Below are 72,089 nucleotides of genomic sequence, written 5' to 3'. Positions count from 1 at the left end.
AGCTCATTAAAACAAAATTACATAAAATAATTCTGTGAAAATCAAAGCTTATCTCTGTTTATAACAGAAAGGGGAAATGTCCGCCATTAAATAATTAAAAGCACTTAACGTGCTTAAACAGAAAATGTTTTCAGATAAAGATAAGCTGTTTATAGCTATTTGTTAAAGAGAAAGAGAGTACAAAATAAAAATATCAGATATTATGTAAAATCTCATAGGGACTTTGCTATTATTACTATGTGGAGGATAGTAAGAAACACAGGTGAAGGGCAACAGTTAAAAAATAGGAATGTTTTAAAATATCTTTAGTTGAAATGATGCATATGAGGGATTTCTGTTCTTTTGGTCAACACAGTTAAGTCACCCATCTTTCCAGTTTATTAACTGCAGTCTGTACAAAACTCAAAGAAAATATAATACTGTGTCTTATCCAAAGTAGAACCAGAAGATTTCATTAAAATAATTGACCAAAGTTATAATAGTTTAGCAGCAATGCTGGATTTTGAATTCATAAGCTGAATAAACAGAGTAACGTGCCTCTTATTTCAGTGGTCAGCAGTGGTTTCTGATGGGAGGGGCTGGCATGACCTAGCTCTAGTCAGAGGTGAGCAGGGATTAGAATCCAGCTGCCACCACTTCTCCCTGACACTAAACTGCACTGCAACATGGCAGAAGTCCCCTTCTCCTGAAACAAACAGCAGTTCAACTGTAGCATGGCATGGGCAGAGCTCCCACTCTGCCAGAGCCCCAGACAGCTGACTGTGGCATGGCACAGGAAGCATCAAACATTCCTAAAAAGACATGTTTTTCTCCCCCTTCCTTTGAAAAAGAGAAGGAGAGAAAGATGGCTTGCATTCTTTATTCAATGTTTGTATAGAGCGTCATACAGTAGGATTCTGGTATATGGTCAGCCTTGCTCAGTTCTAACAAAATACATACAGTAATCAATAATAAATATGTAAGAAAAGAAAAAATGAATGTGCCTACTGTCCTGTTGATTGGGCTGTATATTCAAGCTTAGGATTTTCAATACTGGTAGGAAAAATTACAGTTGTGCTAATTTTGAGTAGTAGTTTTACATTAGATGCAGATCAAAATATATTCACAAATCCTGGTGATATATGTAGTATAATATCAGACAGTGAGAGAAAGATTAAAATCTCTCCCAGATGCAGAGAAATAAGGAAACAACATATTTCAACAACAATAATCAACCCAGAAGTCACATTCTTCAAATACTTCAACAAGCAAAGCAATAATAGCTATTCTTTATGAGCTCATCCCCTAGTTCATCCTGTATGCAGTACTTTGTAATTTCTAGAGTGTTTTTAACACAGGACACATTGTGTTGGATCATCCCCACATGCCATGGTTAGAGTATAGAATCACAAACAGAAGTGATCTCATAGTTAATGAATGAAGTCTTAGTTTAAACCAAAAAGGCCAGACAAAGATAGGAACAAGCCAGTGGAAGGAAAAATGGACTGGTATTTCTGATAGATGCTGTATTTACCCAAGCGATAATGCAGAACTGAAACTTGGCCATTAAACTACAGCTCTCATCTTTACTATCTCTGTCTACCATGATTCACCATGTTTTTTAAAGACATGTTATAAATGTCTATGATATATGTGTGACGTACTTAAAAAAAAAGCAATATTCTGTGAGTAGTTCATGATAAACAGCACAATTAGACAGAACCCTGTACTCTCCTTTTGGGCAGGATGTAAAGAGGGAAGCTTCCCAAGCAATAATTCATAGACAAGTTCTTGACTATAAACAGCAGCAAAACTACACTCTTCTTCCAGACAAAAAGACTAGGGAAACGCATTAAAAAAGCCTGAGGCTGAATTGATTCAATCTTTGCACGTTAGTCTAACCCAGCGGCAAGCAATTATTTCAGGCACAGGGCCTCTTAGCCAGTTTTGGCAAGCTGTTGAGGGCCGCATGGGTAGCCCCACCCCTTGACAGGTGCCCTGCTCCCTGGTCACCATCTTGGGACCAATGTCCCAACGTCTTGGGACCAATGTCTCAGGGCCAGCACTGGTGGGGTCCAGAGCAGGGCACAGGCTGGCCTCTGGAGCGGGGCTAGGCTGCACCAGCAGGGAGAGGGGGGAGCTGGCTTAGCTCCATAGAGACCCTGCCGGCCGGGACCCTGTGCTCCTGCCACCCTGCTGTGGCCCCACTGGTGCTGGCCCTGGGACACCGGAGTGGGCCCCATGCACCCGCTCACTCCCAGTGTCCCCCAGCCCCACGGTACAGGCATGGGGCAGCGTGCAGCCCTGAGCCCCCTACTTGCCAGCAGGGAACAAGCTGGTGCTGAGCACAGTGAAAAGTGGCCCCTCACCCGCCCTGTGGCCGGCGCTCCCTGCTGCAGCTGCTCGCAGCCCGTGTGGGGTTGTCCTGAGCAGGCACAGGCAGCCCCATGTGGGCTTTGAGTCGCTGCAGTGAGGGGCAATGGCCATGGGGCGGGTGAGGGGCCACTTTTCCTGTGCTTAGCACCAGCTTGTAACTCACCCCCACAGCCAGCCTGGGCCCCACTCCAGCTTTAGGCTTGTTTGTCAGGGCTGCGAATGGCGGCAGCAGCTGCAGCCCCCCTGCTTGCTGTGCCGGGCGATGTTTGCCACCACTGCCTCTGGGCTGCCCAGTGCGTGAGCTCTGGGTGGGCAGCAGCAGCAAACACTGCCCAGTGTGGCAAGCAGGGGGGCTGCAGCTGCTGTGGTCATGGCACAGCCCCAACGGGTGATCCCAGAGCTATTGCAGGGCCCAGGCTGGCAGTGGGGGCAGGTTAAAAGCTGGTGCTAAGTGGCCCCTCACCTGCCCTGTGGTTGGTGCCCTGCATTGGAGCCGCTCACAGCCCATGTAGGGTTGCCTGTGTCTGCTCAGGACAGCCCTGCACAGGCTGCGAGCAACTGCAGTGGGGAGTGCTGACTATGGGGAGGGGGAGGGGTTGCGGTTGCTTTTCCCCACACTCCTTCCCTGCCCGTGATCCTCCCCTGCCCTTCCCCCACCTTACCTGTGTTTCTGCTGGTGGTGCAGCCACATTGTCCCAGGCCAGAAGCCCCTGCTGGGGCTTCTGGCTGGGGGGGGGGGCAGGGCTGGGTGGGCCCTGCTGTTGTGGAAGCCCACCAGGCTTCCCCTGGGTCCTACTGCCCCTGGTTCCTGTAATTTTTGACAGGCACCAAAGACAGATAACTATTAATTTTCTAAATTTTTTAGGGGCCCCACGGGCCAAATCCAGTCCACAGGCCGTATTTTGCCCACCCCTGGTCTAACCTGCAGAGATTGAACCAATTTGCAAGTGGATAGATATTCACTTTTGGTTCAGGAAATGCAGGCACATGCCTGCAATGGCTCAGGTTAGAAGCTGGAGGGTGCTATAGTGAGCCTTCCCTTTCTTTCCATAGTGCTGAGATGAGAGGGGTTGTGGCCAGGCCCCGACAGGATGCTAAGATTAGGGAGGGGTTTAAACCCCCACCCTAGCCTTCACAGTACCCAGCCAGGGTGTGTCTGGAGAGAGAGAGGGAAGCAGCCCTAGCCAGGCTTCCTCCCCTTTCACCCCCCACCTGGCTAGCTTCTCAAGGGGTGGAAGTGTTGCCAGCCCCCGCTAGCAGTCTGAGGCAAAGTGGGGAGAGGGGAGGGAGGACTGCTTCTGTGAAGTGCATGCATCTGTTGATGATACTGAGCTTTTCAATCTCTCTCTCCCTGCTGCTTCATACTGTCTGCAGCAAACTGATGGCACTCAAAGGTACTGCGAATGGCGGTACACATTGCCAACCAGGTCATTTCTCATACCTCTCTCTGTCCCTTCTTGAACAATGTCAGATTGCAGCCTTTGAAGCAAGCCAGAAGCCAGAAGGAACTTATCAGAACACAAAGCTTATCAGTCCACCAAGGTAACAAAAGCCGCTTTCTCATTACTTCAAGCTCTTTTAAAACAGCTTTTGCCAAGGCATTTGTAGGGAAGAATGGAGGGACATTACCAGCTGAACTGCTGATTAATTCCAAAAAGCCCTAAGTGGACACTGTTCTGTCTGCCTTTGTTTCAGTGAAATAGGAAACATACGCACATAAACACCTCTCAGCATCAGCTAGCATGGGGGTGGTGTGATCATGACCAGATGCCGGCTGGTGTCTGTGCCACCGGAGTCCGTACTGTGGGAGAGGGGAGGGACGGATGTGGGGGAACCCTGCTTGAGCAGCAAGTGGTGAGAGGTGGGTGGGGCAGAGGGAAGCCAGGCAGACACTGCTGTGCCTGCAGTCTCCACCTACTTTTCAGCTAGCCAGAGCTTCGGTTAGGGAGGAGAGGGGTGGGGCCAGCCCTGTTCTCTGGAGCAGACAGCCCACCCCTGCCCAGCTCAGGGCAGGAGCCCAAGAGCGAATCCAATGGGGCTAACAGCAGCCCAACGCAAAGAGAGATGGGCTCACTGCCACCTATCGGACCCCGGGGCAATTCCAATGCCCCTGGAAGCTATAGACGCCTGTGTAGAGGTATATGGAGGAGCAAATGCTGTTACACTCCGACTCTTTTTGAACCCGATGGCGGGTCAGCCAGTGGGAAATCTCTTAGGCCATCTCCCACGAATACAGGCACTCATGAAACAAAGTGAAGAAACTTCTGATGATATAAAAGACCGATCTTCGGCATACCCAGTCGAAGCACCGAGACCAAGACGTCAAGAATTTAACCCCCGGCGAGAACTATGGTGGTCACCTCCAAGAACCTTGAAGGAAAGAAATATGTTCAGATTTCTTTTTGCCCACTCCGGACTTACAAAGTATCAGTTGCGTATTTTGGGAGAAAGGAGCCAACATCGTCTAGCCGAAGCCTTAGGATTCAAATTCGAGGACCCACCAAAAAACGAGTAATGGCCGGCGGCTCTGCTGGCGGCCTTCTCCAATTTAAACCTGACCCCACTGACCCTCGTCCTTATGCCGAACTTACTGTCTAAGACCCTGCTGATCCAGATAGCTGACAACAAGTATTCTTCCTTCTCGATACTGGAGCTCATGTCAACGTGATTACCTCAATGATACCTCACAAGAAGACCACCAAAATGATCAAGGTACAAGGGCTTAACAATATCGCCGCCACAACGAAGGTCAAATTCTTAGTCCAAGGCCATCGATACCCCCTAGAGGCTGTCCTAGGGGGCATCAACTTTCTAGGAATCCCGGGGATAAAAGCGCTCGACCTTAAAGAACAAGTGCTACAAGCATTACCCATTATTATCCCAGAACAAGATTGGCATTGACCAACGCTTCGAAACACCTCTACCTGGTGGTATCGACCAATCCCAACCAAGAGTCCCCTAAAAAAGTCCCTTACTGACCTCCTGTGGCGACTTGAGCAAAGAGGTTGTATTAAAACCATAACTGCTAGCACCTACCTGTCATCAGGATGTTGGGGTTGTGAAACCTGGAAAGCCCGACGAAGCCCGGCTAGTCGTCGATTATAAAGAGGTCAACAAAAGATGTCAAGTACTTCAACAACCTAACCCTTCTACTCTACCACAATGCATGTTCGAGATGGCTCAATTCCAGCAAAGTAAGTGGGTCGGGGTCACACTGGATTTGAAAAACATGTTCTTTTCCATCCTGATAACTGACCCTGAAGGAGTACTAAATATGTGCATTGATGGCACTATGTACAGGTGGATAGTTTGCCCACAGGGATATCGCAACGCTCCGTCGCTGGCTACTGGTGCCATGAACAATACCCTAAAAAATTTCCGAGTCTCACATTCTCTTCCCCCAGAGGAGGAATTAAGAATCTGGAGTTATGTTGACAACATTGCTATCATGGGTTGTGATAGTTCCGTAGTTACTAGTATAGTCAACCAATTAGTCACTCACCTTCAGAGTGAGGGATGGACGATCAATGAGGAAAAGTCATGCCTACATCCTGTAGATGACATCACGTTCCTTGGCACCCGATACATCGGTTCCATCTGTCATGGAATCTCACATGATGGTCCTAACATTGATCCATTAAAAACATTCCTCCCTGTTACTAAGAGGCATTTTCAACAGCTTTTGGGTCAACCGGCATTATGTTGAACCCAGTCATTTGGCGCTCCTCACTAAGTTGCAGCGACAGATCCGTGACAAATCCCGAAAATCCACGCCTTGGATGAAAGGAGATCAGCGGAACCTGCTTTGCCTTCTAGCCACGGTTAAAAACACACAGCTCCATGCCGTCAATCTAGGTGAGCCATTGACCGTAATCCTTGGGTTCACCACAAACCACGTGTGGGCTATGGCGCACAATCCTCGCGATGAGCTAGTATACACTGCCCATAAGATGCTTCAAGCGGCACAACATTGATATGGAGCTATAGGGAAAATCCTCCTAGCCGGACAACTAGTGGAGCCATTAGCAAGGGGGCATGGGACACTACGCGCTCCCAGTGCCACATTGTTACCCTTACTGGATGCGGGAAAAGTCGACCCCCATTTTCAGGGGGAGCCTAAAACGTGGAATACGTTGGTGCTTACTCACCATTGCAATTGGCACTGCTGGAAGTTTGAAGATACGATGCCTAATCCTAGCCCATAAGATGAGGAAAAGGTCCCTACACTGTATGGAACCTCTGCCCCAGCATGGATGGCATCAGATGGAACCTCCCGACATGGCGGAGGCTATGGGTATTACTGCAAGGCTTGTCACGATAAGAAAATATTTCAAGCCTGCCCAGATGACAATTTGGCCCAAAAATGTGAGTTGTTAGGATTCCTCAAGGTACTGGAACATTGTCTGATACATCATGACGATACGCTCCACGTTCCAATCATCGCAATTGACTCGCAGTACATTTACAAAATTCTTACTGGTACAGCCCTTCCTACCGAAAATTTGAATGATTGGCAAGACATCTGGAAAACGTTAACTAAATTTGCATGGCTCCTGTTGGTTAGGCACACTAAGTCACACCGTCCGGATACTGATCCAGTACATGAGGTCATTGATAAGCTCTTAGAAGACCCACTCTGGACCGACGTAGTTTTGCCTATCACATCTACCTCCGGTCCTGAAATAAATCCGTTCCTCGCGTGGCTTCATGAAAATTGGGGTCACCCAGGACCACGAGCTTGCCATCAACGTTGGTGCCGAACCATTAAGGAAGCGGCCTCATACGGAGTTTGGCGCGATTGGGAAAAGGTAGCTCAGGCCTGTGAGATATGTGCTAAGGAGAAATGTCATAGAACTAAGCATCAACTCGGAGCTTTCGACTCTTCACAGTTCCAGGCAGGAAAAGTCTGGCAGGTAGATCTGCTAGGACCCCTCCCAGGGTCTAAGCCACCAAATAAAGGATTAGTTGTTGTCAACTTGGGAACAAGACAGTTACAAGTCATTCCCTTATGGAAAAGCAATGCCACTGCTGTTATTTCTGCTTTAATTGCTGTATTTGTCACCTGGCAACCTCCTCATGAGATTCAGTTTGATGGGGGACCCCCTTTTAACTGTAACGCTCTAGACAAATTTGCTCGTCTTCATAATGTAGCATGGCATCTCCATCTGCTGTACCACCCGCAGTCCAATGGCGTTGTAGAAAGACATATAGGCCTGTACAAAGAACAACTTCGTCTCAGAGGAGGAGGGACGTTTAAAAACTGGACTAAATTCAATCATGATGTTCTCATCTCACTGAACACCGCAAAACCGTTATGGGACAAAGCTAATGTCCAGAAACCTTTACCTTGGGAACCTAAGTTCCAACCAGATGAGTTAGTGTGGATCTCAATACTGGCACCCCCAACAATCTCATCTGCAAGTTCACAAGGGAACAGTTCAACGGTCGGGACAATATCCTAATACCTATTCTGTCCAATTAGAGGAAAAGCCCGATTGTCCCCCTATTATCGTTCATCACAACTGGATGACTCGTCATTCTGACGTTCACCTAGTATCCTTATAGTAAATTCAATTACGATTCTCTTTTGTTTTGTTCTATTGTTGTTTTCTTTCTTTACAGGCCTGACTTCAACAAAGCAGTAATCTACAGCCGCTCGATTATGAGCTCCATCGAGCACCAAACTGCGGTTCCTTTGAGTTAACGGAGTGACGGCTATGAAGAAGACACCGAGGCAACAAATGTCCGTCGGGTCAGAACTCGCTCTGATGCTGCTCCTCTCTCATTTCTGCTGCAGTGTGTTAGTTAGACCTGTTGTTGATCCACACGTAACAGCGGTTTGGGGAAAGAATGTCACATTAAAGTGTATAATTGACATGAATGAAACCATAATACAAATTTCATGGGAAAAACTGCATGGTAAAAGTGTGCAAACTATTGTTGTGCATCATCCTGAATATGGGTTTTCTGTTCAAAGAGAGTACCCTGGAAGAGTGTCATTTAAAACCTCTTCGTTCAGTGATATAACAATCAACCTAAATAATGTGAGTTTCTATGATGAAGGAATATATAAATGCAAAGCAGTTACATTCCCATTAGGAAATGCAGAGTCATTAACAACTATAACTGTAATTGTTGAACCCACTGTGAGCTTTACAAAGGGACCAACCCCCTTAATAAATGGTAAAAATTGGACAGTAGCAGCTATCTGTACAGCAGCCACTGGAAAACCAGCTGCAAATATAAGTTGGGAAAGACACTTTGGTAAAATAGAGAATAGTTTAATTTCCTTTCCAAATAGAACGGTAACAGTTATAAGCCAATATAAGATCATTCCCACTAAATTTGCAAGGGGAAGGCGTATAACTTGTATTGCGAAACACCCAGCTTTGAACAGGGAAATAAGGTATTCTCACGTACTAGACATCCAATATGCTCCTGAAGTGTCAATAACTGGCTATAATAGGAATTGGCTTGTTGGACAAAGAAATGTTCAACTTAAGTGCAATGCTAATTCTAACCCGCCGCCTATAAAGTTTACCTGGGCCAGATTAGATGGACAATGGCCTAAAGGCTTACTGTCTGTAAACAATACTCTGCATTTCAATAGCCGATTAACCCACAATCATGGCGGGACTTACATTTGTAGGGTGACAAATTCCCTTGGTCAAGGAAGCGATCAAAAGACTATTTACGTATTAGATCTCTCTACCATCCCTACCACACGATCGCCCATGGTTTTATGGTATCCTTCAACTAATAGCATTACGGGTTTAGCGTCAGCATTCACCCTAACAGTAATGCGGGGACACAATTGGGGTACCATCATCGGTAGTGCAGTAGGTGGAACTCTCTTTCTAATACTTGGAAGTATTTTAATTGGCATTGTCTGTTATGGGAGAAGACGGACGTCTCGCGGTGACTATTTCATTATGAATCATATTTCACTGGCTAATAAATGAGGGGAGTCCCAAACAGATGTTCTCCAATCAGATGATGACCAATAGTTATTGTTATATGTTTAAGTTATTGTATTTTATAGTTTGTTAAAAAGACCGGTCTGTAAAATTGTTTATTTGTATATATATATATATATATATATATATATATATATATATATATATATATATATTATTGTTGGTTGCTTAAGCTCCGTAAGGCCAGTGAATCCTAGAACGAAAATTCCTTATAACGTGCTCACGTATCTAAAATTCCAGTTGTGCCATCGGCAAGGGGGCATGTCACAACCCAATGATTTTAGTGCCTCGGCACGATGGAATTTTCCTGCCACATGAGAGTCTCGGTGCACAGCAAAAGCTTTCTGCTGCAACAGAAAACCCCGGTGCAAGAGAGTTCCCACCATTCGCATGCAAATTTGTGTCCCACTATTGGCCAGTTCTAAATTATTCCTACGTAGCGGCTAGCGATTGGCTTGTTAGCCGTATAAAATTCTGTGCAACTTCCGCCCAAGTCGGAGAACTTTGAGCATGCTGCAGAGTGCCTTTGAAGATTCCTGACTTGCGGCTGAGCTGATCGATAGCCTGATCACCTATCGATTCTTCTCCCCGTCGCCGAGCGCAATCCTTCGATGGACCCTTTTTCCTGCCGGCCTGTTTCGTGTACGGATTCGCTGGCCTGAGCCTTGCCAGCTGGAGCAACTTGTGTAGTTGTTTAAGTGACCGGACCACCTGCATCGTGACTATTAGCGGCGTAAGTAAAGCTTTTTGCAACCAATACGCTTTGCCTGCCTCTCGATTCACCAGCCCGCCCAACAACCGAATAATTTCTAAATCACCTCAAGTTGGCTCCGGCCGTCTGAGACACACTTCTGTTTTGTTACAGGTTTAAACCAGTTTCTGATCACTTAAACTGGTTTATGTATAACTTCTGTCCCTAGCCAAAAAGGCAGCCAGGAGAAAGGCTTCAAAAAGTGTCCAATTATCTGGACATGTCAGACCCAAACAAGAACATAACAGTTTCTAAGTTCCTAAGGATCCATTCAGGCGTCAAACATCTCAGGATCCATTTCTAGCAATCAGGACATTTGCTGTCATTTATGTTAATAAGATAATACCTATTAATCAAATATGTAAATCAGGGCATTAAGTTATTTGTATGCATTCCCCAGTTCCCCAGAACTTTCAGCTTTAATTGGTTACAGCAAAAATATCAAAAGAATGGTATTTTCACATCCATTTACTTCAAGCCATGTACAATTTACCACACAAACACATATCAAGGTTTAAAAAAAAATCTCAGTTCTTATTTTCAGAATCAGGTAAAGGCCTGATTAAAGAGCCATTTCGTCTGTCATGATGACTGTCACTAAGGAGCAGAACACTTGAACCCCTTAATTGTGTGCCTCTTCTGGTGTTAGTACTGAGAAAGCTTTTTTCCTTTGATCAGAGAACACCCGCTTCCCATATTTGTGTGCTACAACTGCTCTTTGCTTACTTAAATAACTGAGCATGCTAGGAGATCTCAAATATGGGACGTGAATGTCTAATTGAGCTGTCCATATTTTAAAATGTTACCCCATTTCACTTTTAAGCTCACCTGATATGTAGAACATAGGAGACATGACAATACAGATTTAGCTGTGATTTTTCCTAGATGGTAATAAAGTTAAAAAATAATTAAAAAACCCAACCAACCAAATAAATAACCAAAAAACCCCACATGAAGGCCAAAAATCAGCTCATAAAAGTTATTTCCTTCAAGTCTGCCAGGAAAACTGTACTTAACAAATGACAACTACCTCACATGCTGTGAAGAAATGATAAAATCATCATTGGTGAATGCTTTTTACAGTACAAACATATGCAGAGTGCTCATGAGTTAGATATTCTGTAAAGAGGAATACGGCTGGATGATGAAAGCGCAGACTGTGCAGCAACCACACTGGATATACACAGGCCTCTTATGATAACAGTGATTACGGAGGAAGAGATGTGACCTGTAATACTTGGAGGACAAAAGGCCTTGAAGTCAGATACAAGTCAGATGTATAGAACAAGATTTACAAAGCTTCACATGAACCACTGAAAACAGGAAGTTCTGTGTTTTACACAGCCCTGTTTTAAATGACTGCAATGTTTAAAACTGAATATTAATTATGGAGCATTTAGAGTAGTTTATTAGTCCTCAGTATCTCAGCATCATTCTGAACCCTTAAAATGGATAATAAGCCCTACTGTGCATTATATCTACAGCCATGTTTTCTTGGCTTTGTTTCATGGCCTTTTCAAATTGCTTTTGACTTTAGATCTGTGTATATGTCAGCCTCAATTTCAAACTGTTTTCCATAAGAATTATTTACATTTTGAGTAGCATGTTACTATGGCTGCTGCTTGGGAGGGCCATATAAGCTACTTGACCAGAATCCTAAACTGATCTTAAGTTAGAGTTGTAGCCAAATTTATTAAAATCAGCCCAGCCTCACAAATGCTCAAAGAACTGGAATGATTTGCAGAACTTCACACAACCAAAGGAACTGTTCCTCTTTGGGTCTCTTTCTACTTAGACTCAGGTAGTTACAAGACATATGTCTAGGGTGAAATTACATATTACACTTAGACCATACTCAATCTGGGGAATGTTAAACAACACTAGTTCGAATGTGCTGTGAGCAGTCGCACATTAAAGTTTAATACCTTTTCTTGCCTAGACAGCTCTGACTTGACACTAGGAGGCTGGTGAGTAGGAGCTATGACACTTGGGTCCCAGCCTCTAGCACTCCCTGGCTGAAGAGCCTGGGAGACCTGGGCAAGGGCGGTTTGCCTCAGGTGGGACAATGTGTCCCATAAGAAAGTGTACATGTGGGGGGGTGTGCTGCAGCACATAGTGGCACAAATTTGTGCTGTTACTATTTGTGCCACTGGAAGTGCATGCACCTACTTGTCTGGATGCAGACCTGGGCTCTATCCCTGCTCTGGGTTTGGGGGAGGAGGGGGTTGGGAGTGGTATATTCTGGGATGCTGAAGGACTGCAAATTGCTAGTTTTATCTCTGTGGGGAATGCTGAAGTTACCCTACATGAACAAGTTAGCATGACCCAGAGATAACCCTTGCCCAAAATGGTATAATTTTGAGATGCTCAGAGGTCACTTAACATGAGTTAAAAAGTTTAACATGCAGATGCTCATGTTTTAGATGCCCCTAGTATTGTCTAAGTGTAGCTCATAACTCCACCCTTATTCCTACGTTGTTGTCTCTATGGTGGCCACCTTTTCAAAATGCAGAAGTGGGACACATGCCCCTTTGCTGCCCCCTGGACGACCTGCCCATGGCTCCATTCTGTTGTGCAGCCAGGCCCCTCAGCTGGGCGTTCTGGCCTCGTGCGCCTCCCCGGCTGAGCAGCACACTCAGCCCCAGCCTCAGCTGCCAACCCTGGCCCACTCCCTCCCTCACTGTGGGGGGCCTCAATATGCCCCTCCGTCTCCCCTGCATCACCTATGTCCCCTTCCACCCCACACAGCTTTACCTGCAGGCAGCTGGGGGAGCTGTTCTCCACTGCTGCCTGGCTGTATTACTGACCACATGCATGTGTGTGCATGCACACATGCACTTGGTGTCCCCTGCATCCTGCTCTCCCCAGCCCCAAGCAGCCCCTTGTGAGCTGGAACCAGCAATTTCCCACATTTTTCTCCTTTAAAGAAAAAAAGCCTGCATTATTCCACAGCTGGAAACCATAGATCCCTGCACATGATACTGGGACGATAGTTGCTATGGTTTGGCTGTTGAGGGGAATTCGGGAGAAATGCTGTCTCAGAATCATTCAGCCCAGGGCTGGGACTTGATGTTTACATTTCAGGACTGTCCCACCCAAATAGAGACAGGTGGTCACCCTCCTTGTCCCTGAAGTTGGGGGAGAGAGGAAGTTGTTCTAGACTATTTGTGATTCAAACCTCTCATAAACTGCTCTGTCAAATGCACTGTTCAGGGTTTGGATTGGTTTGTGTAATCTATGTAAACCAGACACAGCAGAGTTCATTCGACTCCCCTACTAGGGAGCATACCTCATTGCAAAGCAATTCTTTTTAAATAGACTTGGGAAGGAACAAGAGGTCTTTAGTGCTTGTTTAAGGGACAAAGAGATATGGGTTGTACAAGTGTTAGTCCTTTGCATTAAGCTTCTAAGTGCTTTGAACTTGAAGTTACTTCCAAAGAGTTTTTTCCAATCTTTTTTCTAACTGCTTTTAGCAACTGTTCCTTGGTGTCAGAAGTACAGTACAGATCTATATAATGAAGAAATGTACTTTGCAGTGCTTTGGAGTGCTAGGCAATATTTTCTGGTTGAAAATTAAATGAAAGGAGAATTTGGCTAGCCTCCGCTTAGAAACATGATTTTGTGTTGCAGTAGCCAGACTCCAGTCTGAAACACCAACCTTAACTCTGAGCTTATTTGCTTTTGTGGGTTTCAGATGCTGGATGTTATTTTTATACAGTTGTAATTTTAGATATAGTATGGATGTGTATGTGTCATGTAATTGTGGCCTTGCTTGGGTGATTATTTGAACTGAATAGTAATTACTGCAACAAAACCCAAATAACTGATAGAGCTGCTCTGCATGCCTGCTAGACCTGTCCTTCCACAGGCTTTCTGCCAATACATTTTTCAGCAATATACAGAGATTTGCTCTCTGAAGCAGAGCAAGCCTTCCATTTCCACAATCCAATATCTGTTCTCTCTGCCCTCTTTCCAGTTTTGGAAAGTACAAGTTTTATCTAGAATAACACTTTGAACATTTAGAAAGCATTTTTTGAAACATTTAATTTGTGAAAACCCAGTGTAAACCTGATTTACTTTATGCTAAATTTACCTTTAGAATGTAAATAACCTAACTTTACGTAAGAGGTTTTTACATTGGTAAGTAAATTATTTAAATGCATTCATATTCCAGGTAGGACTTGCTTTTTCTGTTTCTGATAAAATAGCTTGTTTCTTACAAATGCCAAAATTATAATCAAATGAAATAGCAGATTCCTATAAAGCCCCGATCTGTTCAGTGACTAATGTCCTCCTTTCTGACTATGTTTCCCTTTCTGTGTATTAATGTGATACCTTTACAATCCTGGTTTCCCAAGTTTCTCATCTTATTAACCAAATTCAGCATCAGAGTACATTTATATTTTAGTGTTTTCAGTAATTTGGCCAAACATAACAGTTTTCACCGCTATGAATGAAAAAAAATGTAAACTTAGTTACATACAAATCTGTTTATTAATAAATCAAACTCTGATTAAAACATATACTTTTTTTCCATTTTCCTAAGGCAGAGAACATCAGACACTACTGTTAGCAATAACACAGCAAACAAAACAATAAAATGACACACGGCAACTGACTGGGAACGGGATTTCTAATAGGGCTCTGACCTCTCAATCTGTCAAGCTAATTAGGAAGATCAGACAGCCATTAATATTGCAGTACCCCTGGGATACAGGACACATTATTAACACAGTATGATGTTGGGTTTGTGCAATGGTGTGAAAATCCAGAGGGTGCCTATGTGGAAAAACTCCAGTGATTGTGAAAACAGTTATATAGCTCATTCATCACAGATTGTCATCTTAAGCTCAGTCAAATGGGATGGCATACAGATTTAATTATCCAGAATCAATAGCCTAGGGAGAGTATTCACTTGACATTCATTCACGTTTTATTTATAATTATTAAAATGTTTTTCCCTAAATAAGGAATCTGCTGTTGCTGAATTGCACATAATTAGTACCATGCTAAGTATAAATGAAAATGTCACAGTCCTGCATCTGAGCCAGAACACCCTTGGGCATGAAGCTTCCCCTTTTTCCTGCAAGAAAGGGTGCCTCTGTAGCAGGTAGATAACTCTTCCCATATTCACAGAGCACAACCAACAACAAAATTAGGGATCTGAGTGTAGGGCAAACAGAGGACAAGACATGTGGGTATTTTCAGCACATCCTATCCTTGCCAATACTAGGGAGGATTGACTAGAATAGGGCTGTCCAACTTCTAAGCACCTGGGGGCCATACAAGCAGGGAGTCACAGGCAATGCTGACCTCACCAGGTGCACCATATGGACATTTCCTCCAGCTCACTGCTGCACTGAGTGCCCACACAGACATGTCCCCCACCCCCAACACACACACACACTGCTGCACTGTGCAGGCATCCTTCCCTCCTCTCTTCTCACGTGGCCCCAATCCTTTCCCTGGCGTGGTGCTACACTTACCCTCAGCTTCCTGTGCTGCGCCCTAGGGAAAGGCAGGGAGTGGCAGCTGAAGAAATGAACGGGGAGCCTGGAGACTCTGGCTGTTATTGCAGCCAGAGCAAAAGGGGGATTGTGGCCAGTGAGAACCCAGGGGCCACACAGTTGGACAGGGGCTCCTGGACAGAGGCAGATCTAGGACTTGGCAAAGGGAGGTGTGGAGCAAACTGCCCTCATGGGATGGCCGTACCTTGCTTCCAGTCTCCTTCCCCTTCCCCAGCCAGTGGTGTGGGAGCCTCCTGGGGGAGGTTTTAAGATCCCTAGAGTAGGTGAGAATCCTCCTCCCCCCTTCCCCTCTGTGCTCACTCAGGTTCTCTCCCCTCCCCACCCCTTCCCTCTCACTGCTGCTTCTGCTTTCTCCATTGTCCCTGGGACAGGCAGAAGCTTCAGAGCTGCTTTTGCCCACACGAGCTGGGCTGTGCAGAGGCTGGACTCACCTGGGAAAGCAGCAACAGCTGTGGGCCTGCAGTGGGTTCCTCTCCCCTGCCTGGTACCTGGGAGCAGGCATGGGGAGGTGAACCACAATGCCCATCGAATACTGCCTCTGTCCCAGCTGAACCCAGACCCCATGCAAGCTACAGCAGGCAGGAACAGCTCTGAAGCTTCCCTGCCCTGGGACAGCAGGGAAAGCAGAAGCAGGAGGCATGGAAAGAGAAGGAAGGGACATGACTGAGCACGGAGGGGAAGGGAGGGGATTCTAACCCACTGTGGGGACTTTAAAACAATCTCCAGAGGGTCCCTAGGTGTGGTCCAGTTCAAAAGGAGGGTGCAGCTGCACCACTGCATCGATTCTGTATCTGCCTTAGGCCTGTACTAGAAAGTAGTAAGAGACTAATCTCTAATCCCTTTAGAATTCAATGTGGATAATAAAAGAAGCCACAATCGGTGACTATCAAAAGAGGAAAGAGAACCAATGGCTAAATTGGAGTGCCAGGTTACGAGACCCAGATGTCATACACCTGGAAGTTCCAATAGTAGAGTAGCTGAGCTTCTACTCCAAAATAGTATTTTATTAAAATCAACCTGTGTTAGAGATGATTAGAGTATATTAAATGGGAAACCCACCAACAAAACTTTAGTTTCAACCTAATTAGAAAATTGGTTGTAATACTTAAATTATTTAAAATTTATAATTATAGAAAAGCTTGATGGTTATATGATAGGTCTGGGCAGTAAAACTTCTGAAAATAGAAATTGTGCCTTATTAAATAACTGGCTTTTCTTGAATTATATTCTGGTCCTTCAATTCAGCAATTACAAGGGGCTGAATAATAGTTTTCTATTCATTAAGTTTCTGTGGTCTTGTATTCATCAAGGCTTTAACAATCATTTTTCACAACTAACTGGACTGCAGTCTTCCATCCCAGTTCTAGCTAGGCCTAGGATTAGGGTTGCTTCAGTGATGATGAAAATAATTAGTTTGGTGGAATTCTGTAGGATTTCAGGGTATTGCAATTTAGGTCTGTACAGACTGTTAAATACCTTTTGAAATTGGGACTAGGGAGTTTGCCAATCTATGCAGTCTGTGGTGTGAATGCCATTCTGTACATTCTGTCTAGTTAACATGGGATCTCTCAGGCCTGAAACCACCCTTTTCTCCTCTAAGCTTTCCATCCACTGTTTTTTTCATTCACATTGCAGAAGACGTTCCTTATAATAAAGTAAGAAGATTCTTCTCTAGCAGAAACACACAGTGATCTCTCATTTTTTCAGTATTCTGAGACTGATTCCATATTTTGACTGGTCAAGATGGGTCTTTCTCCCCTGGACTTCATTGAACAGCTCTGTAAGTTTCATTAGGGTGGTGGTCTCATGCCCTTTTTAATTTCTATTGTAAATGAAATGGTCTTCTGCTGTTTTGTTGGCAATCCTGCTGTTTTGTTGCTCTCTGTACTATCATTGAATTAATGTTAACATTAATTTGTTCAAGTTCATATGCTTCAAGTACAGCTCCCAGCTGTAACTCAGAACGTTTTCTGCAAAGCATACAAGTAACAGCATTACCCAGGATCAAACAGAAGTTCACTGTTGGTTCTAGGGGGAGGGGAAACTAGCTGTGGGCTGGGAGCCTGCAGCCGGGTTCCCATAGCAATGACCAGGGCTCTCTGCCAGTGGTCACTGTTTTCAGGGGGGGAAGGGGGAGGGAGCTTGTTCTTGGGGCTCCCCAGCTGGTACTAAAGGGTGGGGTGGGTGAATTTGAGCCATCAAGAGGGCTCCCATAAACCCACCTCACCCTCCAGGAAGGCTGAAAAACCCCCAGACTGAATTCACTCCCTTTCTCCCCTCCCATTCTGAAAACAGCAGCAGGCTGGGAAGCAGCACAGACACAAGTTACAGAAGATGCTACGTTTTGAAAGGTCTTTATCTGATACTTCATGCAATGAGGGATCAGATTTTCACCCAATCAGACATTTTTGAAGCTGTTTGCAGCTATGCACCTGTGTTTGGTCATGGCAATAGACTGCTTTCTGTGGCCAGATTGGGTGAAAATTGTCACTTCTGTCTGCACCTGGGTGCTGAGATTAGGTTGGGTCTGTGGAGGATTTCTTTAAAATGCTCTGCTTATCTTTTTTCAGTTCTGTAAACATTTTTCCATCTTTGCTTTTTTTGAGCTCTCCTGCCTCCAAATATTCATTGTCACTGCCGCCTGAGTAGATGAAATAGATACTCCTGTTCTTGCCTGAAGCGGTTATGTATGGTCATCAATATCTGCTCATGGATGTCCAGAATTTCAATGCTCAGAGTCTATCATTGTTCATCTCTCTTATTCATAATATGATGTTTCAAATATCATTCTTCCATTGCAGTAATCAGCTTTGAGGTGCTTTTTACTGCCCGCATCTAGCTTTTTAAGGTTACAGAGACTGGGTTTTACTAAGAGCAAGGGATTAATTGTATTCTCTGCTGAGGAGCCATTTTTACCAGAAGGGGAGCCTGGCTAGATTTCTGTAATCATTGCACCACAGCATCAGTGTTACAAGGTGAGACAGTTAATTTTGCACTGGACCCTTCCTACTTTATCTCAGTTTGGGACTAGCCAATACACTGAGGTATAGAAGACAGTTCTAGTGATGTCAAGGTTAGAAAAAAATTGCATTTTCCAAACTCAGCTATGCAGGGAAATCAAAAATGAAGAGCACGAAAACAAAACAGAAATGTCCTGATATACAGCTGTGATGACTGGTCAACTTCCAAAACATTAAACAGGCAGCTACACCAAACCACCTGCAGATCTGGCATCCCCAATCCTACAAAACTACCCCTAATCATGCATGTAGCTGACGCTGCTGCCCCCTCCCACCCCTATGGACTCCCCTGTGCCCTGGCACCTATCTTGAGCACCGGTCTCTCCTCATGTCGTTGCCCCCTTGGGCACTCCCAGACCAATTCCTAATCGCATCAAAATGCCCCCAAACATGCCAAACCCCGATTGTACCAAACTGCAGTTTTTTTCAGGCCATGGGCCACAGTGGTTCCTTCAGGGAGTGCCATGCAATAAGAGCATGAATAGAATGATATCTTGACTACAAGTGAGAGGCTGCCACATAAACTGGTCATATAAAAGACTTCCATGCAGATAGGTAATCCAGGAGAAATCATGAAAAAGGAAAAGGCAGATCGTTGAAGGTTGGAACAGAAGGAAAACTAAGGTTTAGTTGATTTTCTGATTAGCAACAAAAGTTGTGAATATTTAACCAACCTCAAAGAAACCACTTTAGGTTTATTCAGCTCCAACTCAAACTACAACATAGTATTAGTTTTATCCTCCAATAGGCTATCTACACCAAGGAATCTCCATGCCTTTTTACCCTGGCCATCTAACTGAATTTCCAGTTATTTTACTTCAGCCGTCACGTAGTTTATTGTAAATTATTTCAACCAGAATGAGCCTCTGTAGCTAGTCTGCAACTTTAATCTGAACTATGTAAGTCTGGTTTTAAATAGAAGTTTGCATCCTTTTATTTGGGGGTGTTGATTCCTTTAATTGTCATTTTGCAATGCACTCCCATAAACCAAACCCAAAAGAAGGGCCTGTTGTATGAGCCATTTCTTTTGATGCTTTTAAATGATGCCATTTCTTCCATCCTTTATGATTAAACATTCAGTGTGATATGGTGTTTTGATATTTAGCTGGAGCTAAATGTACTTTTAACTACAACTTATTGTATATTTCTGTAAACAAGCATCCTTTCACATTATTTATTTTCCCCATATCATTACACAGCAAGATGGATTTCCAAAGCTTTGTACACAAAAATGAATACAGCTCTGGATGTTTAAACTCATTTACTGTTCATTCAGTTAATGAAAGCACAGATCCATTCCTTAAGTTGCAGCTGTTCAGGGCCTGCTGTGCCTTTGCCTTTCTCCTCGTTTGTATAGGCAGGTTATGATTTATAACCACTGAAAAATGGAAAAGGTTTTTTTGTCATATTTTTGTCACTGATGATTAAAGACTTGGTCTGCATCTCCATGGACCTTTTGAAAGAAACAAAAAGTTTACTCATGTCAAAACAAAAATACAGCTCAGAGTTCGTTGCTGGTTGAGCAGATGTCTCACATATGAAGGGGGCCTTTGGAGATGAAGTGGTAAGTAAAGATTGCCTGGTGTCACAGGCATGCCAAGTGTAGGGCTGACATCTGGAGTTGAACAGCAAGGGGCCAGCTTTGTTCTGTCAGCAAAATGATATTAAAATATATTGTCTTTATTCCTGCAGTCAGAATATTATGACAGTTATTATTCAGTGACTATTATCTACAGAATACAGCTCTATATATGCCATTTTATATCTCCCTAAGTTACACTGTGTGAACATGAGGAGGAGAATAGGCTGGTCTTCAGTTATTTCTTGAACAAGAGAGACATTCAATATATTCACAGTGGGTGAAATACACCCCCATAGAAGGTAAGCAAAACATGGTGGAGGAAAAGCTGGGGGTTGGACATACTGAAGGAAAAGAAGAGCCGCATCCCAAATATTTGTGATAAGAAGGATAAAGTAGTTATAGTCACATGCATGGTTTTGCTTTGTGTGAAGGTAAGCACAAAATGTGGCCCTGTTTCCTGGCTGCTTTTGGCTCTGGACTGGAGCCAGAGACTACTTGCAATGCTGCCCACTATCCTCCCCACACGTTGGCAGGCAGACTCCATCCCTGTCAGAAGTCTCAATACTTCCCCTCACCAGTTTTGTACAAAAGACTACATGTCATTCATGAACTTTCCTCCTGCCTTATCTTCTCTTTCATAAAGCTGTTACTAACCTTAAGTAAATCAAAATTTAATGCACAAGATTGCCAGAGAGGTTGCACAGGAGCAGCTTCTCTGCTTTAATCCATGATACTAATTTTTGACACATCAAGTTTGTTTAAATGGCTTAGTATGCCCTAATGCCACACAAACCTCACATTAGTGGGATCATTTTGAGACCTACACAGATGCACATTATAGGGTTTTTCAGTGCAAGAGGGGGGAAAAAAAGAAACAGCAAATGCTTTCCAGCTGGCATATTTAAATGTTGTTCATCTTCATCTGAGATGTGTAGGTTAATTTCAGCTGATGACAGATCTCTCATCCAAATGTTGCTTCACATAATATGAACCCATTATCCTCACTCTGTGATGAACTTAGACAAGGGAACAGACTAAAAATCATGCCTAGAATCCTGCAATCATATCTTACTTAAGCTTATTAACTTTTAAATATAGAAACAAGACACAAGATTTGAACACAGGCCCTTAAACTAATTACACACTGTCATGTGCAATGCATCAGAAGTATTAAGGGAGATAACACCTTAGAGACCAGCTGGTTTGGGTCATGCCATCTACTTCCTGCTGCTTACAATAATGATAATAAAGAAGGGGTTTGCTGCTAGAGCTGAGTGCCAGGTACTAACCATATGGCAACAGTGCAACATACAATGAAGAATAACATTTACAGAAAAATGGATGTCTCAAGATAGTGAAAAGAAAATGAAAGGGAGCCCATGTATATGTGATAACTTTATTTCATATCTTATAGTTTATCATCTCAGTGTTGGAAATATTGTACTATAATTTGAATTGTGAAATATTTCTAACTTCCCAGGACCTGGATCAGTCTTCTTTGGCCTCACCAATTAATTCCCATCTGGACAAAGAATGGACAACTGGACACTCATTCTATACCTCACAGGGGCCCTGATTCAGGGAAGTAACCCTATATCATGCAACAGGTCAGATTCAATCATCTATTCTCTGTCCTAAGAATGTATGACTGGGACTGAAGCCTGAAATAAAAAGGAGAACATCTGTTCAGGCATTCCCATCATAAGACCAAGAACTTGAACTGATAAACCAGTTTACAGTTAGAGCAGGAGGAAGGGAAAGAAATATATAAAAATTAATGTGACAAAAGAAAAGAAGTTGAATCTTGTGTTTATGTTATTTCATTTTCCCAGAGTACTACCCATCACATAGATATGTGAAAAAGAAACTTTGAGAATCCAAAAAGGCTCTCAAGTCAACTTTGTTCTAAAATAAAATATAGGAGGAAATAATTTGATCTTTTACTAACTTTTCCCTCTTCTCAATGTGAAGAGTGTTTCTTTTGTGTCTGGTTTTGTTTTTATTTTATTCTTTGCACCTAAAGAGAATCATAGACTTGCTAATGGTGAAAGTTTTATTTTTCAGCCTTTGAAGGGAAAGTTTTTTTGTTAAAACAGCAAACACTCAACTAAACATTGTACTATATTAAATTATGGATTTAGGCTAGTATGCCACTGAGCTACATCCAGTCAGAAAACTGCAGGGGCCTTTACCCCCAAGTTATATTTGAAAATGCCTCACTACAGCTCAAGCTGTTGAATAGCCTAAAATACAAAAAAGTTAGTCAATGGGATAATCTTCACTAATCTCTTTACTTGACACTGTCTGTATAATCTGCACTTTAACCATTGAGTCGTACTGATGATTTTCTTCTCACTTATATTGGTTTTACACCTGTATAGTTTCACTGATTTCAGTGGACTTCTTCCCGATTGATGTGAATATGAGATGAGAACCACTGAGCTCATTGTCCTGCTGCTGTACAAAAGGATTGGTGAACTACTATTTTGCTTTCCTGTCTGGAGAACAGCTGCACAGATTTGGCTGCTGGTAGATAGTTTGGCAAATACAGTAGCAAACATCTTTGTTCCAAATACAATAGTGTGCTACTGGGACATTATCTTATTTCAAGTGAGCTGGGAAGGATATCTAATAAGGAAAAGTAATCCTGCCCAATGTGAGGCCTACTCAAGGTCTCCTAGTTTTTACTTTAATTAAGAATCATTAAAAATGCAGACTTCAAAGTCAGAAGGTTTGGTTAGAAACAAGTGTGTTTTATAAACTGAGAAGTAAAATAACCATATGAGATACATGAAGGGTGGTACATTTAAATGGTGATTTTCTGCTTTTTCTTGCTACAAAGAACTAGGATCCCTGATTATTATATATTGATTGTATGTGCCACTGTTGGTAAATACTTTCACTTTCAGCATGTTCCAAATAAAACTGTGAAAGATATTACAAGCATGCCATTAACCTTTCCAGCTACTAATATAGGCAGGATCAAGATTTATTTCCTATATAAAAATTATATGTCACTGTTTTTCAGGATCATTTGTATAAATAATAAATATTAATGAAGTGTTTCTGAAGCCAAGAAGGATAAAAGCATCTAGGATGCAATTAGGTAAAATAATTACAATAATTATAACTAATATATAACAAAATGCAAAATAATTTATAGCTATATGAACAAGTGACCTTTCCATAGTACTTCCAACAGTGATTCATAATGTGACAAAAGAAAGAGACACCAACCCTAATCAAAAGATTGTCAACCCAGTAGGAGGACATGCAAGAGAGTTACAGAGATGAAGCAATGAGAAAACAGTATTGTTTAACATCATTCTCAGCTATTATTCAAAGTGAAACTTCCAATGACTTGATTACCATTGGACTAAAGTAACCAACTTTCAGGGAACCAAATTCAGGTCCTTGAATATGAAAAGCACACAGTTGATGTGAGGATATAAACAAGGTCCACAATTTTTGCCTTAAATTGAATAGATAGAAATTACTAAAATGGCAATCCAAACCATTTTAGCCTATTGCATGGTCACTTTGTATTTGGCTCACAAATATGAGCCAAATATAGTATTTGACAAATATGACCATTTTCTGAAAAAATGCAGACCTGGGATGTCATTTGACAAAAATCCCACTGGGCAGACAACCCAATGGGTTGTTTCTTTTAATTTACCTTCAAACTCCAAGACTAAAAAAAAGTAATAAGAAATACATAAAAAAAAAATACTAGTCCATGTACTACTATTACACTTGTGCAGGTATCTTGTAAACAAACGATACAAGTATTACAAAGTAAATGACCTCAGATTTTACTGTGTAGTATCTTTACTCCATAATAAGCAGTGGACTCACTGCAAGCTATTCCAAATTGGCTATGTAGAGCAAGTGCTTTTACTGGAAAAATAAGTATAAAAAGGAGTTCAAAGATATCAGGGTCATAGCCTGGGAGAAAACAGGCACATTTTAACTCCCACTCCCAAAGGACAGGTATTAGAATACACTTCCTTGGTTGGAATATGTCATCTCCCCAGGTAGAAATAACAGAATACGTAGCAGGAGCTAAGAATACTTACTGTGTGAAGGAAGGAATATGCAGCAAGGAGCAGCTATTTGCAAAAAAAATGGCTGTAGGTTTGCAATTGCCAAGTTTAAAGGAACACTCCACAAAAAATAGAATTATGAGAAAATACTCGTATAAAAGTGCAATTATATATTTAGTAGAGTAGTCCAGATCAGACAGTCAAAAAGCAAGGTATTCTGGGGAATGGAAAAGGGACATTTATTATTACCTCTTTATCACTTTCTCCATTAAGTAATTCAGAAACTTTAACTTTGTTTCCCTGCTTCAAAAATTAATTAACAAATATTCTTTGAGGCTGAAATGATATTGCAGCATCACGTGTGTAGCATCATAACTCATTTTGTAACTCCAGGGCACTGGAGTTCATTATAAACTTCCACACACTTTAAAATAATCCTAATGAAATTTATTGTTTTATTAAGTCGGATTGGTGGATTCACTGTAAGAAATGTGTTCCCAAACATCTGTAGCTCAGGTAAAGGAAACAGGATGACATACTTTCCTCAAGTCAAAGTGAAGATGGGTGCCGTACATTGTGAAGAATACTGGGGAATTCCTGCCGTCATTGGTCAACGTGGGAACAAATTACATCAGCACGAAAAAATTAGAAAATATAGTTACAAAGAGCTTCAGGGATTTGAGAAGAAAATGAAGAGGATGTTCTAGGTGATTTTCTCAGAGATCCATCCAAAAAGGAGAGGGCTAGGGCCACATAGAAAATGATGAGTACAGTGGTGGTGCAGACAGGAGAAGTGTTGGAAAGAGAACTTGACAGGCCAGCAGGGTAGGCATCACTGGTAGCGTGAAGGCAAGAACTGACAACTTAGTAGGGCTGTGCGAAGCTTTGGTAGCTGATTCAATTCAGAGGAGATTCGGTCTGTTTCAGTAATCAAATCTCTGAGTCTGAATAGAATTGGGAGACCCATTAAAAGTTCTGAATTGAATCGGAAGCCTCCAAATCGATTTGGAGATTCAGAAGGAGTGCAGCAAACAAAAACTGAGAAGAGGGAGGGGGGTGGGGTGATCTTTCATATCTGGAAAAGGCTGAGATGGGGGGAAAGACTGCTCTGATATTGACCTCTGTAGCTGGCCAGTGACTGGGGTCTTTCTCTGAGGTCTCTTCCAATCACAAGGCTCTGGGGGAGGGACGTAGAAACAACATATCAAGCTGTGTCTAAAGTGATCTGTGCCTTTTGTGAGCTGTCTCAAGGCCTCTCTCTTTCATCACCTCTTTCAAGTCGACCACAGTCATGTGGTCATACTCGTCAGCCATCCTAGCTAGCTACACTGTCCATTTGACCCGATATCAATTAGCAATTGTTTGCTCAAGGGTTTTTATTGACTCTATTCCCTTCCCCATATTATGCCTTCAAGACAGCAGGTTGTTGAGTCCCACTGCTGCCACCACATGTGGTGGGCCAGCAGGGCGTGCTCCTGTGCTCAACCACCTCCCAGGCTTGTGGATGTGCTCCAGGAAGGGGTTTGGCCAAATATGAGGCACACCCAGGGAGGCACTCAGAGCCTGGATGGTGGTCAGGCGCAGTGAGGTGGGTGGCTTAGCACAGGAGCACCCCCTACTGGCCCACCACAGTATCCATGAACTGCATGGTGCGGGGGTGGCTTGTTGGGCAGAGCAAGCTCACCCACAGGTTCATGGTCACTGACAATGTGGCCAATATGGTCAAGACAGTGTGTGATGCCAACTTGGTTGGCATCCACTGTGTGGCACAGAAGTTCCACCTCATAGTCAGAGACACCTTGGAGGGGACAGAGCTCCTGTTGATGGTGCCATCACTACCAGTCAGCTTATTTTGAAATGCAGGAAGGTGGTGGGCTACTTCCACCAGAGCATCAAGCAGGGCAAGATGCTGTAGGACAAACAGGCAGAGCTGAGCATCCCACAGTACAAAATCATGCAGGATGTGGAGACTCAGTGGAACTCCACATACCTGATGCTGGAAAGGCTGGTGGAGCAACAGAAGGCCATCCATAGGATGACCTTGCTCGCAGAGACTGGGATCAGTGGCCCCCTTAATAAAACAGTGGCATACCATCTCTCAAATCTTGGTGGTCCTCACTGGTGCACTGGTGAAGCAGCTGATGGAAGACATCAAAAAATGACTGGATCTGTTGCGGTCCAGTACGGTCCACATGCTGGTGGGCACGTGCAATCTGAGGGTGAAGGGGAGTGTCTGCAGCAGCAAAACCTTTGATCATTGGGTGGAGATGTTGGTGAACAGTCAGGGAGGCAGAATAGTGGAGGCAGGGGGATGTGGAAAAGGGGGATCTACTCAATGTTGGGGTCCAGAGGCACCAGATCCTACCATCCAGCAGGTAGCACAGAGGCCTCAGTAGCTATCTATCTCACTGAAGACATGGAGGTGCTGCACTGTGACCCCTTGGCCTATTGGGCAACCTGCAACCAGTGTGGCAGGATCTGGCCACAGTTGCCCGGGAACACCTGTCCTGTCCACTGACCAGTGTTCCAAGTGAGAGGGTGCTCAGCATTACTGGTTATGTTGCAACACTCCACCACAACTCCTTGGATCCTGGTTTGGTGGAGCAGCCAGTGTTCCTGAAGGTGAACCTCCCAATGCTGGGTTTCCCCAAGCTCCACGTGCAGATGGAGTGAGTGCCATCCCTGTCTCACTCTGCATCTATTTGCTTTCAGAACCTTGTGATGCACCTTCACAGAAACCCTTGCACCACTCTTCCTGAAACTTGGCAGGCCTCATGCCCGTATGAGGGACTACCACCCCTGCTGCATTCATCCCACTCTGCCTTAACACATACAAGTGATACAAGTTTTACTTTCAACAGTTTGAGGACACTTTCACAGAAACCCCTGCACCTATCTCCTTGAAACTTGGCAGCCTTCGTGCCTTCAGATGGGACTACCATACTGCTATTTTCATCTGAATCTGCAAAAAAATGACAAAGTTATAGGTATTTTAGTGATTCCCCATTATGGTCTATGGCCGAATCTTCAAATCAGTGCCAAATTTCTGAATCCGAATCGGCTGAATTGAATGGGGACAGTGATACGAATCACCAAATCAAATCATTGTCCCTCTGAATCAGCCAGATCCAAATCAAATACTTGCTGCTTTGCACAGGCCTACAGCTTAGTAAACTGACAGAATTGTACTATAGGAAAGCAACTAGGAAACACCCTGTTAAGTATTACAGCTGACTCGTCCAAGAGCATGCTGCTTTAGCTACAACCACAGGAATACCTTTGTAAAAATTACCTGTTTTCCCTGCCTAGGTACTTGCCATCCTTCATTGTTTGCCACTAAAGCACTAGGCCAGTATCGCTTCCTGACCCCTTCTGCCACCACTCCTGTCCTCCAGCTCCAAAACACAAATGTTTTCTTGTCCCCCAGCTACCATTTCTCTACCAGCATTCCAGCCACCAAAACTGTGATTTAACCTTTTCTTTTCTCCCCACTCCCCCACCCCAGCGACAGATACTCTTCAACTTTTCTCTGTGTTTCACATCCATGGGAAATGTCTTCTATGATTAACACTTCATTAAGTCCTTTCTATGGTATAAATGCAGGTTAACTAGAAGATATAAAAGTGATTTAACATTTATGTTGTGCACAGGTGCTTGTGGAATGGATTTTTGACCATATTGGCACGGGCAGATCTACGATTTTGAAAAGTGGGGGTGTGCATGATGTGACTACTGCCACAGACACAAGCTAGGGTATTATGTGTAGAAAAGTTCAAAATTATGTGCAGAAAAATTCAAAATGATATGCTGAGTCCCAGGGGCTGCACATGGTAGCATGGAGCCAGTCTAGCCTGGCCCACTGGTGTGCACCTACCTTCGCACCAGACTGCACTGGCTCCATGCCAGCATGTGGGGCTCATGGCACTGCAGGCGGGAGCTGCATGCCATCAGCCTGGGTCAGGCCTGCTCCATACCTTCATGTGGAGCTTCCAGCACTCCAGCAGGAAGCCGCACACGGAGGCATGGACTGGGAACCGCGGGGAGTCATGCACCATTGGGCCAAGCAGGCTCCATGCCCCACCCCCACCAGCAAAATATGCATGGCAGCAGTTGTCAGGGACTTTTTTGAGTGCCTGAAGCAGGTATGACTTCCCCACTACTATAGTCACCTTTGACCCAGCCCAGCACCCTGCATAGCCATTCCCTGCAGCTGGAGTGCCTAGGATAGATGGAGAAACCTGCAGGAAAGATAAGAAGCAAGGACCCAACGCTGCTGCTACCACCAAGCCCACGAGTTGCTCCTTCCTTACTTGCTCCCTTCTTGGTCCCCTTAGGTATTCCCCACCAGCCCAATGCTCCAGCAATGCCTCAGACTCTGCAGGGGACCTACATGTCTGGGTCTGTGAGAACTGGAGCTGTCAGCAGGTAATCTACACTGTTGAAGTGGGGTGCAACAGTGCTACTGAATTCCTGCCCCTGCCTTTCCCAGCCATTCCTGGATCTACCCCTGCACACTGATGTTCAGGGAGGTGCACTGGTCACTATGGTACTGTTTGGGTGCATCAAACTTGAAAATCTCTCTTTAAGAGAGGGAACAATACTTTGTGGATGCAGCGAGAGGCTTAAAGTTACATCTGATCCTGTGCAATATATGTGGTTGGGCCCATGCCCCATGTATAAAATCTTTATCCACCCTCCATGCAGAGAAGAGGTTGTGAACTCATCAGCCAAGTCAATGCCTATGCCACTTTTGGAGAGGAGGAACCCATAAAAAACTATTCTGCCTAGAGCCTGTAGGGACAATCATAGAATCCTACTGGGAATGGTTCCTTTTCACTTTGGGAGTCCACTGAAATTCCCCATCTATTGCGGCTGTGCATACCCTATGTGATTTAATCATACACAGCACTGTTGAATCATTTATTATGCCAGTACAAGTGAAGGAACAGCATATGGGCTATATCTTGTAAAGGAAAGTTTTTCTCCCATATTTTTATATAACACTGACTTGATTTTAACAGTATTCCAGACTCTATTTGTTTGTTTTGAATGTATTGCATTTGTTTAAACCCATTTGCTTTCTTGCCTAGCTCATTTATCACTTTCCAAAAGGTTTAGATACCTTCCTTCACTGGACTACCAAACAAATAGTGTTAAAAATTCATTTATCTTTGAAGAAAACATAATGGCATAGTAGATTGCCCTAAAGTTAGCTACCATTAAGCATTCTTAACGACAGAATTATGCCTGACATGAATCTTTAGGCTACATAGGATCTAATACTATCTGTATCACAACACACAATTAAACAGGAATTATACAACCTAAAGTGTGGAAATTGGTGTAACACTATGTGAATTACTCCAGCATAGCAATGCTTTTTGTATATTAAGATACTCTGAAGCTACCTAATGATTTAAATATCCTAATTAAAGGAGAAAATGAGCCAAACAAGTGAAAATTAGGATTGTCTGGTTCATTCTTTCAGAAAGAAACTAAAAATATTAAATATTCAAGTTTTTCTCATGAATTGTATAGGATAGCAGAGATGATTGTTTCAGTTCTTATTCTGGTGTTCTTTCTTCCTTGAGACTAGTGATGATAAGATCACACAAACAAAACTAAAAAGCAGATATAGAATTTTCTTTTTGTTCAAGGGCAGTGCACTGAAAGACTTGAGCTCTGGCCCTTGTCAGTAAACTTGGGGCATCAATCACTAATTTACAAAACAGCAATAAATCAATGAATAAAGATGTATATTTATCCATTATGCTGATTACACAGTTTCTGCCTGAGCAAGATTGGTGATAATTTGGAGGTATAATGTATCCCAAAGACAGAAAATATACAACAACTATACAGCTGTAGATAGAGAAAAACAGAAAAGAAAATCATTCTTTTGGAATGATAAAGGGAAAAAATGATTTGCTGTTGAATTAGCATTAATCCCCAGGCACAAACTGCCAACAAAATATTTTGAAATGACTTTTTTATTGGGAACTAAATGGCAAAGGGGAATAAGCAATGGGATTTGTAGATTACAGACTAATGTGGTCAGACTCTGACCCAGAAGAGTAGTAATAGGAAGTCATTTGCCAGCTGTGCAGTGGTCTATTTGAAATATTATTGATTGCCAAGACAGGTGGACAGGTGGAAATAAACAAATAAACTGAGCCATATATGTGTCAAGCATATCAGAAAATTGCTGGGAGGATGTTAACTATCATGATGAAATACAGTACAAGCAAGCCTAGTTCATGAGTTTTGTTGCTGTTAATTTGAATAGCACATCTGGGCGAAACTTCATGTTTTCAACCTGCTCAGTAACGTATGGTTTCACTGTAAGATGGTACAGGTGTGCTGCCTAGTGAGTATGTTTATATTGTTTATAAAAAAACAAGAATAAGATTATAAGAGAAGCCTTATTTAAAGAAGGCATTATTAAAAGAAGAATGGTTGTTAGATTTTTACCTCATTCATCTGTAACACTTTGGAAGACAAAATTATTGAAAATAGATCATTTGAATTTAGAAAAAAACAGTCAATCAGTACCTCATTCTTTATAGATTCATAGATTCATAGATGTTGAGTACCTCATTCTTTATGTTTCTGTCCTTGCCCAAGACATAACCACCATTGACTTTAGATGAGTAGAATTATTCCCTAATAGCCTGATCCTTTTGGCTGAGCCCCCTGGGGCCACCAGGGCAGGCTGCTAGTAGGTGGGTGTTCCCCAGCTGGGACTCAGGGAACAGTTGGATCATGATGGGTGCTGCCTGTGAGCTGGGGTAGTATCTATCCACTAGGTGCCCACCCACGTGGGCCAGGGAGTACCACTGCCATGGAGGGAAGGTCCGACACCCGCCACAGCTCACTGCTCACTGGCAGCTCACCCCCCAGCCACAGGAGATGCAGGCAGGCAGGCTCCATGGAAAAAAAAAAGAGATTGGGCCCCTTGCCTTCCCTTTTTTTTTCCCCTCAAAGGAGCCTGCCCACATGACCTGCCACTGGGCCACGCAGCCCCCAAGCTCAGGGGAGGGGAGGGGGGAGGGACAGTCATTCCCTTTGCAACAGCAGCCCCCACTGAGGCCCCCACTGAGGCCACATGGGTGGGATGCTAGCTGAATGGGTGCTGCCCCAGTTCACAGGCAGCACCCGCTGGATCCAACTCTTCCCTGAGTCCATGTGCTGGAAGCTTGCCGGGTGCTGCTCCCCGACAGGCTCAGGGAAGAGTTGGATCCGGCAGGTGTTATCTGCAAGCAGGGGCAGCACCCATGTGTGTGGGCCAGGCCCCGATCCCGCCCTCGTCGCCATGGGTGGTGGTGATTCTGATCCCATTCTGGCCGCCATGAGCTAGCCGGGGGCAAGCCGGGGTCGAACCGGACCCATCTTCGGTGCATGCGGGCTGTGGCCAGCAGCCCGGGCACGCGGGGCGGGAGAGAACCGCGGGGCGGTTTAGTGTGCGTGAGTTAGAATTAGTTACGGAGGCGTAATGGTTGATTGAAAAGATTATTTACTTACACCCAAAGATGGTATCGGTGTAGGCAGGACAGGTTTCCAGGCACAGCTCCCACTTGAACCCTCGTTAGAGGACTCTGACAAATTGATTGCTCCCACGGAGTTTGCTAGGCTCCGCGGGTCCGGTTAAGTTGGGTTCAAAAAGTTTCCCCGGAGTTACTTAGGCTCCGCGGGTCCGAAGTTTCAGGAAAGGGATACGTCTAGAATTGCGCTCGGCGACGGGGAGAGGCGAAAAGTGAAAGCTCCATAGGCTCGGTTCTATTGCCTCTCTTGCCTGCTTAGGGGAGGCGCGTCGGGTCCGTGAGGGTCCGCAGCGCTTGGAGATCTTCACACAGAATCTCTCTCGTCCTCCCTCCTCCGGCTTGGGCCTTATGTACGGCTAGCAAGCCAATCGCTAGCTGCCACGTGTGCCTATATTAGGAATGGGCCAATAACGTGGCGCGGATCCTAATACAAATGGCGGGAACTTCTTTACAACGTGTATCACTACGGTGCAAGAAAGAGATGCACACTGCTAAGAAGCTACAATTTGGCGGGAAATCCCCCATTGCACCAGAGTTCTCTCTTGCAGCAGAGAACTCTATCGTGCAAAGAAAGCGACAAATTGGCGGGAAATAATTTAGCGGTGCTGAAGCACACACACAAACAAAAAATCACAACTTTGGGTTGTGACACCATGTAGCTAGCATCCCACCTGGGTAGTCAAAGGGGTGCCACTGCTGCAGAGAGAAAGACCAGGCTCCTCTGCAGCTCAGAGGCTGCACAGCCTAGTGGTAACACATGTGGGCAGGCTCTGCTGAGAAAAAAAAGAAAAAAAGCAGCTAGGGGCCTGATCTTTTTTTTCCCCCATGGAGCTTGCCCAGTTCTCCTGTGGCCAGAGGGTGAGCTGCTGGTTGGCCTTGGGCTGTGTGGGGCCCTGGACCTTCCCTCCAGAGAGGCAGCACCCCCTGGGTGGCACCCACCCACTAGCAGCCCACCCAGGCAGCCCTGCGGGGTGCTGCCACCATGGAGGGAAGGACCAGGGCCCCACACATCTCAGGGGCCACTCAGCCCACCAGCAGCTCACCCTCCAGCCGTGGCAGACACAGGTAGGCTCTGCAAAAAAAAAAAGGATTGGGCCCCTCACTGTAACTGTGATGGAAGCCCCCTAAATTGAAACAGTGGGTTTTTAATTGTCACAGTTAAAAACTCACCCTTTTAATTTAGGGGACTAAACCCCCATCATCTGTACAAGAAGCCTAAGTGCACAGACAGAAGTAACAATTTTCACCTGATCTGGCCACAGAAAGCAGTCTATAGCCATGACCAAACACAAGTGCATGGCTGCAGACTGCTTCAAAAATGGCTGATCAGGTGAAAATTTGAACCCTCATTGCATGACATTCAGATGAAGACATTTCAAAACACATCATCTTTTATAACTTGTGCCTGCCTGCCTGCCAGCTTCCAAGCTGTTTTCCGAGCTGGAGAGGGAAAGTAAACAGAGGGAATACAGTCCTGGGTTTCTTGGGGCGGATGTATTGGAGCTCTTCCATAGTGGGCGAGCTCTAATTCAACCATCTCACCCTCCAGTGCTGGCTGGGTAACTCCTAGAAGGAGCTCCCTCTGCTCCTCCCCGCCACCCCCTGCCCCATTCTGAAAACAGGGACAGGCTTGGAGGGAGGAGGGGCTGTTGCTAGGGAAAACCAGCTGCAGGCTCCCAGCCAGCAGCTAGATTCCCACCCCCCCAGAACCAACAGTGAATTTCTGTTTGGTCTGGGGGATTGCTGCAACTCAGAATGCTTCCCGCAGAGCGTTCTCAGTTACAGCAGGGAGCTGCACTTGTTTGCACCCTAAAACCCCAGCCTTGCTCTGTTCAAGTTTTGCCATCAGTATGACTACAAAATAAATCTTTTTGCACCATTTAAGGAAAGCCATGGCATAATGGACAAAAAAGGCCAGATTTAATCAGAAAAAACAGGTGCATTTCAATACAAGAGGAAATGTGTCTTCTGGAGACAAAAGGCCACATCAAGATGAGCAGAGGCATGTACTTGCAACAGCACAAGTTGCCACAGTTCATGCCTCTGCATACGCGCTTAGTTGCAGGACAAACTGTTCTGCAATGGGCAAACTGCCCTTACTCAGCTCCTCCCAGCTCTTCAGCCAAGGAGAGCTGGAGGCTGGGGCCAGCACCTATGCTTGTTCCAGCAGCCTTACTTGGTGTCCTGATGCTGGAGCAGCAGAGGCAGCATGGAGGCATTGCTCTGGACAGTCTGGCCTCTGTTTGTACTGGCACAAACTTATTTTGCATGCTTTGCATTGCTTTTTTCTTCAGGGTTTTTTGGGGGGTGTTTTTGCTACCAGGAAATCAGGAAATCCTGGTAGCAAATTTCACCGCTGTACTGCAAATTTGCAGCACAGCATACATTTTAATATTTACCATGTACGGCTTGTGGTGCCAGAAAGAGGTTAGTAGCACCACAAACTACACAATCCTGCTCATCTGGATATGGCCAAAAGGTACAAAAGGGAACTTCCATAAACAAAGCATTTAACAAGAAACTTGATGCTATTAATCTTTGAGTTCTAGTTCATTTTCTAAAGGGAAAAAAAGCAATACAGATAAACTGACACCCTCTTCTATATCCCTTCACTGACTCACACAGGAAGTCATGGTAGGAAAGCTATAGCTCTGTTTGTTTAATGCATAATTACAATATACAGAATGAGCAACTTTCAAACAAAGGATTATTTATGTAAAGTAATCTTGTGGAGACACACTATTGAATATAAAAAAGGTTTCATGGAGTGAATTGCTTGGATTTTAGAAAAGGAATGAAAAAAGTTAGGCTAAATAATTTAGATTTGGGCTTTAAAAACAGTGTCTGAAAGTTCTTTGTTGTTGTTATTGTCTTAAGAGATCTCTTTACTTCCTATTCCAATGTTATGGATGACAGTAAACAAATGGATATATTTTACTGATATGATTACTGTAAGGGAGCTGGGTCGTGCCGCCTGGACCCGTGTTGTGTCTCTGCTGTAACAGTCATGTTCTGTCCTTTGAAAATTTCCTGCCACACCTTGATGTTAGAGAGAAAGGTACTAAAAACTTTGGGAGACAAAAAACTCAGTTAAAGGCTTAGAAGGTTGGCTTATCTTTGCAGGGCTCCACCATCCCCTTCCCCTACCCTAACCATACCACATGTTGTTGCTTGCAGTAGGCTTGTTGTTGCTCGCCTACTGGATGGGGAGTCCGGTCTTAGTCCCGTGAGCCCCCTACTTGGGGTCTTCTCCTAAGTTGTCTGCTTGCCCCATTCTTCCCTGCACGGGTTGCAAGACAGCCAGCTCTCAATTTTAATCCCACCCTTACCTTCAGGGTAGGAATGGGCTCACCCTTCCTGGAGGTGTAATCTCATCCGCATCTCTTCTTTCTTCTAGGGTCTGGAAGCAGTCCTCTTCGTTCCTCAGGACTGGACCCACTGATAGTGTTCTCCTCTGTCACTTCACCAGCTCTTTTCAGGGACTGAGGCTTTCCTCCAAGCCTCGGGGTCAGTTCCTCCTCTTGTCTTCTCTCAGTGCCCTCTCTATTTGCTCCCCTTTTGTCCGGACCAACCCCAGATGCTCTCTCAGTGTCCCTTTAAATTCACATTTTTCTCTGTTGTGTCCCCTGTGGCAGTGTCTGATTCTCTGCCTTCGGGATTCCTTTTTCTTTTTCGGCACGTTTTTACTCTTTTTTGTCTACTGCACTGTTTTCCTTGTCCTGGACTCGAAGTCCGGCAGCTGGGCTTGCCATGGCAGCCTTTGAATTACTGCATCCCCAGCTGGTTCTTTTAATTAGCCAAGGCGCAGCGTCTTTCCTGCCTCAGCTTGGCGCGGTTTCTTCAATGTCTTCCAGTAAATTTTGTTTCATTATATTCTTCCTTGCTTTCCTGTGGCGGGTGGTCTTGGCCACCCCTGTCACAATTACTTACAAACTTTTGTTTTACTTTATTGACTTCAATAAATTAAGTTTTATTTAATATAAAAAATAGTGCATCTACAGTCAACATTCATAACTTGTTACTTGTGAAAATCAAATGCCCAGTAAAGCATTTTATTAGTATGAAACTTTCTGTATATTAAAGCTAGGTTATTTATTCTAGATGCTTATGTTTATATGCATATCTTTATGTTTACATGAATATATTTATTCTACATCAGCATAAACTTATAAAATAAGCAGGATTTATACATATATTCAGCATAAACAAATGAGGTCCTGATCCTTATTGAGATCTTAAATAATAACAAATCTTAATTAATAACAAATGCAACAAATTGCAAACTTTATATGGTGTTTTGTGCTTAGCTTCTAAACTCAGAGAGTAGAGAAGGCACCTCCCCCCCCGCAACTTGTCCAATGGTGATCTGAGGTCCAGAAATGTCCATAGCATCATTTAGATAGCTCTGAGGGCCTGTCTAAGGTACATTAAAATGCACTGCAAATTTGAAATAAGGTGCTAATTTCACTTATTAAAACTGGCTCCAGCTAGAGCTCACAAAGGTAAATCAATTATGTCGTGTGCCCATATCCTAAAAGTAGTTAGCCATGTAACTTGATATATCTGAACAATCCTATTAAACACAATGAGCAATTTATGGGCTTAAGGGTCTGCAGGATTGGCCCTCAGCTTGCCTTGCCCCTTGATTTTATAATAGATATTCAGATGTAAATGACAAGAACATTAAAAGTGCAAAGAAATTTTGTTCTAATTAATGCAGAATATGTTTCAAACTCTTCTGTACTCAGTAAGTGGAAAGGAAAGGGCCAAAGTGTATCATCTGAAAGGAAAGCCAGATGTTGGGGAAAATAACAAACAAAAAATTAGGCAAATTCAGGGCCTAATTCACTGCTAAGAATGTGCAATTGTGCATCTTGGCAAATATTTTGATTGGGCCAAAATCAGGTATTTGCATTGTCACGTGGCTTTCCCATCCATAGAGGATGGTTTCTCATATGATCCACAAAGCTAGAATCCACTGCTTCTTCAAATCTCTCTTCAACACTGATATGTGGAATGATGCCTATAACCATTGACTAATGATGGCTCAAAAGCAGACAGACATTTATCAATATATACTTCCTGCCCCCCCCATCAAAGTCCACCCAGCCCTGATCATGACCCTCATCCTCCCTTAGCCCCCTGCCACCCCCAGCCCTGCCAGAGGGGGCTCCCAGCTGCCAGGGGTCTATGGAAGCCATGGACCCAGGTCCACAGACCCCTGCCCCCAGCAGGATGCAGCAGCTGCTGCAGCAGAGTGCAGCCCAGTTCTCCCCTTCCCTGCCCCCGCACCTGCCTCCTGACTGCCTGCTGCAGGCTCAAATGGGGAGGGGGGCAGCTCCCAGCTGCTGCATGCACTCCTGAGGGGGCACGGAGGACCTGTGCCTGGGTTGAGGGCAGATCTGTGCCCTAGATCTGTGCATGGAGTTGAGGCAGGCATGGGCTGCCCACTGGGGTCTCAGGCTCCCACCTTGCTGCTCTCTCCTGTGTCCCTGCAGCCCAGCAGGTGTGACCCGGTGCTGTAGGGAACAGCAGGGCCATGTGGAGATCTCCTTGCTGCTGCGAGCTCTGTGCTGCCATGGCAACACATTGCTTGTGCACCCGGCAGCAGTGAGGGGCACAATCCCATGCCATGGCTGCCACAACACATAGGGGGTGCCTTGCCAGGGCAGTGCAGCTCACAGTGGCAAAGATTCCTGTGTGGCCCCGCTGTTTCCTTACAATGCTGGGCCATACCCACAGGGCTGTGGAAGCCCTAGGGGAGGGCAGCAGGGCGTTGAGCCCAGGCCTGAAGCAGGCAGTCTACCCCCGCACTGCACAAAGATCTGGGGGGCATGGATCCCCCCCATACCTCTAGGAGTGTGCACAGTGGTGGGGAGCTGGCTCCTCCCCCCATGCCCCAGATGAGCCACCACAGCTCCATCCTGCTCTCTGCCAGGGTCCTGCAGCCACACATTACAGCCCGGGCCCCAAGCCCCATGCACTGCCCAACTGGGCAGCACCCCAGGGCAGGGCCCCAGCCTGAGCCCTACTCGAGTCCCTCCCTTCCCCCCTATGGGGCCCTCAGTCCCCCCACACTTACCTTCAAGAGTTCTCTCTAGGTTGCCTGGCACCCATGTGTATAGGCATGCACATGGTGCCCCCTACCTGACGGACCTCCTCCTGGTCCCTCCCAGCCCCTTGCAGGCTAGAACTCTGCCAGCCTGCAGAGAGTTCTTTGCAAAATTCGTGGGTTTCTCTGATAAAATGAGAACTCTGCATTTGCCTCCAATAAAGGGTAAAATCTGTGGTTTTCTCCATTTTTTTGCATGGGAAATGGAAAACCCCGATCCCTGCTTATGACTGTTCAAAGAAAAACCATCCCTCTACCTGCTTGCCTACTTGTTTCTCTTAGTAACTTTATGGCTAATAAATTGTTTCTTAGACATAAATAACATAATTATGCAAAAAGCAAAGGAAACTGCTTTTTTATACTCTGTTATTTCTTAAATTAAGGGCTTTATTCTGGAGCTTGTCTGGGCTATAAAATAACAAGTGTAGGGAGCAGGAAAATTCAGGGAAAGGGAATGGGCAAGAGGATACTAAGGAGAAAATTTGGGAGATATCAGGGAGAGGAGTAGAAGCAGTGTAGCTGCTGGGCCTCATACATCTTGCCTCAGGCTTCCTTGCCCCGAGTGCTCACTGGTGTTCGGCTCGCCGTTGCAGTGGCCTTCTGGGAGGTCTTTCCACGCACTGCAGTCCGCCCTTTCTTTCCTGCCACGACTTGGATCTTTCAGTGGGTGGGGCTTTGTGTAGCGCGGTTTACCCTCGTCAGGTACCTACGTCATAGATGTCTTCTGCGAGGCTCCTCTTCCCCTGCACCTTGCCCTTACCCCGCCCGGTGGATGTTGGCTGTTTCTGTGGGTGCTTGAATAATTCCCCAGATACACAAATAACAAGCTCACCCCTCGCTCCTATTCCTTGCTGTCGCACACTTAGCCCCTTCTAACCCAGGGAAACACAAAAAGAAACCTTTCAAAATTCAACTAAAACTCTATGGGCCTAATGAGAGGCGTAACCCTGCCCCTATTAGGCTTCCTAGTGGAGCCAGTAGCTTCTCGGCTCCCCTGCTTAACAACCAGGTCACATGCTCGTGGCTCGGTTCAGTAGCCCTCTCTTTCTATGTCTGATTCCCGCCACTCCTTGCCCAGTATCTCCCAGGGCGACCCTCTCTCTGGGTCTTCCCTGGCCTGTGGCCCTCTCTCTGGGTCTTCCTTGGCCCATAGCCCTCTCTCCAGGACTTCCCTGGCCTGTATCCCTCTCTCTGGGTCTTCCCTGGCCCGTAGCCCTCTCTCCGGGTCTTCCTCAGACCGCAGCCCTCTTTCCAGGTCTTCCTCTTTCCGCTGACCCCTCCACGCCGCTGAGGCTCTTACCGCTCTCTCTCCTGGCTCACCAGCCACTGTCATGCTGTCCTCAGGCATTGGCTCATCTCTGGGCTTCTTTAGTTCTCTGTGGAGAGTGCTGGCAGTCAGCTCCGGCGTTCCGCGCCTACAACTGACTCCGCCGGCCAGGCTCCCTCCCAGCAGCCATGTGCGCACCCCGCTCCTCTCCGCCCCCGGCCCTTTTAGCTCCGCTGGATGGCGATTAGGAGGGACATCACCCGTCAAACGCAGGTGACTTAAGGCATTGTCCAGGCCATGCGCGAGCTTCTCTGGCCGTCTCTGCTCTTCCTCACATCCTGCGGTGGTTAAGTTATTTTTTTTATTTTCTTTTTTCTCCGTTCTGCCCTCTGCCTCTGGCTCTGGGGCTCCGTCCATGGGCTCGGGAGTCTCTCCAGTCTTTCTCCACCTGTGACACAACCCCCGCCTTAAGCTGCCTCAGGGCGGTCCGTTCAAGGGTGTCACGACCCTACCTGTACCCGCCGGACTGGTCTTATGCTCTGGGTCTTCTATGGTTTCACAAGAGGCCACGGAGTATCTAGAAAGAAAGTCCACCATTATGTTGTTTACTGTGGCCTGGTGCATTATGCGGAACTTGTATGGTTGTAGCACCAAAGCCCAGTGTGTAATTCGGGCGTTGTCCATCCTTGCTGTGTTAAGCCATTTTAGCGGGGCATGATCCGTGATCAAGATAAATTCCTGCCCCAGCAAGTAATATTTGAAATGTTCCACAGCCCATTTTATGGCTAGACACTCGCGTTCGATTGTGGCATACCTCGTCTCAGCTGGTAGCAACTTCTGACTGGCATATGCCACAGGTCGTCGAACCCCACCGTTGTCCTGTGTGAGAACCACTCCTACGGCCGTGCCTGATGTGTCCGTCTGCAAAATAAAAAGCCTTTTTCAGGCACTGGGGCCTGGGAGCATGGTGACCTCCCCTTGTGGGGTCTGCTCCATTTTGGGGTCTCTGGTGTGCCAGCTGGAGGAGCTCCAGGCCACAGTCCAGAGACTGCATGCCATATGGGACTGCGAGCAGGAGATAGACTCCTACTGCCAGGCCCTTCTCCCCCGGGAGGCGGAGGGTAGATCACAGTCTCCCTCCATGCCAAAGGAGGACTCTGGGACCTCCTGCTGTGTCCAGCCAGGGGCATGGACCAAGGTGGTCAAGGGCCCTAAGGCCCGCCGCACCAAGGCCCCTCCCCCACCAGAACTGAGCAACAGGTATGCATCTCTTGCTGCCCCAGCAGAGCCTGCTGAGTTGCCGGCCCCCACAGGCAACATGGGCCCAACTGCAGCTCCCGCCCCTGCTCTCCCCAAGACAAAACGTAAGGTGTTTGTTGTGGGAGACTCCCTCCTGAGGGGGACGGAGGGGCCAATCTGCCACCCCGACCCCTTAGCTCGGCAAGTCTGCTGCTTCCCAGGGGCCTGCATCTGGGACATTGCGGAGAGGATCCCAAAGCTCCTCAAACCCACAGACCACTATCCCATGCTCCTTATTCATGTGGGCACCAATGACACTGCTCGGAGCACTCCCAGCCAGGTCATGAGGCGCTACAGGGATTTGGGAGCGGGGCTTAAGGGTCTGGGGGCACAGGTGGTGTTCTGGTCGATCCTCCCAGTCTCAGGCTATGGGCTGAGAAGGGACAGGAGGATCTATGTGGTCAACCAAAGACTGCAGCGCTGGTGTCGTCGGGAAGGGTTTAGCTTTCATGACCACAGCCCGCTCTTTGGCGAGAGAGGCAGCGAGCTGCTGGGAAGAGATGGTCTCCACCTCTCTCCCCTAGGGAGGAGGCTCTTCTCAGCCAGACTGGCTGACCTGCTCCACTGGGCTTTAAACTAAGCCCGTTGGGGGACGGGGGGACTACCGCCACTGCTGGCCCGCTGAGCAATCCTTGCAAAGCCAGCAGATCACGGCACTCAAGGGAGCCCACCCTGGCCCCAGCCCTGGTAAAATCTGTGGGCAAGGAAGGAGCCCCCCAGGGGGCACTTGCCTGCCTGTACACTAATGCCAGGAGCTTGGGGAATAAGCAGGAGGAACTCATTCTCCTGCTCAGTGCAAACAATTATGATGTCATAGGGATCACGGAGACCTGGTGGGACTCCACCCATGACTGGACCACGGGGATAGATGGCTATACCCTGTACAGGAGGGATCGTGTAGAGAAAAGGGGTGGGGGTGTAGCTCTCTATGTTAAGGAAAGCTACGCGTCCCTGCAAGCCGATATTGGCGACCAGAGTGGACGGCTGGAGACCCTCTGGGTTAAAATCCGTGGGGAACACGGCACAGGGGACACAATGGTGGGCACAAAGACACAAAGAGTGGGCACAAAGACACAATGGTGGGCACAGGGGACACAAAGACCTCCCACCCAAAGTCCTGAGCTTGACCAGGAGTTTGCCCAGGAACTGACTGAGGCAGCTTGCTCCAGGACCATGGTTGTCATGGGTGACTTCAATTACCCAGACATCTCATGGGAGGATCGCTCAGCAAAATCTGAGCAGTTGCAGAGCTTCCTCTCGTGCATGGATGACCTCTACCTGACTTAAGAAGTCTATGGGCCAACGAGAGGCAAAGCGCTGCGCGACCTGGTACTGGCTACTGGGGAGGACCTAGTCGGCGACCTAGTGATTGATGGGAAGCTGGGTGACAGCGACCATGAGCTGATCACCTTCACCATCCTCAGAAAAGCTGGCAAGTCAGTCAGCAACACGGAAGTCCTTGACTTCAGGAAAGCCGACTTTGACAAGCTCAGGGGGCTTGTCAGTGAGGCCCGAAGGGACTGTGACCACAGGGAGAGGGGAGTTCAAGAAGAGTGGTTGCTCCTCAAGGGAGCGATCCTCAATGCACAAACTAAGTCTATTCCATCTCGGAGGAAAGGCAGCAAGAGGGCACAGCAGCCCCCCTGGCTCTCCAGGGACCTAGTAGACCTCCTGAGGCTAAAAAGAAAGGCCTACAAAGGATGGAGGATGGGAATCACCTCCAAGGAGGATTATTCTGCACTGGTCCGGTCCTGTAGGGAGCTGACCAGGAAAGCCAAGGCTGCAACTGAACTCCAGCTAGCTTTGAGCATCAAGGACAATAAAAAGTCCTTTTTCAGATATGTGGGGAGCCGGAGGAAAAGCAGGGGCAACGTTGGACCCCTGCTGAACCAGATGGGGCAACTGACAACTGACGCCCAGGAAAAAGCCAACCTATTAAATAGGTACTTTACGTCAGTCTTTCATCAGCCCCATGGGACGCCTGTGCCTGCTACAGGGCTGGGAAGTCTGGGTGAGGGTGATCCCCTGCCCTCCATTAATGCTGACTTCGTGAAGGAACATCTTGAGAAGCTGGATACCTTCAAGTCAGCCGGCCCTGACAATCTTCACCCCAGGATACTCAAGGAGCTGGCGAGCATCATAGCCCAGTCTCTAGCGTGGATCTTTGAAAACTCTTGGCGCTCTGGTGTAGTGCCTGAAGACTGGAAGTAGGCCAATGTGGTGCCTATCTTCAAGAAAGGGAGGAAAGTGGGTCCGGCTAACTATAGGCCCATCAGCCTGACTTCTATCCCGGGGAAGATCTTAGAAAAGTTTATTAAGGAGGCCATCCTTAATGGACTGGTCGAATCCAACATCTTAAGGGATAGCCAGCACGGGTTTGTTGCGGGTAGGTCTTGCTTGACCAATATCATTTCCTTCTACGACCAGGTGACCTATCACCTGGACAAGGGAGATGAGATTGATGTCATATATCTTGACTTCAAAAAAGCCTTTGATCTGGTGTCCCATGATCGTCTCTTGGAGAAACTGGCCAATTGTCGCCTTGGGTCCTCCACGATCCACTGGCTGGATAATTGGCTCCAGGGTCGGACCCAGAGGGTAGTAATTGATGGAAGTCACTCATCGTGGTGTCCTGTGACCAGTAGGGTCCCCCAGGGCTCTGTCCTTGGACCCATACTGTTCAACATCTTCATTAATGATGTGGACACTGGAATCAGAAGCGGACTGGCCAAGTTCGCAGATGACTCCAAACTTTGGGGCAAAGCATCCACACCAGAAGACAGGTGGGTGATCCAGGCTGACCTGGACAGGCTCAGCAAGTGGGCGGATGAGAATCTGATGGTGTTCAACGCCGATAAATGCAAGGTTCTCCACCTTGGGAAAAAAAACCCGCAGCATCCTTATAGGCTCGGCAGTGCTATGTTGGCTAGCACTATGGAAGAAAGAGACTTGGGGGTCATCATTGACCACAAGATGAACATGAGCCTGCAATGCGATGCTGCGGCTAGTAAAGCGACCAAAACGCTGGCTTGCATCCATAGATGCTTCTCAAGCAAATCCCGGGACGTCATTCTCCCCCTGTACTTTGCCTTAGTGAGGCCACAGCTGGAAAGATGTCCAGTTTTGGGCTCCACAATTCAAAAAGGATGTGGAGAAGCTTGAGAGAGTCCAGAGAAGAGCCACGCGCATGATCAGAGGTCAGGGAAGCAGACCCTACGATGACAGGCTGAGAGCCCTGGGGCTCTTTAGCCTGGAAAAGCGCAGGCTCAGGGGTGATCTGATGGCCACCTACAAATTTATCAGGGGTGACCACCAGTATCTGGGGGAACGTTTGTTCACCAGAGCGCCCCAAGGGATGATGAGGTCAAATGGTCATAAACTACTACAAGATCGTTTCAGGCTGGACATAAGGAAGAATTTCTTTACTGTCCGAGCCCCCGAGGTCTGGAACAGCCTGCCACCGGAGGTTGTTCAAGCGCCTTCATTGAACACCTTCAAGATGAAACTGGATGCTCATCTTTCTGGGATCCTATGACCCCAGCTGACTTCCTGCCCTTTGGGCAGGGGGCTGGACTCAATGATCTTCCGAGGTCCCTTCCAGCCCTAATGTCTATGAAATCTATGAAATCTATAAATGGTTTCTCAAAATTAGGAGTGTGTATCACTACATCCTTACATAAGGCGTCTTTCAGTCTCGTGAAGCTTCTTGCCATGTCTTGAGTCCAACTTATTTTTTTGCTTTGGGGTCCCCTCAAAGCATCTGACAGGGGTGCTGCTAGGTCCAAAAATTGAGGAATGCACTGCTGATAATAATTTACCAATCCTAAAAAGGAGCGAAGCTGTTTCAGTGTTTGTGGCGGTTGAAATTTCTTGATAGCTTCCACTTTATCCGCTAATGGTCGTATGGTCCCTTGTCCCACCAGGAAACCTAAATATTTGGTTTGTTGCTGGGCTAAAGCGCACTTTTTGGCGTTGGCTGTTAATCCTGTCATCTGCAGCTCCCTTAACACCGCTGTTAGTGCTCTGTGTCATGACCCAAAGGTCTGATTTTGTGTGTGCGCTTCGGCACTAGAATTATCCCCGTGGGTTTACAGCTTCATTGCACGGTGGAGTTTTGCTGCACAGAGAACCCGTGTGCAACGGAGAGAGTTCCCGCCACTTTGCGGCTGTCTTTGCAGGGTGTATTTTCTTTGCAACACAGAAATGCACAGTGCAAAGAGTTCCCGCTCTTCGAATGCAAATTTGTATCCTGCTATTGGCTAGTGCTATATTATTCCCACGTGGTGGCTAGCGATTGGCCTGCTAGCCGTATAAGAGGCTTGAGCGGTTTCTGCCCAAGCCAAAGAGGACTCCACATCCATCTCGTGGGGACTATGGGTGCGCAGCAGGGTAACAGAAACCCTGTGTGTTATTCAGAGGAGTTTGGCGGCCTGATCCACCGCCCACCTCTTCCCGTCTTCGAGCGGTAACCTTTCAGAAGACGTATCGACGAGTTTTGAGGCACGCTTGTCCTGGACACCCGGAGTTCTGTCTGCGTGGAGCCTAGCAAACTCCACGTAACTGTTCGTGTTTTCTGTTTGTAACCGCAACTCAAGCAAGTTTTCAGCCTGCACCACGACCATGTCGGTGTAAGTAAACAATCTTAAAATCAACCATTAAGCGTTTTGTGCCTAATTCTAACCCGGCGCCCGCCCTCTCCGACCCGGCGTGCCCGAGCTGCCGGCCACAGCCCGCATGCAGCGTGACCAGGGCCGCGGGTTCGCATACTCTGACATGCTGTGCCCATGTCTGGGTAAAAATCACAATATCATCAATATAAGCAGCCGCATAATCTGTATGTGGAGCTAGAACTTTTTCTATTAATCGTTGGAACGTGGCTGCTGCCCCATGTAATCCAAATGGCATCTTTATAAATTTGTATAAGCCCCAAGGCATGCCAAACGCTGTCTTGGGCCTATCCCGTGGGGCCACGGGTATTTGCCAATAGCCTTTTGCTAAGTCTAGGGTGGATATAAACTTAGCGGACCCAATTCTCTCCACCAATTCCGTAACATGCGGCATTGGGAAGGCATCGAATATAGAAATTTCATTCAGCTGCCAGTAATCTACGCATAGCCTTAAAGTGCCGTCAGGCTTGGGTACCGGCACGATGGCACTTTGCCAAGGACTTCGTGAGGGCCTTATGACCCCTAATTCTAGCATCTTTCCTATTTCCTTTTTTATAGCACTTGTCAGATGGTGGGGTATGGGCCTCCATCGATCTCTTACTATAGCCCCAGGAGGCATTTGTATATAGTGGTAAGTGCCCTGCACCCACCCTGGCTCTTCCCGAAATGTCCCTTTGAATTCCTTTAAGATTTGCTGGACCTATTCCTTCTGTTTGGGCGTCAAGGACTCTCCTACCCTTATCAGCGGGCCCTGTGATTCTGGTTTAACATCCCTCCCTTGTGGCCCGAAATCTTCCTCCTCCGTAAAAGTCGCCCAACCTTCAGGTTGTTTCCATTCCCATAACAGGTTAATGTGATACATTTGTTTGGGCTTAAGATGTCTTGGCCTAAACACCTCGTAGTCGACGGGTCCTACCCTCCTTACAATTTCAAATGGGCTTTGCCATTGCGTCAACAGCTTACTGGCAGAGGTGGGCAGCAACACAAGTACTTTCTGTCCAGGTTGGAACTCTCGCGACCGGGCTTGCCTATTGTACCTCTCCTTCTGTTGCTGTTGGGCCTGCCGCAGATTTTCAGTGGCCACTTCCCGAACTATCCAAAGTCGATGCTGGAACACCTGTTGGTATTCCGATACATTCTGTTCCTGAGTGACCAGTAACTCCCACCCTTCTCTTAACACTTGCAACAGACTTCTAGGGCAGTGCCCCAACACCAATTCAAACGGCGAGTACTTCAGGGAATCAGAAGGGGTATCTCATAGCACAAATAGTATCAGTGGGACTAGTAAATCCTATTTTCGGGGATGCCCTTGGAGACACTGGTGCAATACTCTCTTTAGGGTCCCATTTAATCTCTCCACTAGCCCATTCGTTTGAGGATGATAAATGGAGGTGTGCAATTGTCGGATTTTCAATGTTTGACATACCGTCTTTAATACACCAGACATAAAGTTGCGCCCTTGATCTGTCAGAATCTCTTCTGGAATGCCCATTCGGGAAATCCATTTTATTAATTCCTCCGCTATCTTTGGCACTGTCACCGTCCGTAGAGGTATTGCCTCGGGGTAACGTGTGGCGTAATCGATTATTACTAGCAAATACTGGTCACCAGCGCTACTACGTGGCAAAGGACCTACCACGTCCATGGCTATTCGTGCAAACGGGGATCCTATTACCGGCAAGGGTTGTAGCGGAGCTCGTGGTGGCTGATCCTCCCTGGTTTTTTGGCACTCGGGACATGCAGTGCACCATTTGCTACATCCTCTCCCAAACCAGGCCAGAAAAACCACTGGGAGATCCTGGCCCTGGTTTTATCCCTTCCCATGTGCCCCCCAGCTGGGGTGGCATGTGTCAGTTGCCAAATGACACCCTGGAAACACGTTGGGACTACTAGTTGGGTCTGCTCCTTCTCTTCCTCCCGACCCGGTTGTATGCGATAAAAGAGGTTGTTTCTCACCTCAAACCGCGGTCGTCTCAGCGTCATTCTGGCATCTGATGTTGAAGCGTCATCCAGGGGGGCAGACCATAACTCTTGTAGTTCCTCATCTTCTGCTCGGGCTTCCTTAAACCGCCAGCTACTGGCCATTGCCTGAAGATCCACCATCCCGGGCTCGTCATCACTTTCCCCCCTTTCCTCTGACCCCCATACCCAGCCATCCTTATTGTTTAGCCTTCTCTTAGCTGCCTCTCTATCTCTAATTCTTTCTAAGGTGTCATACAGTGGGGGCCAATCATGCCCCAACAACATTTCACAGGCCAACTGGGGCTCCAATCTGACCAACAATTCCCCTTGATGCTCTATTACTTGTAAGGAAACCCACTGACATGGGAATTGTTGCGTTTCTCCATGCAAGCATGAGATCCTCACCGGGGCAGCCCAATGCCCAGGGCAAGGCGTAACCAACTCAGCCGTCACTAAAGACTGCGCACACCCCAAGTCTAACACCGCCCACACCTTGTGGCCGCTCACTTGTGCCCGCACTGTAGGTCACTCCCATATGACATCTTCCCTACCATACCCAAAGCTGCAATCCATTGGTTCCCCAGCCTGGGCATCCCTGCGGCTCTCATTTCCTCCATGGTTCCACTGCTCCGGTCACCACCTCTCTTGGGTACGGTTTGGGCACTCCCTGGAGAAATGGCCCATCTTCCTGCAATGGAAGCAGATGATATCTCGTACCAGGCCTCAGATGGGTCCCTTCTTCCTCTCCACCTCTTTTACCACCCCCACTGTGGGGTTTGGAGTGCGCCTTTCTTTTGGGAAGAATCCCTCTGAGGCAGCAAAGGCCTCTGCTAATTTTAGAGCTTTCTCGCAAGATGAAGGTGAGTGCTGTCATACCCCCTGCTGTGTACTCCCTTCTAGATCATCAAGGAATTGGTCCAAGATTATCTGGTCCAGCACGGCTTCTGTCGCACATGGCCAGATTAATCCATTTTCCAAATAGGTCATGCAACAATTGTAACAAGAGACGTAGGCGTCTTTCTTCTGTCCCCTTCTTGGCCCGAAATTTGTGCTGGTAATGCTCAGGATTAATTTCAAGCCGGTATAGCATGGCCGTCTTAACTGCATCGTAATCCCGAGCCTGATTTCTCGGCATAGCTCAATATGCCGCTTGGGCCTTTCCGACTACGAGATCCCCTAACTGGCCTGCCCAAAACACTTTATCCAAGCTCGTGAGGATGGCGTGGCATTCAAAGGCCTCAATATAGGCCTCGGGGTCATCTTCACTAGTCATTCACGGCATCTTAAAGGCCGAGACACCCGGTCTCATCCATTCTTGTTGTCGTTGTAACAACTGCTGTTGCGTGTCTACAATCTGTGTAAGCAACTGCAAATTCTGGCTTAAGGCAACGGGAGTGTTAGCGATTGGTGGCTGCATCATCAATTGTTCTTCTGGACCCGGCCCCTCCTGCAGATTCCCGGCCAATGCACCACTTTGTAGCTGCTGGGCCTCATACATCTTGCCTTGGGCTTCCTTGCCCCAAGTGCTCACCGGTGTTCGGCTCGCCGTCGCAGGTGGCCTTCTGGGAGGTCTTTCCACGCACTGCAGTCCAGCCTTTCTCGCCTGGCACAACTTGGATCTTTCAGTGGGTAGGGCTTCGTGTAGTGCAGTTTACCCTCGTCAGGTACCTACATCATAGATGTCTTCTGTGAGGCTCGTCCTCCCCTGCACCTCGCCCTTACCCCGCCCGGTGGATCTCGGCTGTTTCTGTGGGTGCTCGAATAATTCCCCAGATACACAAATAACAAGCTCACCCCTCGCTCCCACTCCCTGCTATCACGCACTTAGCCCCTTCTAACGCAGGGAAACACAAAAAGAAACCTTTCAAAATTCAACTAAAACTCTATGGGCCTAATGAGAGGCGTAACCCTGCCCCTATTAGGCTTCCTAGTGGAGCCAGTAGCCTCTCGGCTCCCCTGCTTAACAACCGGGTCACACGCTTGTGGCTCGGTTCAGTAGCTCTCTCTTTCTATGTCTGATTCCCACCACTCCTTGCCCGGTATCTCCCAGGGCAACCCTCTCTCCGGGTCTTCCCTGGCCTGTGGCCCTCTCTCCGGGTTTTCCCTGACCCATAGCCCTTTCTCCGGGTCTTCCTTGGACCGCAGCCCTCTCTCCGGGTCTTCCTCAGTCTGCTGACCCCTCCAAGCCACTGAGGCTCTTACCGCTCTCTCTCCTGGCTCACTCGCTGCTGTCACGCTGTCCTCGGGTGTTGGCTCATCTCTGGGCTTCTTTAGTTCTCTGTGGGGAGCGCCGGCAGTCAGCTCCGGCGTTCCGTGCCTGCAACTGACTCTGCCGGCCAGGCTCCCTCCCGGCAGCCACGTGCGTACCCCGCTCCTCTCCACCACCGGCCCTTTTATCACTGCCAGCTGGTGATTAGGAGTGATGTCACCCGCCAACTGCAGGTGACTTAATGCATCATCCAGGCCATGCATGAGCTTCTCCGGCTGTCCCTGATCTTCCTCACATCCTGCGGTGATTAAGTTATTTTTTTTATTTTCTTTTTTCTCCGTTCCGCCTTCTGCCTCTGGCTCTGGGGCTCCCTGCATGGGCTCGGGAGTCTCCTCGGTCTTTCTCCGCCTGTGACAAGCAGCATGGTAGATGCAGAAGCTACAGACCAGAAAAGAAGCAGAATGCAGTGAATCCTTGTATAGAGTGGGATTGGCAGGCAAGCTGTAGGGAAGGAGAAAACAGCAAATTGGTCAAGAGGAGGAGCCAAGAGGGAGTATAACAATTAGCTGATGATATGACTCAAGGGGGAGCCATGATGTTCACAGCTGCCACTTGGGAGAAGGAACATGAACTGTACAAGAGCAGCTTCCCTACTTTCTGTCTTGACACATCAGGCCTGTTTTGAAGAGCACCATTTCAGACTGCAAGAAGGTGAAGTGAAGCCAGCCATGTCTTGTGTACTATTCAGCAACAGGCTCAGATTGCTATGGATTAATAGTGTATACAGTACTGGTACTTTTGATTGTACATCTGTCATAGGGAGACGATCAGATACTGAAGGAGTGGGCATCAGTTCCAGATCCTGAAGGGACAGCTATTACATTCTAAACCCAAAATAAAAGATGGGGAAAATGGAGTCATGTTTGAACACTTGGCCATAACTTTCAGGCTTGTGCCTTAGATTTTACACATGATCATATGCAGCAAATAATATAATGCCAGTCAGAATTTCTTATACAACCTTGCATAAAACACATTGTTTAGTCTGTCTATATAATACACTTAGGAAAGAGACCTACCCAAATCAAGGAGGTAGGCAGCTGATGTGATTTCATGGGCAGATTGCAAGGCTGGCCACCATTTTCAGGGGCCCCAACTCTGATCGACTGAGGCACCATGGCCCCACCCCCTGCCACTGATTGGTTAAGAGGGTTGTCCATTATGCGGCCCCATGCCTCACTTCTAATCGGTGGAGGGGGTGGGGCCACATGATATGCAGGTCTCTCAGCTAATCAGCAGTGAGAGGCAGGGCAGCAATCTTGCCTGTTCCCCTTTGTGCCAGCCTCCCTCTCCCATCTGGCAGCCTACATAGCCAGCCCACAGTGGCCATGAGGACTGCTGGCTCCCATCGGGGAGCCAGCATTTTATTTTTAATGAGATTTTTTTTCTCCACAGATTTCAGAGACAGCCCAATTTCATGAAATCTGCGAAATTATGGTTTGAGTAGGTCCCTATAAAATACAGGCTCTTCATCTAGCTCATTCACAACAGGTAAGAGATGACAAATACTCGATTTTAAATACGATAGAATCCCATCCTTAACACACTGCCATCATGTTTGTTTCACCATCTTAAACCACTGAACCACTGAAATTCAGATGATGAGAACAGAAAAGCGAGGTAGTTTTAGAGAGAATGAGTATGGATTGATAACTGAAATTAGGAATCTCACCTTGAGAGGTGCTAATAATCTGCAATGTCCACTAAAGTTAGTGGAAGAGTCTGATGCATAGGATCAGACTCAATCTCATCACTGGCAGAGTGTGATGTGCATTTGTCTTTCACTTGCTTATTAGTAAACACAAAAATTAATCACATTTGAAAGCCTCTGCTCTGATTCATATCAGCTGGATGCTTTTCATCAAGGCCCCTCCAAGGTTGCACAAAGGGTGTGGTTATGTTCCTGCTTCTTAACTAATTCTCCACCTGATTTTGCACTACAGAAGCTATCATAGAAAGAAGCAGTAAAATTCTTCTCTTAGCTACACACAGGTTTCACAGCATGACCAGTAAGTTGCATATGTGAGTTAGCAGTGCATGAAGAAGTTCATTAGAAAGAGGAATTGGATTTGATTAATTTTTCCTTAACACTGATTGACTTGGACAGCACATTTCACTAACATTTATACTGCAGTGAAACCTAATTATGAATTAGTTTACTGAGTGACAGGCTAGAATGACACAAAACATACAATGAAATTTGAAAGGGCAAGTTAGGAGCCAACTCCTAATTGCTTGATAATTATTTTCAATGTTATTTGGGGAGCTCTATGTACATAAATTCAGGTAAAAGCCTGAATGTACAATGGATAAACAAAGGCCAAAGAAAAAAGCTTGAGCTTTCTTTGTCATTTTTCTTTCCTTGTTTATAAGAATAAATACTTAATTGCCAGTGCATTTCCTTTGAATTTTGACTCTGTTTACCAGAAGTGCAATGTTTTATCCCATCTGACATTCTCTTTACTTGACTACTTCAGAGTAGCAGCATAACATAGTCTACACTATCAAAGCTAATGCTCTGTTTGTTTGCTTTTGACAGTGATTAAGGGATTAAAGACACTATTCTGTAAATCAGTTAGTCTAAAAGAGGATGCTCCCTATTTCCTGGAACTTAACATTTGTCACTGCAAAATAGCTTAGGAAAAAAAACATGAATGGGCGGAAGTGGGTTGCAATACACATAGGTGACATATTCAGTTTGTATTCACATCCTAGAAAATAAATTAACATACTAGTCTCAAATTACACTTGAGGACACTATGACTAAGGGGATTTTAGCAATGGAAACAGAGCCTTTTCTTCCAAGACTTGCTACATACAAAAACTTTGTTGCCTTAAAACTCTGTTGTTTTAGCTTATATCAGTATGTGATGCCCACACTATTATAGTGAAAGCAATATAACCCCCTTAGCATGGACACATTGTTACTGATATCTGGTTTAACTTAGACCTCTGAGCAGGAAGGGGAAAGGAGAAGGTATTTTCACCTGCTTTAGGCACAGTGTTGTCTGCCGGCACAGGTGGAACAGAGAGTACAGCCACCTCTGTTGTGGAGGCTGCTGCTCCCACACCCCCTTTTGGAAAATCCTGGATCTGCCCTGGCATAGTTGCTGTACTTAGCTGCCATATACTGGTACAGAACTTTTATAAATGTGAGCACTATTTTAGAGGGAGAGGTACCAAACACTTTGGGAGACAAAAACTCGATTAAAGGTTCAGGAGGTTGGCTTATCTTTGCAGGGCTCCACTATCCCCATCCCCTGCCCTAACCACACCAGATGTTCCGGGCTGGTGTTATATGAATGTGTCATACTGATATACATATTTGGGTAAAAACAAAACAAAAAGTGAAATCACACTACTCACTGAACTGGTTATATCAGTGCAAAACAACTGTGCTGAACAGGATGGAATCTAGCTTATGTAGGCAGCAGTGAAAAGAGTTAACTCGTTTTTGTTAACTCTTGTTTATTCTGTGATTGCTTTTCAGTGTCCCCTACAAAATGGCTAGGTGACCCTAATTAGGCTTCCAATTGGTCCTTGTTGCACATCACAGTAACTTGCACTACAGGTCAGTTCCCTTTGTTGACCATTTTAGCAAGAACTAAAGATTGAATAAAGAAGGGAGAGATTTTCTCATCATTAGTAGAGATCACGCCAGTTCAAGAATAAGAGACACTGGTTGTGAAGTATTTATGGTTTCTATTCGGGGTCTTACCTTGTTCTCACTAAGATCAATGGCAAAACTCCTTGTGAATTTGTAATTAATTGTCTATTTAAAAAGAACATCCTCCTTCTATCACCTTATTATGCTGTCACTTTGTCCTCACAGATAGAGGTCAGTTGTTACAGAATTATTTTTGATAATTTTAAAGCACATTTGGCACCTATGTTTAATTGGTTTCCCTTATTAGATTTCATGTATACACTAGCAGTGAAGCAAGTGAGAAACTTAACTTGTTTGTTTTCTACCAACATAAGCCAAATTCCAGTTGCTAACCCACACCTATTAAGTTTTCATATTGGTGTAATTAGTTCAGTTAGGGATATGATTTTATTTTTCTACCACAATTGTATTGTTTGTCCTTTGTGGACAAAGATGACTGCATCGGGGGGGGGGGGGGGGAGAAGAGGGCAAAGAAATGGGAAAGAAACAGGGAGTGAGAAAAGAGACAAGGAGAAAAGAGAGAAAGAGAAGGGGGGCGGGGGGGGGGGGCTAGGTTGAGTGGCTACATAGATGACTTACAAGCCTGATCTTAGTCATGAACAATCTGCTGCAGCAGGGTAAGGAAAGTGATGAAGACTGGGTACAAGAGGTTTTTGTTTTCGTGGCCATGCGTTTCTTCATTGCTTCTGCCGTTCATTGTTGTTCAAAGGCCAGTGCTCCATTCTGGATTGATGACCGTCAGGATGGTCAGTCACAAGCGATTGCTCCCATGACTCTGGGTTGATGTCGAAAGTCTTTTGGCACCTGTACCGCTTCTTTGGTGTGCCACGAAAGTGTACTCGATTTGACGGTTCACTGTAGATTTTCTTCAGCAGGTGAGTGTCAGGCATTCTTGAAAGGGGGCCGGCACATCTTAGCTGCACCAATTTCAGTAGTGTGTGAATACTGAAGAAAGCTGATTTTCCGAGCACCTCGGTGTCTAGAATCTTGTCCTGCCACTTGATTTCTTTTGCAGGCAGCACAGGTGGAAGTGGTTTAGTTTCTTGACATGATGCTGGTAGACAGTGCAGGTTTCGCAGGCATAAAGGAGGGTTGGGAGAATGATGGCTTTCTGTACCTTCAGTGTCATCAAAATTCTGATGCCCCTGTGGTCCCAGACTGACTTATGGAGTCTGCTGAAGGTTATGCTAGCTTTCACTAGTCTCGCTAGTCTCACCACAATTGGAATACCAGAACAACCACTCCTACATCCCCTTTGTCAACAGACACATGTCTCATGCTGGTATAACCAGAGCTTATTTTAAAAGTGAGAAACCAGTGCAGTTACCCAGGATTCCAGGCCATGGGAACCTTGCAAAGCTAAGTTAGGTCATATCTACAGAGCACTTCTTCCAAGTTATCTCTTCAGTCATCAGTACAGGCTGGGAGCTGACTGGCTGGGCAGTAGCTCTGCAGAAAAGGATCTGGGGGTTACAGTGGACAGTAAGCTGAATATGAGTCAGCAGTGTGCCCTTGTTGCAAAGAAGGCTAATGGCATACTAGGCTGAATTGGTAGGAGTGTTACCACTAGTTCAGGGGAAGTGATTATTCCCCTCTATTCAGCACTGGTGAGACCCCATCTGGGGTACTGTGTTCAGTTTTAGGCCCCCAACTACAGAAAGGATGTGGACAAATTGGAGAGACTCTAGTGGAGGGCAACAAAAATGGTAAGGGGGTTGGGGCACATGACTTTTGAGGAAAGACTGAGGGAACTGGGTTTATTTAGTCTAGAAAAATGGAGACTTAGAGGGGATTTAATAGCAGCCTTCAACTACCTAAAGGTGAGGTTGAAAGAGGATGGAGCTAGACTGTTCTCAGTGGTGGCAGATGACAGAATAAGGACCAATGGCTTCAAGTTGCCACAAGGGAATTTTAGGTTAGATATTAGGAAGAATTTTCTCACTAGAAGAGTAGTAAAACACTGGAACAGGTTACCCAGAGAGGTGGTAGAAGCTCCATCCTTGGGGGTTTTTTAAGACCTCGCTAGACAAAGCTTTGGCTGAGATGATCTTGTTGGAGATGGTCCTGCTTTGAGCAGGGGTTGAACTAGATGACCTCTTGAGGTCCCTTCCAACCCTCATTTTCTAAGATTCTGTGTAGGTGGGAGAAGAGTGACCCGTACCTTAACCTCTGTCAAGTACCCTCAGGAGTCTAACTCTGACTTTTGCTAGAGTTAGCAATAAAACTTTGACCATTTTTTCAAAGAACCTTCCACAACATATACTTTAGTATAAATTTAATTTTCCTAAGACCTACATTTAATTATATCTTCTCAGAAGAAGCTCAGGAGTTTCTACCTATAAAGATTGGGGTGTTTAATTCTTCTCAAGCATTGAAGTTAACAAAGCTGCAAAATTCTATTTAGAAGTTCTGCTTGATTAGAGAGAGGTCCATTACCCTCTTTCCAGTGATCAACTCTGTAGAAAAATAAGGGGGGAGGGAACTAACACACTACTTACTTTTGATGACAATAAGTATCGTGCCAAATTATAACTCAAAAAGTTTCATATTTATAATATTTATTTTTCAGGTTTTTCCACCCACAAATAAAGAGTTGTTGAAATGACCATTTTTCTGCAGGAAGGTTTGATCTGACAACAAATACATTTTCAAAAGACAGATGTTCCAAAAGAAAAGTTTCAACCTACTTTAATTGTTAGTTTCTGTCCTAATGATATGGGAAATCTAATCTTTATTTCATCCACAAACCGGTGTGGCATAGACAGTTTGTGAAGACACAGAATTCATTAAAAAAAAAAAAACCCACATGAGAAATACAGTAGACAGCTACAAAATTGCTCTGCCTTTTCAGCTGCAAGGAACCTGTTTGGACTCTTCATTGTGGATAAACTGCAGAATGTAGTTGTGCTTTACAGTAGCTTAAGTGAAAACTGTCCTTTAAAAATAGAGGATTTATAAGATTATGATATGAATCAATATTTTTACTTTTGTTAATGAAACACAAGCCTTGCAGAAGTCTTTTCTAGAAGATCCTAGCAATATTTACAAATGTAATTATTTCAGATTTAAGGGCAAGTGTTCAGAACCTTAGCTTTCTCTGAGGCAGTATGAAGCAGACAGCTACTTTAGGAGGCAGCAGTACTTGAAGGTTTCCCCTCTACTGTATACCTCTAATTTCTCTTTGATCATAGAATCATAGAAAGAAAGACCAGAAGGGACCTATAAGATCATCAAGTCCGGTCCCCTGCCACAGGCAGGAGGTAACTGCGGTCAAATGAGCTCCATGAGGTATTTGTCCAGCTTCCTCATAAAGACCACCAGAGATGGCGACTGCACCACCTGTGCTAGAAGTGTGTTTCAGATTCTAGTTACCCATACAGAAAAGAAGTTGTTTCTTATGTCTAGCTGAAACTTTTCCTCAATTAGTTTGTGTCCATTGTTCTGCATCTTCCCGGGGGGAAGGAGGGGGTTCTGAAAACTTGTTCATCTAGGTCCTGGTGGTCTCCCTTGACATATTTGTAGGCAGCTATCAAGTCACCTATCAGTCTTCTTTTGCTCAGGGTGAACAGTTCCAGATCCCAAAGTCCTTCCTCATAGGGCCTGTCCCCCAGGCCCTTGATCATGCGGGTGGCCCTTCTCTGTACCCTTTCGAGCTTGATATTGGAAACTGTATTCAGGGTGAGGTGGAGCACAGAGCATAGAGCAAGCCAAGCGCAGGAAGGAGTAGACCAGATAAACAGTGTTTTCTCTGTTTTTCACCTGATGCAGCACTTTTTTGGGCCTTAAGAATACATTTTCCTGCTGCTCTTTTCAGCTTCAAGTAGTGCCTTTAAGAATCTGGTTCCCAGTCTTGATCTCATCCACAAGGTTTTCTAGGTTTCAGATTTGGATGAACATAATGCTGTGACAAAGCAAAATGTAGTCTGGATAGTTTCTTTTGGGTTTACATTACAATTATGAAACATAAAATACAGGGGAATTCTATGCCTATGGATAGACCAGCATATGTTTGCCAGGTCTAGGTACTGTTTTAAACAGCTCATCTGAATTAGAAGTTTGAAGCAAAACCCGAAACCATGAAAAGTTAAGAAACTATTTTTTTTAATTATTTGTATAAATTACACTCTCTCTTCACAGTTCGAGTGGCCAAGGTCTGGAATGGGCTCCCAAGGGAGGTGGTGCTCTCCCCTACCCTGGGGGTCTTCAAGAGGAGGTTAGATATGCATCTAGCTGGGGTCATCTAGACCCAGCACTCTTTCCTGTCTATGCAGGGGGTTGGACTCGATGATCTATTGAGGTCCATTCTGACCCTAGCATCTATGAGTCTATGAATCTATAATTTCCCTGACTTTTACTGGAGGCAATTTGTCCCTGGATGTCTACCCTGCTGTTAGTTAACTCAGTCTGGCCTGGAGGTGGATCTAATCTGTGCTTCTCCCCAAGACAGCAAGCTTTTTACTTCTGCCATCATTGTTTTTGTATCTACATAAACCTTGGATAGTTTTCCTCCATTTCACAATTAACCTGTAGTCCCCAGTGTTGTAGTATCTGAACACCTCACAAAATGTAAGGAAAAGTTTCCCATGTGTCCTTGTGGCATGGGGGCAACAAACAGGAAACCGAGATGCAAAGAGATTAAAGGCCTTTTCAGAAGTGCTAAGCAATGACAAGTGTTGCTGTCTTGAACTAGAGGCTTGCTTAGCTGGTCAGCTCCTTTGAAGGTCCAGCCCCTTTAAAGTGACTTGCTAAAGATCACACAAGGAACCCATGACAAGACAGGAATAAAAATATGGGTGAAATCCTGGCCTTATGGAGATGAGCATACAAACTCCCATCATGAACAGGATATTATTCAAATCTTCTACTCTCAAATTACTGCCTTAACCACAGAACCGTCCTTTCTTGCTTGAATGTATGTCTTGTGTGGCAGAGAATTATGGCCACTTTTTGTCCCTGTTCAGATGAAGTACTGTACAGAGCCAGGGTATTGTAGGCCTCATTTACCATTCTCAGCCAATACTAATGCTACTTAACAACATTTCCATTAATATTTGAAATAAAAAATACATTAGACTTAAATGGCAAAGTGAAGTGCAATCAAACATAAGTGGCATTTTTTGTCAAAGAAAAAAATTTAGATTCCTAAGGTACCTTTAGGAAAGCTACACAAAGCCACTCAGTATTTCAGATATAATTGGTCTGATGTCTACTTTCATGGTACAAAAAATAAATTTCCCTCTTGGTATTAAGATTCCTGTGATAAGTATTCCCAACATACCAATTATATAAATCTTGCTTTTAAAAATACAAAATAGATCATTATTCAAAACAGTCTTGCAGGTTTAGCTTTATATGCTTATGCAAAATACATTATTTAAGAACACAGTGACTTGGAACTAGGAATAGGCTCACATTTCACAGTTGTGGGGAGTGGAGGAAAAAGCAGCATCAATCTTATAGGTGCAAATAACTCATAACTGAGTTTACACATATACATCTAGCTCAGAGTTTCACAGGCCTTTACAAATGCCCCTACCATCTCACATGGATATAGATTGTATGAGTGTGGCAATTATGTTAACAAAAAATGTTATATATACTGGTTAAAAGCATTTTACAGTTTGCTGCATCCTATACTGCTGTTGCCAATGTTCATACTTCTGTATTAGGGCTATGAGAAGCTTCTGTCCCTGATTCGATTTGGCAGAGATTTGGTCCAATTTGGTGGCTGAATCTCCAAATCTGAATTGATTCAGAGGACCCTTTAACCTCTCCAAATCGATTTGTAACCCTCCAAATTGATTCGGAGAGATTCAGACAGATTCGGACGTAGATACAGCTTTAAATGTTTTTTCTACATGTCCCTAGGTAGCAGGTGCTTGTGAATGCTGCAATGCTGGAATGCATGGAGTGTCCCACAGAAGCACAGGGGGCTCCCCAACGTGCTCAGCAGCAGACCTGGAAGTGAACCAGAAGTACTTCCGGTTCACTTCTGGGTCCACTGGGGAGTGCGCTGAGAGGCCCCCCTGTAACTCCCCCAGCTTGGTGACTGGTGCCTCCTGGGGCTGGGGGAGGGGCACCCAGGGTCTCCCTGTGGCTGATCGCTGAGCCAGGGGTGCATGGTGGGGCCCCCCAACATGCTCCCTGGCACACCCAGAAGTGGACTGGAAGTACTTCTGGTTCACTGCCGAGCACACTGGAGAGTGCCCAATGCTCTTGTGGAACACTCCATGTGCTGTAGCACTGCAGTGATCATGAGTCATGCTGCTACCTCAAGGTATGTAGAAAAAACTTTTAAAGCTGGGCCTGTGTCTGAATCGCTGATTTGCTGAATCAGAATCAAATCTTCAGATTCGATTTTGGATGAATCAAAGCAGGGACAGTGATCCAAAACAACGAATTGAATCACTGTCCCTGATTCAGGCCAAATCTGAATCGAATAGAACCTGTTTCACACAGCCCTATTCTGTATAGTGCTAGGCATCATCCCATAATCTTTCCATTTGCAAAGAGTGCACAGGGAAATCCTTTCATGTAGTATTTAATGATGGATAAAAAATACCCAAAGTTTCTAGGTCTTTCATCTAGATCTGAATACAGATACAGCTGGGAATTGTCAAATATTTCACTGTCACAGGAAAGTTAAATTGGCAGTGATTTTCTATGGAACAAGACAGCCCACCTCACTCTGGAACAACAATTCTTAACCAGGGTGCTCGGGTACCCTGAGGTGCTGCAAGATCATTTGAAAGGTGCTCATGTGAGGAGATAAGATGCGAAGTGTGAGGAGATGAGCAAATAAAGGCAGACTCAAACATAAGTATGAGAAGATAAACAGGGCAGCCTCAAGCTCAGCTTACCTAGCCACTGTCCCTCTCCCATTACCTGCTCCTTCTGCAAAGGGATGAGCCCTGTGTGGAAGAGCAAGCATGGATGTGGAGGAGAGAGTGAGCACAGAGATGGTGGAGAGCCCTGGAGAACACCGCTTCCAGAGCCGTTACCATATTAGGCTAGAAACTCCGAGATTGGAGCATGGTGAAAAGACAGGGGTTTCAAGGAGAAAAGAAGCGGAGACTGGAAGAGAAGAAAAAGGGGAAAGAGAACCCCAGAGGAACTAACAACTAACTGGAGAGTGTCTGGCAATGCGGGAAAGAGAACAGAGCTCCAAGAGCAAGGGGCAGATCTTTGATGAGAAAAACCTCATGGGATGCATCCTACACCTGCAGATCTAGAAGAGAAACAAAGAAAAGATGAAAGTGGACTTGATTCACTATCCCAGGCTTGGTGACAGTGGCAGATAGCCTGATAAGAGGACTCGGAGCATCAGTTATATACAGGATAAAAGGTAGACTCATAGGCTATCGAGATAATGAGGGTGTCTATTGCATGGGTGGAAGATACAAGAACATGCCGAGAAAAGAAAAGCGAGTGGACAAAAAAAAATTAAATAAAAAGAAGCTTTGTTTATGAATACTAGATTCTGTTAATCCAAGTTAATAGCTAGAGTATAAGGTCATTATATAAGAAGAGTTACAAAACTGATATAATATATAAGGTTAAAAGGAAAGAAAGATACAAAGAGACAGCTTTTGCCTGAATGTAAAGGAAAGTTGTACAGAGTGATAAAAGATAAAAATAAAGACAAGTATTAATCAGAATCGGACTGTGTTTATATATATATATATATCTCTTTGGGGGTACTGACGGTTCATGAGATTACTATATAGGAACACGGGGGAATTTTTGGCATGACCACCACAGTGGTGCATTGGCCGGGAAACTACGAAGGTAGCCTGATCATGAGACAACAGGAAGAGACAACCGAACCCCATGGGAAATCCAGAACCACTACAACAAACCCTACATTTGGTGGGTCAATTACTACAACAACATGCCGCTTGACAAATCGCTCTGAAAGAAAAATGGATACAGCAACAGGCACAGGCTCAATGGCACAAAGTTGAATTGAGAGTTCCTAAGATGACCCCGCAAGATGACCCTGAGGCCTTCCTAGAAAGTTTTGAAAGAGCGGCATTAGATTCTGGGTTAGAGTGAAGCAGGTGGGCTGGCTAATTAGGTGTGCTTTTGATAGGAAGAGCATAAGCCGCTTATCAGTCTATGGTGTGGGGCGAAGCGACAGACTACGACAAGGTCAAGAAAGAAATTCTGTGTTGTTTAAACATCAGCCCAGACAAGTATTGACAAGCATTCAGGATCAAAAAGAAAAGGGAAGAGAAATCCCCACGGATTCTGTTACAGCAATTGGCTGATCTGTTAGAAAAATGGTTGAATCCACAAGAGGTATCCAAGGTGCAGTTATGCGACCAGATCCTGTAAGAACAGTTTTTAATAGATTTGGACAAAAATATCCAACGTTGGGTGCGGTGTCACTGCCCCAAATCATTGTTGGAAACTTTACGATTAGCCGAAGATTTTGATAGCACACAAATGGAGAGCAACCAAGAGAGTCCCAAAGTCCGGACCCCCTCAGATAGTGTGAGAGAATGAACAGAAGAAAACATGAGAAGGGAGAAGACTGACTACCGTGTGTTTCAGGTGTGGAAGAATAGGGCACATCGTATGGGAGTGTACAAGCCATCTTCGACTGAGTCCATGACCAAGGGAAACCCCATTTGATATCTGGATGCAAAGAAGCAAGCAGAGTGACAACAGGCAGGTGGAAATGATGGACTGCAGCATAGGGAAAACACGTTGGGAGATGGCAAAGGAAAAATCTATCATTTGGGCCCAGGTTGGAGGAAAGAAGATAAGAGCCATAATTGATACTGGCTGCACCCAGACATTGATTAGAAGCAACCGGCTCCCTGAGGTTGGGCTCCGAGTGCAAACGCTATTAAGGTGATTTGTATGCATGGACAGCCATCGGTATATCCATGCAGGAAATATGTAGTAGACATCTTAGACACCGCCTGAGAGATGCCAGTGGGTCTAGCCAATGACCTACCTTACCCAATGATATTGGGCGGAGCTTGGGAGGACATTTATAAAGTCTTAGACACCGTGAGGAAGCCAGAAGACAAGACAGAAGGCTTAGCTGGGGAGGACAACAAGGTTTACACTAAACCCAATGCATTGGATTTGGAGACTTTAGCAAGCAACTCCTGCTTTCGGGAGTCTCAACAAGACGTGGACCTGTTTCAGTCGATAAGGCAAATGAAGCTGGCCAAACAAGATGATCAGGTAATATGCCTGGAGAGATGTTGCGTACTGCCCTGATATGAGCTAAGAAAAGGCCTGCTATACAGGATAAGGGCAGGACAAATAGAGGGGACAGAAGTACTGCAGATGTTGGTACCTTGGGCCTACCAGGAACTGCTCCTGAAACTAGCTCATGCGAACCCATTCAGAGGACACCTAGGTAGAGCTAAAACAGAGGCCAGATTAACTAAGTGGTGTTTCTGGTCAAGACTGTATGAACAAGTCAAGGACTACTGCAGAGCCTGCCCAAGTTGCCAGAGGGTCAGCCTTCAAAAGACACCATGAGTTTCCTTATAATCCATACTGGTAATAGAAGAAAAGTTCTCCCGTATAGCCCTAGACATTATTGGACCACTACTGAAAAGTGCAACCAGTTACCAATTTGTACTCATCCTGATAGACTATGCTACTCGGTTTCCGGAAGCCGTTCCATTGAGAACAGTCACCAGGCCTTGAGTAGCAAAGGAATTGCTTAAATGGGTATCCCACTTTGGCATTCCCAGGGAAATCATTACAGACCAAGGGACAAATTTTATGTCCCATGTTATGTGGAATCTGTGTCAGGTATTAAAAATAAAACACTTATGAACTGTGGTAGATCACCCCCAGACCAATGGGTTAGTAGAGAGATTCAGCGGGACCCTCAAAAATATGATGCACGAATGTATGCGTAAGTGGGACTTGGTTATACCACCCCTGTTATTCACGGGAAGCCCCACAATCATCCTTAGGGTTTTCTCCATTCAAGATGGTTTATGGGCATCAACCCCAGAGCCTGATGGACGTGGTCCAAGAGGGATGGGAAAAAGGAGGAACTATGGGGGTGACACCCTCTGAATATGTCAGAGAATTGAGGGAGCAGATATGAAAAGCAGGAAAATTAGCCCATGATAATCTCCAATGAGCCCAAGAGAAACAAAAAACAAGTTATGACAGAAAGACGAGTGAAAGAGACCTACAACCAGGACAAAGGGTGTTAATTCTCCTCCCTGATACTACAAGTAAGTTTTTAACTTGTTGGCAAGGTCCATTTATGATATCCAGGTGTGTTGGACCAGTCGACTATGAGGTTCTTTGCCCTGGACAAAAAAAGGAAAAAAAAAATTCATGTCAATTTACTAAAACCATGGAAGGAACGGGAAGGTTTAGTAGCTTCCACTATGAGAGGGCAGGTGGAATATGAGGATGCAATTAACATAGACCACCAAAAACAATTAACAAGTCTGGAAGTCTGTCTAGGGACTCAATTGATGGTGAAGCAAAGAGAACAATTAAAAATTCTCATATGGGACTTTAGAGATGTATTTAATGAGAAACCTGCCTGTGCTACTGGGATAAATCATAACAATGTTACATCTGAGGGAAGGGTGATCAGGGAGAGATGGTGTAGGATATTGTATCATAGCTACAAAGTAGTAAAGGCAGCAATAACATGCTAAAACAAGGAATAATAACTGAATCATGGAGTTCGTAGCAAAGCCCATTAGTAATCATGCCTAAACAAGATGGGTCCCTCCTTTTATGTGTCAACTTCTGAAAATTAAATGCAATTTCAAAGTTTGATGCTTTTCCCACGCCCCAAATTAGCAAACTACTAGACGGGTAGGACAAGCCAAGTTCATATCCATGCTGGATTTAACAAAAGGTTATTGGCAAATACCTGTGCACCAAGAGGACCAAGCAAAAACTAGTTTTGGCATGCCGTGGGGTTTGTACGAATTTAAACGAATACCATTTGGCCTACATGGAGTGAGTGGCAGCCACTTTCCAAAGACTCACTGATTGGGTCCTAGCACCCCATCAACAATACGCTGCAGCCTACATAGATGACATTATAATATATACTGATGAATGGAAACAATATTTAAAAACTCTGCAAGCCATCCTCCAAGAGCTCAGGCAAACAGGCCTCATAGCCAACCAGGAGAAATGTGCCTTAGGCAAAGTGGAAATGAAATATCTCAGCTTCCTGGTAGGGCAAGAACGCATGCATCCCTTAGCAGAGAAAATAGAAACAATACGAGATTACTCCCCTCCACAGACAAGAAAACAAATGCGTGCCTTCCTCAGCTTAGCTTGCTATTATCATCAGTTCATACCACATTTTGCAGAGATAACAACCCCCTTAACCAACCTATTAAAAGGACGTGACAATGGGCCTATAAAATGGGAAGAGAAATATTTAGAAGCCTTTCGTAAGATTCAACAAGCCTTATGTAATGATGCGGTCCTCCATACACCTGACTTTACATGTCCTTTCATCTTACAGATGGGTGCTTCTAATTACGCCATGGGCACCATGTTGACACAGGAAGTGGAAGGGATAGAATGCCCAATTGCCCATGCTAGCTGGAAACTTAACCCACAAGAACAAAGGTATGCCGCGATCGAATGAGAGTGCCTGGCAATAAATTGGGGAGTGGAATATTTTTGGTATTATCTCCTGGGCCGTAGATTTACTTTGATTACTGATCATGCACCCTTGAAGTGGTTAAAAACCACCCAAACAGACAATACCAGAATCACATGGCGGACACTTGCCTTATAACCATTTCACTTTGATATCAAATACAGGCCTGGACACGCAAATGTGGTGGCAGGATTTCCTATCTCGGTGTCTTCTGAACACACAAAGCCTGGAGACATCAAATACCCAGGAGGGTATGACCCCTGTTCACCCCCTGAAGGCTGGGATAAACAACAAAAGGCACCTAACGGCATCTTAAGGGAAGGTGTGTGGAGAAGCGAGCATGGACGTGGTGGAGGGAGTGAGTGCAGACACAGCGGAGAGCCCCAGAGAATACCGCTTCCGGAGACATTACCTTATTGGGCTAGAAACTCCGAGATTGGAGCATGGCAAAAAGATGGGGATTTTGAGGAGAAAAGAGGCGGAGACTGGAAGAGAAGGAAAAGGGGAAAGAGAACCCCAAAGGAACCAACAACTTAGCAGAGAGTGTCTGGCAATGTGGGGAAGAGAATGGAGCTCCGAGATCGAGGGGCAGATCCTTGATAAGAAAAATCCTGTGGGATGCATGCTACGCCAGCAGATCTAGAAGAGAAACAAAGAAAAGATGAAAGTGGACTTTACTCACTCTCCCAGGCTTGGCAACAGTGGCAGATAGCCTGGCAAAAGGACTCGGGGCATCAGTCATATACAGGATAAAAAGTAGACTCATAGGCTATCGAGATAATGCGGGTGTCTATTGCATGGGTGGAAGATAGAAGAACACACCGGGAAAAGAAAAGTGAGAGGACAAAACAAAATTTAATAAAAAGAAGCTTTGTTTACGAATACTAGATCCTATTAATTCAAGTTAATAGCTAGAGTTTAAGTCATTATATAAGAAGAGCTGCAAAGTGCCACTTAATTCACAAAAGTTGTGGAGCAGCACCTTGAGTCTCATGAGGGGTGCCTTGAATCTGGAAAGGTTGAGATCCACTGCTCTAGAAGATGTTGCTTCTAATTGTTGTATATTATGGCAATACTCCTAAATTGGAATATTGTTTCCTCCTCAGCAGCTCACTGATGCACTAGTACTTGGTAGTGTCCTCCCTTGTTTGCCTTCAACAGCGTTGTACCTCCACTTTTACAGGTGTTGATGTTGCCGTGAGCTTTGTTCTTTATGTGGTAGATTCTGAAGGTATTTGCAGATTCTGAAGTTATTTGTAGATCCAAATTTTTGAAAAGTTCTGCTTTATCTGGATGAAATATTTCAGAGAAACACCGTAATGATGTTCTATTTTTCATGACTTTTGCCTGTTTTAATTACCTAGTTTTTGCACCAGTTAAGAATTTTAATTAGGGCATAACCAAGCCAGTTTGGATTTAAAAAGTGTTTCATGAGACATCTAAACAAGTAAGATGTGTGTGTTTTACTCATTTGGCTCCATGTCTGGGATCAGAAGTCAAAGTAATGAGACATAATGAGCAAATTTGCTCATCAAAGTTCTTACCAAACTAGAAAAAAAATGAATACTACAAGAGACTCTATTAAGAACTCTTAAGTGTTATTTTGCAGATAGATGCAAATCAAATACTTTGAATAATTATTTGTGATTTTTTTGTGTTTACCCAATTCTCTGGAGTATGGCAATGTACAGACATTCAGTTTCTTCTGGGAGAGTCACTGGTCTCCTAGTAGAAATCACGAGTGTATATATGTTCAGGATTTTTCTCCAAAAGTAAAAATGGCTGCCCCAGGAGAAAAATAACCCAAGAACAACCAGGGTTGAATCACTCCTGGGAGAGTTTCTCCTGGGAAACCAAATATCTGTACAAATTTTCTTCTGAAAGAAGCCATAGAACAGTCTTCCAGATACCCAGGGTGCTTTGCTCCCTGCACCCCAGGGAGACAATGTGTCATTTGTTGTACTCTGCTCCAAAGAACAGGGAGAACATGCCTCTTTCACAATTTCCATGTTGTAGTAGGGAGACACAGGCTGACCCACAATCAAGGCTGCCTGGTCTATTGCTGCCATGTGTTTCCAGGCAGACTGAGGGAGCCTGCACAGTACACTGAGATGTGTGTACAGAAGACCTCTTGCTGTGTCATCACTGCAAGCTCTCTGCTCTTTAGGGGATCAGTATTCAGATGTCTTTTCAGGTATTTCCAGGTAAGTATTTTTACCAAAATATCAAACCTGGGAGAATTCTCCCAGATCATTTCAACACGCATACATAGACTTTGAGAGCCTCTTATTGCTAATTTTAATAATAGTACATCAAATTCTTGATGATGTATATGGTATAAAAGTGGCATGCACTTATGACTGTTGGCCAATAAAATATTACAAGTTGTTCCCATTTGAAGTTAAGGCTGAAAAACGATGCTGCTTTTTGTAATGAAATTAGGTGGAGAGCATTTTTCTCATGCTTTCTTACATTAAGCGGCCTAAGACCGCCTTAAAAATGCCTTTATGGCATTTTTAAAGAAAAGATTCAAGATGTGGGGGAGGTTTTTTTCCCCTGCTGGGGTGATGCCAAATCTATCAAAATACATACACTACAATGGTCACTCTTCACATTTAACAAAGAGCTCTGATTATATCTGCATTCATGACTATTCAGAAATAATAAGCCTGTAGCTTAAATAATTCAAGAGAATGTAGACAGTATTCATATTTTTCTATGGTTATTATTGCACTTATCTTTGAGCATTTTATGTGTAATCTTAAAGTTCACAAATTACAGTGTTGGAAAATCACTGTAAAATGCAAATGGATAAAAGATTGTCAAGAAGCAGTATGAACTGGCAAGAAAAATAATGTTAACAGTTTTGCAATCACCAAGTATACAAGAATTGACAGGGCAAATGTTTTCTTTCCACCAGTTGACTAAATTTATATCTTTGCTGTATGCTAAAACACAAGTGAAATGCACAGTTATGCGAGCTGGGTTTATAAGACTTCATTATAGCTTATTGAGTAGTCAGTGGAGAGAAATAAAACATTATGTATTACGCTGACATTAATCACACTCTAGTTATTGCAAAGCACTTTGTGTAAAGTAACAGAGACCCTGAAGTCAGTGGAAAGACTGGTTGCATTCACTGAGTACTGGATTATGTTTTAAGGTCACAATTCCTTAAGGTAGTTAATAGTAATTTTACATATATGATTCTCACATAAATTGCTAGAGTCAAGTGGAAAATATTTCTTGTGCAGATCATAAAGTCTAGTTTTCCCCTTCCCCACCTTCTCATAGATACTCACAAATGTAAGTAATGCATGGGTTTGAGGCAGTGAGCTCTTCACATGACTCTGGCAAAGCACTTCAGTTGATGCTTACAACCCCTGCTATAGTGACTGTGGGAGCGTTTGGAGCAGAGTGCCAGTTGTGCTGAGCTGTACCAAGACAATGTGCCCAAGTCCTTAACCTTCCAATACTCCTTCCATTGTCACCAATTGAGAGACTGAATTAACTCCCTAAATTCATGTGCTGAATTTAAAACAAAATTTGACACTAACAAAAGATGCTCACTAATAGAACTGGTCACAAATTTTCTAATGAAAATTCATCTAAAACAACAAGTAGCATTCTCTCAGCCTTGAGAAGGGGGCTGCACTAGATCGGTGTTTCTCAATCCATGGATTGCAACACAAAATTAGGTCACAAGCAAGTTCCAGAAAAACAGGGGCAAGCATGGGTTTCCCCCTGCAGGTTGGCAGCATTCCAGCCTGCAAGGAGCTACTTGGGGCAATTGGAGGTAGTGGACTCACAAGCATCTGCTTGTGTACACGCACACAGCTGGCATGCAGTCAGGAAGGGTTGTGGGAGCAGCCTCAGCAGCTGGATGCAGGTAAGTGTATGGGCTGTGGGGGTTGGAGGTCCAGGGACTGGCAACTGTCTGTGTGTGTGTGTGGAGGGGATGGGTGTGTAATGGGGAGTGGGTGCTGGGGGAAGGTGGCTGGGCACCAAGGCTGTGTCAGGGCAGGGAAGAGGTGCCTGCCCTTCCAGTGGAGGAAGGGGAAAGGAGAGGTGTCCTTTATGGGTGCTGGTGAGCTGCACGCTGGGCCAGTGGCAACAGGGCTGGTGCCTGTACTTGCATGGGCAAGAGAATTGGGAGAGGCTGCTCAGGGGGCAGGTGGGGCCATGATGAGGCCGCCTGGTGTGGCATGGTGCAGGAGCCTCAGACTGGGGAAGGGGGGAGGGTGCCACAGGCCTCCCCTCTTCCTTCCAGCCCATACCAGAGCCAGCCTTGCTCCACTGCTGCTCACATGAGCCAGGACTGCTGCAGCCACTGCACTCCAGTCTGAGTAGGATGGGGGCAGCTAGGAGCCCTCTCCAGCAGGACTGGGGCACTAGTGAGTGAGAGGCACTAGTATGGCACAGGGGGTCAGAGGGCTGTGGGTCAGGAATGATGGCATGGGCAGCGCCAGGGGGCTGTGGGTTGGGACTGACCATTGATGTTTACAAATGGGTCCTGGTACAAAAAAGGTTGAGAACCACTGCACTAGATGACCTCATGAAATTCCTTCCAGCCCTATTTTCCTGTGATCCTATGTCCTTTGAGTGCAGGCCCCCAAAAATGGGTCAATTTGATGAATTATCCTTTTGAGCAAGTGTGATTTTACCAAGCAAAATATTTCAGTTAAAAACCTAAACAAAATGGTACAGACCCTGCTGAACTAATTTCTTATAGCTTCTGTAAGATGGGCCACTAGTTTCCCAGGCAGCTCATGTGAAGGCATACCTCAAGAGTTGGAACTCCCAGGACTTCCAAGTTTGTGACTACACAGACTGCTTGAGAGCCAGAGACTTTCAGGCTCTTTGGCCAGCTGGCTTTCCGGCCTATGCAAGTGTCAAAGAGCTTCCCCAAGAGTCAGAGAGCTGGCTGGTCAGGGGGTCTAGAAGTGTAGTGGTGCACAACTTCAGGGAGTCACATGGTTCCAGAGCTGAGCGAAACAGTCATAGTGGGTCTGCTGGACACTTGAAGCATCTGCCTGAAATCGTCAGTGTCATTACCGTTCTCCAACATTGGGCAAAAATGACACAGATAAAATGAATGTGATTTTTTTTTATCAAGAAGCTCTCCTGAAAGCATATTTCATTTGAGAAATATCATGTTTCAATATTTCTAAAATTAAATATAGCATATTGGCTTTTTATCCTGATTTGGAACAATGCATTTTAAACCTTGGTGATTATGGGTATTCATTTTCCCAAACAGCTTCAACTACTGTACAAAACAACAGATGTGGTGTTCCACCATTGGATTGGCCCCTGCCTGCTCCTTTCTATAGACTCTCCTGACTAGAATAGGGAACAAATAGCTCAGAGATTTGGGCCATTCAGAAAAAAAACCCTGCATTTCCTCAAAACAAAGCAAAATAAACCTAGGGCCATACTATTTGTTTGCTCATTGTTAAAGGTGATTTTCTTCCAGTTGCTTCTCCAAAAGTTATACCTGGAGTCAAACATAAGACAAAGGTGTATAAATGTGCATATATGTAATGACAATGCATGTTTGTGAGAAGGCATATAAATTATGAACTAATGAGGTAGAGAAAAGTATACTGCAGGGCTGCACTCCTGCACTCTCCTCATAGCCATTATATTAAACCATTTAATTTGAAAATAAAGATGGTTTAAACTTACCTTAAATGAAAAGGCCTTTAAAGCAGAGGTTTGAATAGCTGAGACTGAGTCTAAATAAATGTCCCCTGACACATACATGGAGTTACTCCTGATTTATACAAGAGTAAATAAGAAGAAAATCAGCTTGTAAATTTTCATATTCCACAATGCTAAATGTATCGTGATGGGCATTTCCTCCCATGCTGGCTGAGAGTCAGATGAATTTGTTTAGAAAGAGATGTTTGGAAAATAGGAATTGAATAAACAAGTACATTGTTTCAGGTGAAGCTACATGTTATACTTATGCCATACCAAGGACACTTAAAATAGAAGCAACTGCATGTTAAAATCCATTAACTCTTTCTAACTGCCCTCTGAGCATCTCAAAGTTATACCACTTCAGGAGAGGGTTAATTCTGGGCCATGCTACTTAGCTCATATTAAGGCGAGTTCAGTCTGTTCCCCAGAGATAAAATGAGCAATTTGCAATCATCCAGTATCCCAGGGTGCACTACACCCTTGCTCCCACAACTAGAGCAGTGATAGAGCCCAGGGGCACAGCCCCACATGCTGGGAGATGTGACACAAATCTGTGCTGCTGATTTCTGCCAGTGCGCATGCCCTTGCATCTGGGGTTTGTGTGGGGCAAATTGACCCAAGAGGGTAGAAGAGTTACCTGTCCTGACCCCAACATCCTTACCTGCGGTTCTGCAATGGCAGTTATACAGACACTCAGAGGCTGGCCAGCAACCAGAGCATGGCTTTGGCCAGACAGGCTCCATTTCTGGAAGTGCATGCTGCTGCCACATGCACTGCACCACTTTTTTAGCAGAGGCTTGTTTTATTTTCAGACAAGGATTTCTGTTTGTGGTGCCACAAACTGCACGTGCATGTTTGTCAGGACACATCCAAAGTGCCTTGGCTCCTAGCATGTAAGCTTGCAGCAGCTCAAATAGAAGTGGTGCAAATTTGAGCCGGGGCTTTTTACCTCAGCACACATGCTCGGATTGCATTTTGTTGTGGAGCAAATTGTGCCATTTGGGGCAAAATACCCTGCCTGGCTCCTCCTGGATCTGCAGCCAGGGGGAGCTACAGCCCAGGGCCAGTATCTGTGCTGTTCCCAGAAGTATAAAAAACTGCCCTGTCCTGGCCCCAGCAGTACAAAAAGCTGCCCTGTCAAGTAGCTCAGGGCTACTTGCTCTCAGGAGTTTCTGAGGCCCAGCCAATTGGTACCAGGGGACACTACCCCTTGTGTCAGCTGGACTGCTGAAGCAGCCCTGAGAGTTCCCTGCACCCTCTACCCATTGCAGCAGTCTGGTATTGGGGGCTGCTGCCTGGCTGTGACCTGCTGTGCACCTGCCAGACCTGGATGGGGACTACACAGCCAGTAGAGGCACCTGCCCCTCTGGGCCAGCTGCCAGTGGGCTGTGGCTGCAGAGTTGGCCTCTGTGCAGCACTACTGCTACATGTGTGCCCCCTGCCTGGCCATCTGGGCAGCTAGCGCCTGGACGATGTTCTGGGTGTGGTGGCCTGCTTTGAACTGTCAAAGCATATCCTCCTGACCCCATTTGGCCAGGAGGTCATCCACAGCCAGCTGGGTCCAAGGTGCCAGCTCTGAGCAAGCAGGGTCCTGCCACTTGCCTCCCTAGCAGGAATTCTGGTGTTCCCTATTAGAAAATTGAAAAATCCCTGATAAAAAAATCCCAAACTCACTCTGTAAAATACCTCAAAATCCATGTTCCTCTACAAT

Source organism: Alligator mississippiensis, chromosome 7 (genome assembly GCF_030867095.1).
Source record: "Alligator mississippiensis isolate rAllMis1 chromosome 7, rAllMis1, whole genome shotgun sequence".
Lineage (NCBI taxonomy): Eukaryota > Metazoa > Chordata > Crocodylia > Alligatoridae > Alligator > Alligator mississippiensis.
Note: the sequence above shows the minus strand (reverse complement) of the source record.